General features: G+C 47.0%; 1 pseudogene across 1 annotated transcript; it reads right to left on the bottom strand.

Moving 5' to 3' along the window:
* Positions 1 to 21879: 21879 nt before the first annotated feature.
* Positions 21880 to 58303, bottom strand: LOC309361238 (inositol polyphosphate 5-phosphatase OCRL-like; annotated as a pseudogene). The gene is made up of 13 exons: positions 58280 to 58303; positions 52797 to 52900; positions 51252 to 51386; positions 50474 to 50584; positions 41227 to 41359; positions 40352 to 40560; positions 39949 to 39972; positions 26246 to 26352; positions 25643 to 25727; positions 24040 to 24167; positions 23132 to 23243; positions 22946 to 23048; positions 21880 to 21934 (listed from the first exon to the last, which is right to left on the bottom strand). The product of its transcript is annotated as an inositol polyphosphate 5-phosphatase OCRL-like (transcript).
* Positions 58304 to 72089: the final 13786 nt, after the last annotated feature.

The raw sequence follows: 72089 nt of genomic DNA, 5'->3' as shown, positions 1-72089 counted from the left end.
TCTCCTAGCACATCGTCTTCATTCAACTCTGGCTGTTGAATGAATGCTTTCTTATAATCATTCTGATGTTTAAGTGGGCTTTGGCCTCCTTCCAGACAGCAGCTTGAAAGGGAAGCAGAGGAAAGCTCAAATGATGACAGAAGGCAGGGACATCCCACAACCAAGAGTTTTGGTTTGGATGTGACACTTTTAGACTTCCCCAAGCCATCCCGAAGCCCCCATTTCACTCTGGTCCATCTGAGTATCTCCTTTCCACCCATGCCTCCCCTCCCCCCCAAATATTCACAATTAAGAAATCAGAAAACTACCCCCACCTCTCTTTCGACAGAACTAGATGGAATGATCAGGCATAGCAACTCCTGCAGAGAGAATAAAACCAAAATGTTTCCAAGGGACACATTTATCAAACAAGATATCTGCCCATAGCTCAGTCAGTAGAGTGTGAGACTCTGCATCTCAGGGTCGTGGGTTTGAGCCCCACGTTGGGCAAAATATTCCTGCATTGCAGAGGGTGGACTAGATGACTCTTGTGGTCCCTTCCAACTCTACAATTCCATGATATCCTGTGAGGAGTAGTCAACTGAGTTTTACTCAGAAGAGATGCGTCAAAAACAACACAGCCACGTAATTTGTGCCCATCAATTTAAATAGGTCTGCTGTGGAAAGGACTGATGTTGACTACAACCCTGATGTTTTCTGATTATTTTATAGAGCGTTTCCCTCAATACCAAAAAATGGAGGCAGAGACAATTTACTGAATTTCAAAACCACCGAAGCTTTATTGAATGAATGAACGAATCAGTTTATTACAGCCACAAACCAGAATATGGACTTCTACAGAGATAGAGAACATGTTGTAGAAGAAGAAGAAGAAGAGTTTGGATTTGATATCCCGCTTTATCACTACCCTAAGGAGTCTCAAAGCGGCTAACATTCTCCTTTCCCTTCCTCCCCCACAACAAACACTCTGTGAGGTGAGTGGGGCTGAGAGACTTCAGAGAAGTGTGACTGGCCCAAGGTCACCCAGCAGCTGCATGTGGAGGAGCGGAGACGCGAAGCCGGTTCACCAGATTAGGAGATTACCGCTCTTAACCACTACACCACACTGGCTCTCATATATATGTAGGTTAAAATCAAAATCTATAAGCTAGAACACAGTAAAGAATACAGATGTGAAACTATTAAAATGTGTAGTTTAAGACCTTAACCGCTAATTTAAAATATGCATGTCAATGCTTTATTATAATTAAGGCAGGTAAAATAATTATTACTCTTAATATTATTCATTGCTATGAGGCTTCTTGAAGCAATTCAGAATACAATCAACATTAGCAGAACACTTTCCTTTACAAGGACAACTTAAAAAGCAACAATTTAAAAGCAATAAAAAAGTAATATTGCATAGGAAAGAATTCTAAAACAACAGCAATGATCACAATTAGCAACAAGACGCAATGAAACAGCAAGCAACAATTGCCACTCCATCATCGCTGAGCCTTGAAACTTGTGTCTTCTCCCCATAATCGAAACTGACATCAAGTCTTATGTCATCTGGAAGAGAATGAAGGAGAAGAGAGATGAATTTCTGCCACATTTACTGATTCACCAAATTGACCTGGCCCCCATTTACAAGGAGGCTTCCAGGGCTGGGGTTCTATTTATGGATCCTGTCTTTGGTGGCAACGACTCCTTCCAAGCCTGCAGTTTGGCCATCTTTGTGCTGTGGCAGGATTGCACAGCCACATGACCCAGGAGGTCTGCATCAAGCAAGGATGCTGCAGCTCTCCTTAGTCTGGTGTTACCGGAAAATCCGAGGGCTCCCTTGGACAAAATAAGGACACCAACCAGAGCAATTCAGAGCAAAACAGCAGCCAGTAGGCTCGGTCTTTATTTAAGGAAAGACTGTCGCGACAGGACTCCCACAGCCCACGAGGTGAAGCAAGATGGAAGCCTTGAACAAAAGAAGAGCCCAACTTTTATTAGCTCCTAATCCTCTAAGCTACACCCCTAGAAATACGTCATATTTACATCATGACTATATTAAAAATAGGAGGAGTCGAGGAGGGGCTGCGCAGGTAATCCGAGTATCCTGACACCTGGCCGGAGCCTCCTCTCCCCTCCCCACATGAGTCACTTTTAGGAACAAAGGAAAAGGGCGAAGTTTCCTGCCCCCTGAGGGGAATCCGGCCACGGTCCTTTGTCAGAGTCCGAGTGGAATACACTAGTGTATGCAGTTTATTGTGTTCCTGATAGCCTTCTGTCTGAGCTCATCAAGATGGCTATCAAGGTTGTCACGCCAACTGGGAGAGGCCGCAGAGTACGTGACTGCTCGGTCAAGGGATTATGGCTGTTCAGCATCAGGCCACCCCCCTTTGATAGTCCTTGTAATATGCAATAAAATAAAAGTGGTCCGGTGACAATCCGAGGTACGGCTGATTTATGGTGAATTTATAAAGAATACTGTTCTTGAAGTTCAAAGTACTTTCGCCTTCCGGAAGCAGCTTGCAACATTTTGATTAAATCAGTCACGGTCAATTGAACTCGGAAACTTTGTATTGAGGGCTGTCAAAGGTAAGGGAAAAGAGCGCCTGTAGCCTGCAGTACCTGCGTGGCCGCCGCAAGGGACGCTGTTCGACAATGCTGATTGGTTGAGGTGGCCGGTCTATTCGTAATAAAGATAGGGCGATGCGGAGCGTTGCAGGGAAATATACGAGGAATTACGGGGCTTTTTGAGGAGCTGTCAAGCTAGAGCCTCCTTATTTATGGAAGGCTTTTAGGGGATGTCCCTCTAAAGGGGCATCTCCAGGGTCGGGATGGTGGGAGGTGTGTGTGTGTGGTGCTTGTGCATTACAATGTAATGAAGGGGGGTGTCTCCTGCTACAGTTCCCCCCTTCGGAGATAAGATTGCAAAGGTGGATACCGCACAATCCTTTTATTCTGCACAAGCTAGTAAAAGTCTGAAGTGCCGTACCTAGAGTCCGGATTGTGCGAGGCTCCTAAGGGTCCCATCTCTATGAAGGCGGCGGGAACTCCTGGCGGAAACGTCTAGTGTGAGGTGGACGTGCGGGAGCGGAGGGACGGAGTGCAAGCGCTGCAAGTTTGACAGCAGAGTGGGAAGCAATGGATCGCGCAGCAGAGAAAAGCGATGCAAAGGGCGACGGTGATCAGTATTAAGAGGCCGTTTCCTAAGAGTTGTTTTATCCATGCAGATCCGGGTAGCCAGCTCCAGAATTGATTATCTGACAGGCCTTCATGCTGGATATCCCTAAGTTCATCTGTCAGTTTATGGATATTATTGAGATGACCCGTGATGTTCAAGGTCTGGTCAGAGACGTACGTGCAGCACTCAGTTCCCACGAGGGCACGTACTCCTCCGGTCGACGCCAGGATGTAATCTAAAGAAAGGCGGTTCTGTATCGCCGTCTGTCTGACCTCTGTCAACTCTGTTAGGATGGACTGGGTTGCCGCGTTAGACTCTTCCATAAAAGTTAGTAGAATGTCAGTCAATTTAAGAATATCAACATGGTTGGAGCCCGCACCGTAGGCGGGGAAACGGGCTCGGCCGTAAGTTTCCCCATTGGCGGACACATCCGAAAGCTCTGACAAATCTTTCGCCCTCTTATTGCGTCTCCTTCCAGGGGGAAGGTGTGGGGTGACTCTGATCCCCGGTAGGATAAGTCCGAGGTAGCAGGTGCCTCGGGAGTGGGGGGCTGGCCCATACATATCCGCGATGGCCACACACCCAAAACAGTCCTTGTAGGCAGGAGTCTATGTGGCCGGTGAGAAAGGCTCGGAAAAAACACTGGGCAATGGGGGAGGGGTCCCAGGAATCAGGCAAATCCATCACTTGTTTCCAGGCAGACTACAGATCTGGATGGGGAGAGGGGGTGTCTTGCTGCCACACAGTGATTCTACCCGTGAGGGTGATGTCAATAACATACTTACAAGTACTTTCTCCGATCATCCTATCGTTGCCGCTGAACTTCCGACAGAGGTCACCTTTCGTAGGTCCGGTTAGGTGGATGTATTGGTGAGTTAGGTTTACAGCTGTCAGGTTCCAGGATCGTACGTCAGCAGAGAGGTGTTGCTGTAGAGTAAGGGGTATTCCAAGAAAGGGGATGCCGCTGTGGAGATGAGCTGGGGCATTAGCGCAGATCCAGCAGTCATCGGTGGTCGTTTGTTTTGCAATTTTGGAGATAAGTTTAACGTAGTTGTTGGAGTGCCAAGTTGATAGTAGGTCATCGTTGAAAGGGGTTTGAGATATCAACAGTTCCCCCCTTTGTCGAGGTGCCGTGCCTGTGGGGTGGAGGGGGTCTTGTCGGTGTAGGTAGGTGAGGTTTGTGGTCACACCTCCACATCGTTGGGGTCCGGAGGTATCCCACTGGGTGGGTGGGGTGGCGGGTTGATACCAGCCTTCAAGGTACACTTTGCCATCCCAGGTGGAGGCATAGCCGATGTCCCAGACGCAGCAGTACCTTCGGAGGCAAACACCCTGGAGGTTGGTGGGGCGAGGTACAGTATCTACTCTCTGGCAATAGAATCCATGGATGAGGCGGTCGGTTGCGTGATTTTGGTCAGTGTAAACTGATTCCCTTCCGCCGCTGTCCAAAGTTGTCCAGTTCAGTGATTGTTGTGGCACACCGTCAGAAAATAGCGTATAGGAACCATTTATACAGCGGGCACGGTTCCAAGGGCCATCTCTGCTGAGTATTAGTTTGGATGTAGTTTGGAGAACGGACAAAAAGTTCCCAAGTCTGGTGTGTGTTTAGGGTAGGCAGTATAGAATGGCGTAGGAGGACACGGGTCTCAGGTACACAAAGGTCGAAATCTCCAAGGCGGTCCAAAGTTCCTGGTTTTACCATGTCTACAATCCCGAAATCAAGGTATTGGTGCTCAATTTGTAATCCTGGGCATGAAACATGCGTTGTCATGGAAGTGAGAGTTGCGGTGAGAATGGGAAGCATGAGTAGAGCGGAGGTAGGAGGCATGATGTACGTGTTGGGGAGCATGGCAATCAGGAACAGGGCAGCGGTAGGTTGCAAAGGGAAAGTATCGGAAGGACGAGCTGTCAAAGCGGAGTTGTCAAAGGAGAGTTGTCAAAGCTGAGCTGTCAAAGCTGAGCTGTCAAAGCTGAGCTGTCAAAGGCGAGCTGTCAAAGCTGAGCTGTCAAAGGCGAGCTGTCAAAGCTGAGCTGTCAAAGGCGAGCTGTCAAAACTGAGCTGTCAAACGGTGAGCTGTCAAACTGCAGAGCTGCCAGACGTGTGCGGGGGTGTTTTACGGAATCTGAGGCGGATTGGGGGTCGGTCCTTTTCGTCGGTTGTTGTGATGAGTTCGGAAGACCAATGTGCTGATGTGTGCGGTGTGTCAGGTCTGGTCTGTAGGGCCCGATTCGTGCCCCGGTCAGGTCCGGTCTGTTGGGCCCGATTCGTGCCCCGATCTGGTCCGGTCTGTTGTTCCTTCTCTATGTCGGTGTCGTCGTCTGCTGGTCGGGCTGGGATACAGTAGGGTGTGTTGTCTGAGGCGGGTTCGGGTGGCGAAGTGGGTTTACAGCGGGTGTGATGTATCCAGGCTGTTTTCTCTGCTACCTTAACAGAAGTTGGAGTGGTTAAAAGTACTTGGTAGGGGCCCTCCCAAGTGGGCTGCAAGGGTACCTTATGGTAAGTTTTCGCCAGTATCCAATCCCCTGGTTGGTACGGGTGGATGTTCTCGTCTAGGGGAATGTTTTGGCTCGCGGCAGCGTATCTATGGAGAAGAATGAGTTGCTTCTGGAGCTGTGTTATATATTTGGATAATTCTGACTCACCCACCTCTAATTCCGAAGTAGGAAATTGAGTATTATACACCGGGGAGGGTCTTCCAAATAGTAGTTCATAGGGAGACAGTTTGAGGTTTCCGCGGGGGCATGCCCTTAGATTATGCAGAACTAATGGAAGGGCATTGACCCATTTGATGCCAGGGTCTTTACAGAGTTTTCCCAGCTGAGACTTAAGCTGTTGGTTCATCCTTTCGACCTGCCCGGAGGAAGGAGGATGATATGGGGTATGCAATTTCCATTTAACCCCTAGGGCGCTGGCCACTTGTTGGATTATATGTGAGGTGAAATGTGAACCCCTGTCGCTGTCTATGTGTCTGGGAACTCCGAACCGTGGTATGATCTCTTGTAATAGAATCTTTGCGACAATGTGCGCAGTTGCCCTGCGAGTAGGGAAACATTCCACCCACCCTGTCAACTGTTCAATGATGACCAAAGCATGCTTGTAGCCTTGGCAAGGGGGTAGATCTATAAAATCCACCTGAAGACTTTCGAATGGGACAACAGTCCATGGTCTGGCCCCTGGTGGACATCTGGCGGTATGTTTTGGATTAAAGGTCTGGCAAGTATGACAGTTCTTTACAGCAGCCTTAGCGGCGAGAGCGAGACCTGGGGCATACCAGCAGCGTTGCATTGTAGCGATAAGCTTGTCTCTTCCCCAGTGAGTACGTTGATGGAGAACCCTCAAATGTTTGGGTACCCATAGTCTGGGCATTATGAGCCTTTTGTCTGGAAAGTACCAAACACTGTTGTCTAAGTGGGCTCCTTGTTCTTCCCATCCCTTAATCTCCTCTGGGGTCGCAGTCTTGTACATCTCAGCAAAGTCCACATCTGATAAAACCTGGGGTCCCTGGAACTCATTGTCTGCAGAGAGGGGCTGAAGGGCTGCTTCCTGCGCTGCGCGGTCAGCACATCAGTTCCCTGTTGAGACTGGGTCCCGCCCTTTGGTATGTGCTTTACAATGGACTACTGCAATAGCTTCAGGAAGGTGTATAGAGTCCATGAGGCGCTGCACTAGGGAAGCGTGTGCAATTTGGGTGCCTGCTGTAGTCAATAAACCCCTCTGTAACCAGATCTGTCCGGTGGCATGCACCAACCCGAAGCAATACTTGGAGTCTGTGTAAATAGTGATTCTTTGTCCTGCCACTAATTCGCAGGCTCTGATCAGGGCGATAAGTTTGGCGGCCTGAGCACTGTATTTTGCGTGGACCGGTCGTGCCTCTAGGGTCCCACTATCGGTGACTGTGGCATATCCACTTTTCCGTTCCCCTCCTACAATCTTGGAGCTCCCATCAGTGTACAAGATGAGGTCAGGGTCCGTTAAAGGGAGGTAATCGAGATCTTCCCGTGGTTTTTCTACATGGCGGACTATTTGAGAACAGTCATGATGTGGGGTGCCGTCGTCAGGGAGGGGCAGAAGGGTTGCAGGATTGAGAGAGTTCACTCTTTTTATGGTGACATTTGATGGACTGAGGAGGATGGCCTCGTATCTGTTCAAGCGTTTTATTGTGAAACGTTGGCATCCTTGTAAGCTGAGGAGGGTAGCGACAGCATGGGGGACGTTCACAATTATGCCGTGCCCCAGGACAGTCTCTTGCGCTTTCTCTAGGAGCAGAGCTGCGGCTGCTACAGCTCTAAGGCACCCCACATTCCCCAGTACTGTAGTGTCTAGTTGAAGGCTGTAATAAGCGACAGGCCTATTCCTCCCTTGGAAAGGTTGTGTAAGGACACCAGAGGCTACCCCCTTATTTTCATGCACGTATAAGGAAAAGGGTAGTCTATAGTCCGGGAGTCCAAGGGCAGGTGAGGTCCTCAGTTCCCTCTTAATAGATTCGAAGGCTTCAAGTGCCTCTGCAGACCATTGTAGTTGGTCTGGGGCATTGTCGTGTGTCATTGCTGTAAGAGGGCGGGTGAATTCTCCGTAGCGGGGAATCCATGCTCGGCAGAATCCACTCATTCCGATGAAGCCCCGGAGCTGCCTTTTAGTTTTTGGTAGGGGTAATTTGGTTATTGCCTCAATTCTATCTGTAGTTAGTGCGCGGCTGCCCTCTCCCAGGATGTGACCAAGATATTTGACTTCCTTTCTGCAATACTGTATCTTTTTCGGGGATACCTTATGTCCCTTATGTGCTAGTATATTTAGGAGAGCTATAGTGTCACTTTTGCAGGATTCTAAATCCCGCCCACAGAGTAAGATGTCGTCAACGTAGAGCCTCAGGGCAGAGCCTCCTGGTAGGGTCACATCTGATAAGTCTTGATGTAGTATAGATGAGAAAATTGCTGGGGATTCTACATATCCTTGGGGCAATCGGGTCCACGTTAGTTGCCCTGTCTGCCATGTGAAAGCAAAGAGGAATTGGCTCTCTGGGTCTACGGGGATGCTGAAGAAGGCAGAACATAGATCTATGACAGAGTAGACCACAGTTCCCTCCGGAATGGTGCTTAAGAGGTGGTGTGAGTTAGCGACTACAGCGTGTCTGGGGATGACGAAGGAATTCATGAGCCTGAGATCTTGCACCAAGCGCCATTTGACGGGATTTGTATTGGGCTTTTTGACGGGAAGAAGAGGGGTGTTGCAAGGGGAGGCGCATGGGACTAAAACTCCCATCTTCAGGAATTCGTCAATCATCGGGGCCAGTCCGTCTATTGCTTCTGGGGGAAGGGGGTATTGCTTAGTGCAAGGGAAGGGTAAATCTTTCCTATAGTTTACTTTCACCGGGGTTGCCGACTTTAAGAGTCCCACGGAGGTTGACTCGGTTCCCCATAAGGAAGGGGAAACACTATTTAAAAGTTCGGGCGGAAGATCGATGGTGGTATTGTGGGCTTCTTGTAGGACTCCTTGGAAATTGAAGATGGACTCATTTGGCATGTGCAAATAAATCCCTTCTTGGCCGCATTGTATAGTGGCGTTTAATTTGCAGAGCAGATCCCTCCCCAAGAGGTTGACGGGGCTAGACGTTAATAAGAAAGTATGTTTAACAGATAGAGGTCCAACGGAAACCTTTGCAGGTTTGGAAAGAGGACAGTTCCGAGGAATTCCATCCAGTCCCATTACGGTTCTGGTTTCTTCCCCAGGGGTTAAATGGCTATTTGTGAGAGTGGAATAGGTGGCTCCAGTATCCAAGAGGCAATTGTAGGATTGCCCATCGATTTGCATAGTGCAGATTGGATCGGAAGATGATAGTTGCAAGACAGGACAAAGAAAAGGGAAGGAGGCGGGATCTGCTTCTAGTTGTCAATGAGCTTGGTATTCTTCCATCGCCATTTCATGAGCTGGGTTGATGGTGCGGGTGGTTTAAAGGGGTTAAGAGGATCCTGAGTGGGATTTCTGGGTCTTGGTTGTGGAGGAGGAGGGCCCACACGATATTGTGTTTGGGCTGTAGATTGAATAGGTCCATATGAGGGGTTTGATTCCCTAGGCTTGGAGTGGGCAGGTTCCCGGTAATCTGGTCTGTATGTCTTTGGATCTCTGTACTCGGGTCTTGTAATTTCTGTTAGGAGGGGACAGAATCTCCTTATGTGCCCTACTTCTTCGCAGTTGTAACAAATACACTGGTCTCGGTAGTCGGGTCCCCTTGGTTTGATTTTATCCTTGTAGGGGGGAACCCCTCCTGCATAGGCTAATACCCACGGAGAGTCGGGCTTTTGATCTTTTCTCTGTTGGAATTCTGCCTGGGTCAGAGGAATGTGCCACAGCGTAGGCACCGGCAGATATTCCTTGGCGACCTCCCCGCTGCTCCACTCTGCTGATAAGCAGCCGAGGTCTCGGCGATTCTTCTCAGATGTGTGAGAGGAACACACCGTTCTTCCTCTCTCCCCTTTGGTGTCCCCCAGGGAGGGGAAAGAAGCAGACAGAAATCTATTTACATCTTTTATTCCTGTCTCTTATATCAGTACAGAGAAACATGTCTGCACTCCACAGCAGTAAGAATAAACTCCACCCATGTACTTCCAGTACGGGTCATATGACACACACACTGAGCTAACATCCGGTGCTCAATACAGAATGGACTGCCCCTTTGTTCCCATGGCAACAGTCACAAACATCCTGTCTGGCTTTCCAGCCACAAGCAGCTGCCTTAGCTGACTGAGCTGCTAGAGCCTTTGCTTGCAGCAGCTTTGGTGCTTTATGGTAACATGCTCCCCCTAAAGTATCAATGCGTGCTGCGAGCAAAGCATCATCCAGAGAAGAAAACAAACAGTTGTTATACTTATAACACTCCCCTGTTGTTTCAGTTCCACCCTTGGAACTACCCGCCACTGGTTTCACCAATGTACCTCTCTGGTTGTGTGACTTCCAAGGAATGAGTGCTTCTGCATTACCTTGGTTAGGAACTCTCTGTTGTGCCTTTGTCTCTGACTTAGACACAGCTTCAATTTCTCCTTGGTCGTTTACAACAGCAACACATGCAACAGCTAGGTTAGCAAACTCCTTTGAATACCTCTTGGGTGGTACACCCTTCGTTGCTCTCTCAGACCTACGTAAGAGTTGCTGCTCTTCTCTGCTTTCTGGTTCAGCCTCTGAACTCTCTGGAGAACCAGTACTAAGCTTAATCAGTGGTTCATCCTCCTCTTCTGAGGGTCTAGTCATTATGTGAGATTTCCTCTCAATGACTGTGACAACTGAGCTGTCTGAGCTATCGCTGTCATCATCAGTACTACTGAACTCAATAAGATCAAACTCATCATCATCATCATCAGAATCATCTCCAGTGGGAAATGTGTGAACAATCATTCTCTCCTGTTCAGGAGCACTCTCTAGAAATTTTGTGAGAATCACCTGACCAGATTCAGACAAAATTACTCTGTAGAGACCCTTTTCATAACCCACAAAGATGCCTCTGGCATTCTTTACCCCACTTGGAGTTTCTGTTCTCACATGAGACCCAAAAACCTTGAAATGGGCAACTGAAGGTTTTCTATGGAACAGTTTCTCAAAAGGAGAACATCCCAGCTCTTTTGAAACCTTTCTCAACCACGTATAACAAAATGACATTAGCGACTCCGCCCAGAATTCATTTGGCAGATGCGAACTAAGCAATTGCGCATGCATTCCCTTTTGCAATTCTTTGTTCACCCTAACACAAACACATCTTTTCCAAGCTTCTTCGGAGCTAGCAATTTTGTGTCTTATCCCTTTCTTCTTCAGGAACCTCTGGAAATCCTGTGAAAGAAATAGTGGCATCTCATCTGTACAAAGACAAGCAATATTAGCATCATGCATATTTTTAACCTTGTCACAAAACTCTTTAAACCTTTCCAAGGCGTCTTTTGGTTTCTGCAAAACATAAATCCAGACATAATTTGTGAAAGAATCCACACACACAAGGTAATATTTTGCATTGCCTCTAGATGGCGCTAGAGGACCAATCACATCAGCATACACCCGCTGAAATGCTCTGTCGACCCTCGAGGTCACCTGCTTGGTGTTCTCCTTGGTCAGACCTGCAAAAGAGATCACGTTAGAATCACAAGAATTACATTCCATGTAATCACTTTGATCAAAGGTCAACAAATACAGTCCATCTTTCTCTTTGGCAGATAGATACAACTCTCCATCTTTGTAGATCTTGCAGTTCTCATCATCATAGGACAGTTTTAGTCCCTTCTTGGCAATCTGTGAAACGCTGAGCAGATTGAACTTTAATTCTGGAACCAAATAAACATTGTTTATAGTCAAGTTCAGACTTTTAAGATACACAGTTCCAATGCCGCTCGCTTCCAACTGCTGACCATTGGCGTGTTGCACAGCGAAGCTTTGCTTCTTAAACGTCGAAAATAGTCCTCTGTGTCGACACATATGAACCGACGCTCCAGCATCGATGACGAAGAAGTTCCCCGCTTCTGGTGTGGCTTTTAGCGACATCAGAGCCTTTGCAGTCTTTGCCTTTGGGATGGTGTGACTTTTGTCTGACGCCTCAGACTTTGTGGAGCTCGCCTTGACTCCTTTGTGCTGACGTGGCTTCTTGCAGTACCACTGAAGATGCCCAGTCTGGCCACAATTGTTACATTGGACAACGTTCAAAGCTACAGCATTTTCTCCAGTAGCATCAGCAGTGGGGGTGTCAGAACTCTGTTCTTGTCTCCCCCTGTCCTTGACCTCCAGGGCAGCAAGTCTGTCCTGTTCATTCAGAACCACGGCAAAGACCCTCTCCGAGGTCAAATCCTGCGCTGGGAGGGACCCCAGCTGACTGGCAACGGTTTTGTAAGTCCAATTCAGGCTGTTTATCACCATGAAGCAAAACACTTCCTCCTGCAAACGGAAATTACGTTCCACCATCTGTTGCCGCAGATATTTCATTTCCGTCAGGTGCGCTTGAACATCTCCATCAGGCGCAAGCCTCAGATTGGTCCGCTTCTCAAAATACAGCAACGCTGAAGAACCTGCATCTCTCTGATGTGTCCTTCTCAGCGTGTCCCAGACCTCTTTCGCGTGCTGTAAATCCTGAATATGCACAAGCTGCGAGTCTGACACACACAGAATTATAGCCGTTCTGGCCTTCACATTCTGTGACTCCCAAGCACGCGTTGGTGCTGCAGGAATGGGGTTCTCAATCACTTCAAACAGTCTCTGATTCTGCAGCAGGGCCTTCATCTTAATAGACCAAGATGCATAAATGTCATTGGTTAGGAGGGGTGGAGAAGGCAAGCCTCCGCCCTTCTTAGCATCCATTTTGAGTCCTTGCATTAACTCTCAAACACAAGCCTCTAAAATCCAAAAGCTTGTTTGTTTACACTCTTGTGCACCTGGCAGCTCTGACACTGGCTGCGTTGGAAAGTCCCTTCCAACAGTTCATGAGATACTTAGTCAAAACATTCCATTGTGACTTTCACTTCTCTGACGGGCGTTGCTTAGCAACAGTGCATTCCTTTCCTTGTACAGGAAACCACACGAATGTCTGGAATGCAGGCCTCTTCCCAGTTGGAGCTGTTTTCCCAAACGTTGCTCCCCGTGAACCAGAGAATAACTCAATCTGCGTTCACTCTTTTAAGCCCGAAAATCTCATACCTTGGCTGTCAGCTTCTTCTGGTCAGCTTCTGGCTGCAGAGGATCAGCTTTTTCACCTCAGGCTTCCATGGAGCGATGAAAACAGCAGCTCTGCTACTCTGTTGTTGCAGACTCCCATGGATCGAAGAAACCAGCAACCATCCTCTGCTACCACTGTTGGAATTCTGCCTGGGTCAGAGGAATGTGCCACAGCTTAGGCACCGGCAGATATTCCTTGGCGACCTCCCCGCTGCTCCACTCTGCTGATAAGCAGCCGAGGTCTCGGCGATTCTTCTCAGATGTGTGAGAGGAACACACCGTTCTTCCTCTCTCCCCTTTGGTGTCCCCCAGGGAGGGGAAAGAAGCAGACAGAAATCTATTTACATCTTTTATTCCTGTCTCTTATATCAGTACAGAGAAACATGTCTGCACTCCACAGCAGTAAGAATAAACTCCACCCATGTACTTCCAGTACGGGTCATATGACACACACACTGAGCTAACATCCAGTGCTCAATACAGAATGGACTGCCCCTTTGTTCCCATGGCAACAGTCACAAACATCCTGTCTGGCTTTCCAGCCACAAGCAGCTGCCTTAGCTGACTGAGCTACTAGAGCCTTTGCTTGCAGCAGCTTTGGTGCTTTATGGTAACATTCTCCTCCACTCATCTCTCAAATTAAAGACCGACTTGGCGATGGAAAGGATTTCAGTTATGGTCTTCCCATCATACCCAAGGTGTGCATTTAGGGCTTTCCTTATGTCTGCCGCTGCTTGGTCCTTGAAGAAGCCTTTAACTATGACCTCATGTTGGGGGCTCTCTGGGTCTATCCTGCCCCAGGTTTTAATTGCAGAGACCAAGCGGGTGTAATAGTCGGACGGGTGTTCTTCTGGTCCTTGAAGGACGGCTTGGACTTTGGTCCAATTTACGGTTCGCTGACCAGCAGCCTTGATTCCATCTAAGATGGCTTTTTTGAAAATCTTTAAGCCCCATGTCCCGTCAGTGGTATTATAGTCCCAGTCCGGGTCGTTAAGTATCGTCTGGGCGGTCAGAGGGGCCATAGAGGCAGGTTGATTTGGTTGATAGCCCTCCCGAGTCAAGGCTTCTCCTGCCTTTGCTAATATCTCCCTTTTTCCGCCTCATTAAAGAGGGCCCCAAGTAGCATATGTACATCTGCCCACGTGGGGTTGTGGGTCGAGAAGATGGTGGCCACCTGGCGGTGACATTTATCGGGGTCATCTCGCAGGGAGGGCATCTTGTCGGACCAATTCATCAAATCCGACATAAGGAAGGGTTGATGCGTGAAGACCATGCGGGGTGGGTCCCCTGCCCTCACCGGTGGTATGGGCAGTGCCCTTAAAGGAAAAGCGCCCTCTATTTCCCCGTTTAGTAGGTTTTCCCTAGTCCGGGTCCTACTGGAAACTGGTCCATCTGGTCCCTCATTAGTATGTTGTCCATTCGGGAGGGTCGGTACATCTACATTGGGATGGCCCTCTCCTGTCCTGGATGTACTCGGGGAGGGGTCGGGCCGTGATACAGTCGCTTCTCCTCGGGAAGGGATAGTGGCTGGAGGACTGGTTACATCTTCCCCGGACCCGGTGCTCCCTCCACCAGTTCCCGCCCTGGCTCCCGGTAACTGGGGCTCTCTAGGTTCAGGGTAGTAAAAAGGAACAAGAGTTCTATCCATTTGTTCTTCTTGGGCCCTGATTTCATCATACGGGGGAGGTCTGGCTGTTTTTAAAGCAGCCATTTGGCGGACGATTTGAACTTGCTGACGTTGGAATAGCTTGCGGGCCTCAACAAAGAGGTTAAGGTAGTAAAGTTGACGAGGCTTCTCGTCGGCTAAATAGGACTTAAGTGCTTGCATCCTCACAAGGTTGAAGGAACCATGAGATGGCCATTGGGAGGGTGGTTCCAGATGGTGGGTAAAAGCGACCCACGAGATGTTGCAGAGATCCCTCAGCTTGGACTTTGAGAGTCCCTTTCTCCCTCTCAATTCTTTCCAGTTAATTGTAGAGGGGTATCGGAGTCCTCTCCAGAGCGGAAAGGCTTCATAGAGTGTTGAGAAGCGTGGGCTCCCATTACTCTATTATACAAAATGGGGTATTTCGCTAGCGATGTGTACTAAAAGACAAAAAGGATGGACAGACAAGGGAAAAACAAAGAGGGGAGAGAGGGTAGAGAAAAATAGTATTCTTTCAGTAATTAAGGTACCTCTGTTTATCTCTATTTAAACTTAATCCTGCCTACCATCGAACCTTAATTAACTTATCATCTATAAACCTCAAACATCAGCCTCAAAACCACGGGTCTCTCTCTCTACCCGATACACAACCACGGATCCTGGAATTCTACCTCAGTACTACTTGCACAACTGGTCCTAGTGTGGGGCCCCAATTCGTGAACCGCCCCTTCTACCCTCCACGACAGCCTCCTGCCTAGCCTTTGAGACTAAGTTCGGAATCCCCTACTGAACGCTTGCGCAATGCAATGCCAGATCAGGGTCCGAGAAAAGACCAAGGTTTGAAAGGAAACAAATGACCTTGCGTTCTCACGTACCCGGGTCATCCCCAACAAGGTTCGCCAGGCAGGAGGGGCAGCTTCGTTTGCATAATTAGGACAGAGAAAGTACTTTGAAGGATGCCTCCGGACGACTCCGAGGGAGGGACGTCAGAGAAACAGTAAAAAGAGCCACGCTTTCCCGGACCCAATTCCAAGACGGAAAACGGGGGAGAAAAGGAGAGAGGGAGATTTTGAAGGACGCCTCCGGACGCCTCCGAGGGAGGGACGTCAGAGAAGTAACAAAGGGCCACGCTTTCCCGGACCAAATTCCAAGACGGAAAATGGGGGAGAAAAGGAGAGAGAGAGATTAAGACGTTCCCGGACGACTCCGAGAGGTAACGTCGGAAAACAGTAAAGGTGCCACAATTTCCCCGGCCACGCTCCGTAAAAGAAATTGGGGAAGAGAAAGGGAAAGTTTTAGACGTTCCTAGACGACTCCGAGAGGTAACGTCAGACAGTAAAGTTCCGCGATCTCCCTGGCCACTGTCCGAGGGGGAAAATCGGGGAAGAAAAGGAGAGAGCTTAGGACGTTCCCGGCCGACTCCGAGGGGCAACGCCAGAAATGAAAGAAGGAAGATCTGGCTGTCGTGGGGATGTTACTTTTCCACCCCCCTCCCAATGTATTTACTTCAAACCATACTCACGTTTGAAGATGTCCCCCGCAGATCCCGGGATCCTTTTCTTTAGCCGGCTTTACCTCGCCTTTGCTCTCTCTGGTTGGGCTTCTGGTGACGGTTGATTACCGCCCACAAAGAGGAGGCAGGGAGAGGAAAAAAGGATCCCCGGGCTAAGATTGCTCAGTGGCGCCCGATCCCCTCTATCTCCCCTCTCACCTTTGCAGGAGAACCAAGTGTCCCTGAGCACGGTCGCCAAAACTGTTACCGGAAAATCCGAGGGCTCCCTTGGACAAAATAAAGACACCAACCAGAGCAATTCAGAGCAAAACAGCAGCCAGTAGGCTCGGTCTTTATTTAAGGAAAGACTGTCGCGACAGGACTCCCACCGCCCACGAGGTGAAGCAAGATGGAAGCCTTGAACAAAAGAAGACCCTAACTTTTATTAGCTCCTAATCCTCTAAGCTACACCCCTAGAAATACATCATATTTACATCATGACTATATTAAAAATAGGAGGAGTCGAGGAGGGGCTGCACAGGTAATCTGAGTATCCTGACACCTGGCCGGAGCCTCCTCTCCCCTCCCCACATGAGTCACTTTTAGGAACAAAGGAAAAGGGCGAGGTTTCCTGCCCCCTGAGGGGAATCCGGCCACGGTCCTTTGTCAGAGTCCGAGTGGAATACACTAGTGTATGCAGTTTATTGTGTTCCTGATAGCCTTCTGTCTGAGCCCATCAAGATGGCTATCAAGGTTGTCACGCCAACTGGGAGAGGCCGCAGAGTACGTGACTGCTCAGTCAAGGGATTATGGCTGTTCAGCATCAGGCCACCCCCCTTTGATAGTCCTTGTAATATGCAATAAAATAAAAGTGGTCCGGTGACAATCCGAGGTACGGCTGATTTATGGTGAATTTATAAAGAATACTGTTCTTGAAGTTCAAAGTACTTTCGCCTTCTGGAAGCAGCTTGCAACATTTTGATTAAATCAGTCACGGTCAATTGAACTTGGAAACTTTGTATTGAGGGCTGTCAAAGGTAAGGGAAAAGAGCGCCTGTAGCCTGCAGTACCTGCGTGGCCGCCGCAAGGGACGCTGTTCGACAACGCTGATTGGTTGAGACGGCCGCCGATTGACCCAGAGTTCAGGCGGCCAGTCTACTCGTAATAAAGATAGGGCGATGCGGAGCGTTGCAGGGAAATATATGAGGAATTACGGGGTTTTTTGAGGAGCTGTCAAGCTAGCGCTTCCTTATTGACGGAAGGCTTTTAGGGGATGTCCCTCTAAAGGGGCATCTCCAGGGATGGTGGGAGGTGTGTGTGTGTGGTGCTTGTGCATTACAATGTAATGAAGGGGGGGTCTCCTGCTACACTGGAAAGTGCGACTGAGGGAATCCGCTGGCTCAGGGGGTATGACCAGCCCTATTTATCGTTGGCGTGGCTGGGGATCTCCCTCTTTTGCCCGACTTGGTTTTTCGCCCGGGCGGGGGGGGGGGGTTGCCAGTTGATGTGCATCAGCAGGACTCCCCCTACTGGTGGTTAACCCTTCCCGGACCTCAAGCGGACGGGCTGAAGCCGGATAGTCGGTTAGGACCAATGCCTAAGCCAATGCCACTCATCACCTGTAACCAATAAAGTTGTGGCCATATTTAGCCCATTAACCTTAAATAATTGTGTCATGTGTCTTTATTTCCACTTGGGGGGGGGGCGGGAACTCACCACACAATAGGGCTCTTTTTGTTTTTTTATGCACCCACAGACCCCAAACGGCTCTCCACAGGAACACAGTGGTGCATCTCATGTATTGGGGGGGGGGGGATTCCAACACTCCCCCCACCCCCATCCCCAGCAAAGCAAAGATAAGGGAAGCATTTCCAGCATTTAAAAGAGCCCTCAGCACAATGCTGTTAGGACAGCAGCCCTGCCTGGAGAGCGAAGGGGGCTGCTAGGAAGTTAAGCTGTTCAGGAAGGGGTTGAATTCCATGGGGATGCTGGCCGTGTGGGGGACCCCAAGCCCTCGCCCCAGAAGATTAAAAAAAAGAAGCAGAAGAAATCCTACTTACAGATTCACGATGCTGGCCATCTCTTCAGCTGAAATCCCCTCCTGTTTAAACTCAACTGCTTTAAAATGCTCACACAACACTAACTCTGAACCTTGCCTCCAACCCTATTGCTACTCCTCTCTGTCTAAAATATAACATTCTTTTAGCAATGTGTCCTTGTGTATCTGCTACCTTTGCTTACAGAATTTCTCCTGAGGGGCGCTTTGAACATGTCCTGTAATACATGTGGATAAAAGGAATCGCCTTTGTTAATTTCAAAAGCCATTTTATTTCTTCCATGATTTTCCTCTCTTGTTAATTTATTTTGTAAAAGCAAGTGGGGTTTAGTCACCAGAGAGGTGGAGTCTGTGGTTTTGCTCAATAGGTCATGGTCATTTCAAGAGCCATAGGGCCTGAGATGGTTCCAGCTCTAATTTTCGTGTAAGATTAGGAGTCCAAGAATGTGGAATCAGTACTGCAGAAGGTCAGTTCTGACATACTTCCCCCCTAAATAGTGGGTGAAGTCCTTTTGGAAAGGTTTCAAAGTGTCAAGTTTTGCTGTACTGAAGGACTGTCCATATCTAATCTATTAGAACATTGAGCCATCCTCCCCACTCCAGGAATTTTGCTATCCAAAGTGGGTTTGAATTTGGATAATAAAAGTTTCCAGTCAAGTAGATTTATATATTTTAGTGAAGGTAAGCAACTTAAAATGACCCCAGACCCAGTAAAACTCATTACAAAGAGAAGAGAAACAACATTTAAAAGCAGATACAAATAATGAGGCATTATTCTTTTCTCAAGAAGCCAGCAAAATTTCATCTTTCCTGTTTTATTTTAAGCATGCTTTTTATTCAAGTTTTTGACAAACAACAAGGTGGTAAGCTGCTGACTATAGGCAGACCATCCTTTCTCAAGGGCCATTCCAAATGTGTACAATGGATGGCTCCAAAGTAAGCTGCACCCTGTGAGTCCAGAGGGCAACTGGTGCCATTTTCCCTGTTAGCATTTTGTAAGAAAGGGCACCAAGATTTCATCAAGCTGTCTGCCTTGATGAGACTTGCAGTGAGGATCCCTTTGATAAGCCATCGGCAATGCATAAAGGAGGGCAGGTGGCTTGGTGAGCAGGAAAGTCTTTCAAAGATTTGGACCAGCGATGTGCCTTTGCTTCGGGCAAAGGGTGATGGTGGATGGATCATAGCTACCTAACTCAGCACTGTCTGTACTGATTGGCAGTGGCTCTACAAGGTTCCAGGCAGGTGATGTTTTCAGTTTCACCTGGAGAGGCTGGAGACTGTTCTGGGACCTGCATCACCAGCGAGCTCTGGTCCTCCCTTAAGGAGTTAGGCGGCTCAATGGTCTGACTCTGTGGAAGGCACCATGCTATTCCCCTTTAAATTAGCCATGTATACAGAAAACATGAGAACTGGAATTTTGCTCTTGAATGGATTTTTGGATCGCCTGCATGCCAAGCACATACTTCTCCCACTGGGCCAGCACCCTTCCTCAGTGACTGAGCTCTCATTGCACACAGCCATCCAGCAAGCAAAAAAATGTTCTTGTTAGAAGGGCAGAGTGGGGAGCAAGAGATTCAGGGGCCGGTTTTAGACCCACAGTGCTCGGGTTTATTCTGCTGCCTGCTTGACATTGTGCCTCCTTTCCTCCTACCTTTTATTCCTATGAAAGTTTCACAGTGTCGCTGCTTGGGATTCTGGATAATCTATGGTGTTTTTTCTTTTCAGTTTTTTTAATTAATTTTCTAAAAAATATTTAAGACAAACAAACAAACATCCTAATTGTAATTAAACCAATCTTGATAACATTGTTAAGTGACTTCCTCAAATCCCCCTGGTTGAATTTCATTGTATTTCATTTTAACAGTTTCCTAAAATCAATCTTCTCAAAAAAAAAATTAAAAAAATTAACTTGATCACTTCACATCTTTCATTCTTTCTAATCTAGCTTGAAACATCTTAATTCCTATCCTTACATATTTAAATCCTAAGCCTATCTCGTATTTGCAAGCTTTTCCAATTAGGTTATCTTGACATATTTAGCTAAATAATCTTTGAATTTTGTCCATTCTTCCTGGTACTCCTCCTCCTTCTGGTCGCGGACTCTTCCCGTCAGGTTGGCTAGCCCCGGGATGTGACTAGATGCTTGTAATGTATGCCAGGCAATCGGGCACAAGTGGGTAGGGTTGCCATCCTCCCGGGATTTGGCCGTTGGAAACAAGTGTCCATGCGGGAAACGCTTGAATGTCCAGGAAAATCCAAAGGTATAGCAATTCTACACGTGGGGAGTAGGGACGCAAGCGCAAATCAGAATAAAGCAAAGGCTGGGAAGGTTCGAACAGAAACACACACACACTATTCCTCAAGATTTATGTTTAAGACACAGGATCATAGAATTGTGGAGTTGGAAGGGACACCGAGGACCATCTAGTTCCCTTATTCCCAATCAGGGGTCCATGGCCCCATCCCTTGCCTCCCTCCAACTAATTTTCTCTCATTTTGGCATGGCAATAGCATACATTTTATGGGCGGTCTTGTTGTTTTTAGTATACCTAAAATCCTTTGCTTATTACCCCACATTTTGTTCAAAAAATTGCTTTGCAGAGGTAACTACCATAGAGTTATCAAATTTTTCAAAAGTAGGGGGTCTGCGGATTGGCTTTTGCAAAATAAGGGGTCCTCAGTAATCAGCCAATTAGGAACCACTGATCTAGTTCCATCCCCTACAATGCAGGAATAATGCAGTTGGCCTATACAGGGATCAAACTTATGACCTTGGCATTATCAGCACCCCGCTCTGAACATCTGCGCCACCTTCAGAGTTGTTGTTGTGGGAGCTGTAGTTCACCAAAGTAAATATTGAAAGGACCCTCTTTTCACATCAAGGACAGACCATGCCAAACATCTACCTTATGCACAAAATTGACTCCCCAAGCTCTTCTTGTGTTTTAAGACGCTGGGATGTGGGGAGCCGGAAATTCCACTGGGCTGGCAGAAGCCCCTTTTGTGACTCAATCGAGCTCTGTCTTCAACCCCAATTTTAGTTTGGAAAACTCCTCCCTTTTCCTTTAACACACTCCCCTCCCCCCACTTTCCTGCACTCCACTCTTTTCCATATTGAAAGCAATTTCTAATGTCCACTGCCAGGACCAGCTGAGGATGTTTTTGCTTGAGGCAGAAGCACCCTGAGCCCTGCCTCTGCTTCTCCTTTAGGAAAGGAGGCTGGAGAGGAGCAGGTTGTTTTGGCAAAACCCTCACAAGGGCCTGACCGTGGTCACAACAGTGGCATGGCAGCAAGCATGGTGCTCTATGGACCTTGATCTGCCCCCCCTTGAGCCAATGGCCTCGCAACGCCTCATGCGCAGGTTGGCTCTGCCAATTCCTAGGGTGCCCAGTTGGATTATTTCAGTGGGGAAGGGGGAAGTTCCCAATCCCGTTCCACTGCTCTCCGCCTGCTTCCCCCGCCCAAAGTGATCCATCTAGCCTCCACTCCATCCCACTTCAAATGAAAATACTGTAAGTAATAAAAGAGCTCCCATCCAGACTCTGCAGTCTCCATAGCTGCTCTCAGAGCTCCAGTCTCCTTTGGTCATTTTGGGGACTCCCTTGAGAAGAACAAGTGGGCATCTAGGAGTTGCTGTTGGTGGTGGTGGCGGGAGCAGGGCTCACCTCCTCCTGCTCTTAAGTGTGCTCTGCTCAGTTCTGCAGCCTTATCCCTTGGCACCAGGTGCGCATATGCTCTCATAACCCCCTCAAGCCAAGCCCAGTTCTTTTTCTACCTCTGTTCTCCCTCCTACCACTGAGCTCTGGAGACAAAGCTTAATGGGGAGAGGGGAGGGCAGACCTCCCCTCAAGAGTCTATGCAATAATTCGCAGCCAGCTGCTGCTGGGCTGAAACTTGCAAGCTGCAAGCAGTATGAGGAAGGAGAGCAATTGAGAAACACCTTGGGGAAGCTTGCACCTGCAAGCCTTGTTGTGAAGAGCGAAGTCAGATTCCATGGTATCTGCACGACCTGATGCCCCACAGCCTCTCCCTCATGTGTGCTGCGAGGGCCCAAGGCGGCTGCATTTGGAAAGTCTGGCTGAGCTTCAGAGCAGTGGAGAAACCAGCAAAGGCAAGTGTAGCTCCCCTCCAAACACCAGAACAATCTCTGCACAACGGATCTTTCATTTTGAAACAACCGTTTCCCAATAAATTAAGAGTGTGTGTGCACCAAGTACAGGAACCCAGGACAGAAAAGCAGAAAGACAAAGTTGCAGAACTTGGGGTCGGGTGGGGAGCCCAACCCAACCCAGCTGTGCCCACTGCCTCAGCTCCCCTCCTGCTGCCCAGCCTGCACCCCCTCCTCCTCCCTGGTCCCTTTAGGCAGTGCTTAGTGTTTCATGAAGAATGAACACCCTAGAACTCTACTTGGCAGAATGGGGACAGATAGCTGAACTATGGAGAGCAGGCTAAGGGGTACGTGGGCCACAATGGCTGCCCTGCCCCTTCTTGATGAGCATCAAGGCTGGGGGGACAGAGAAAGAGGTCCTGCAATCCCAGGACAGGACAGGAATCCTTATGCCTGGTACCCACCAAGAGTAGCACATGCTCAGCTGCAGCAGAAGGGGAGAGCGTGGACTACTGCGCAGGGACTGAGAGCAGCAGTGGTGGTAGTAGGATGGGCAGGGGAATGACTGTCCTCCAACAGGGTCCCTCCCCAAGCACCCTGAACCTGCTGCCAATGCCCTGGAACCATGTGGAAAGCCAAGTGTGCAACCGTGTCAGGAGTCAAGAGGAAAAGGTGGAAAGGGCGAAGCACAGGGAAGGGAGCTGGCACATGGCAAGATGGCACAAGGGGAAGGGCAGGCAGCAGAGAACAGAGGCTGGGCCTTGCCTCTTCCCTCCCAACTTCGTCTCCAGTCATGCTTGGCACCTTTCATAGTCATCCGGCCCCAGCAGGAAGCCCAGGAGGAAGCCGGTGGCACTCGGCAGAACGTTGGGCAGAGGCCGTAGCAGGAGGCTGGCGAAGAGGGTGGCTGCAGGGAAGCGAAAACATTTGCATGAGAGGAGGCGGGAGCAGGAGGAAGGCCAGCTCCCAGCCAGGACAGGCAGGCCTTACCTAGCATGTTGCCACTGACGTTGTTGCTCTCAGAGTATTTCAGCAGCTCCCGCAGGAAAGCCACCAGGAAGCGGAACACGTTCTGGTGCGACCGCGGCAACTGGCAGATCACCTGCAAGACAGGGAGGGGCGGTTTGGAGTTTCAGTGCAGAGCTTTGCTAGAGGAGGGGCATGGATCACTAGCACGGTGTACTTGTTATGTTTGCAGGTTTAGACCTGGCATAAAAAAAAGAATGTTTAAAATGGTAACCGGACTAGAACTCTGCTGGGAACTTTGGGGAATAATACAACTGTAGAGTCGGAAGGGACCACGAGGGTTAACTAATCGAACCCCCTGCAATGCCTAAGGTGGGACTCGAACTCAGGACACTGAGATGAAGAGTCTTATGCTCTACCAACTGAGATATCTTGGGGGAAAGGCCATAGCTCTGCAGTAAACCACCTGCTTTTCATGCAGAAAGTCTCAGGCTCCACCCCCAGCATCTCCCAGGAGGGTAGGGAACATCCCTTGTCTGAAATCCTGGAGAGCCACTGCTTGTCAATTTCGACAATACTGAGCTAGATGGCCCAGTATATGGCCGCTTCGAGGTTCACTGAAACAGGTGGGCTATTGTTACAAGTCCTGGTCAGAAAGCAAAAAGGCAACATGTGCGCACCCCACCCCCCTCCACAACCGAGAGGGATGGTTATCAAAGGAGACATCAGCAACCTCTGCAGTTAACAAGGCTTCCCAGACCAGACTAGCCCTCCTGCCAGTGTGCCGGTTTACTGGCTTTCAGGGATGTTTTAGTGGATCTCCTGTTACTTGCGGCAACATTTGGACTAGATGATTTTGGAAATCCCTTCTGATTCTATGCTTCTGTACACACCACAGACCAGCCAGGAAGAGATGGGGCTCTGGGGCCGACCTGGCGACAGAGGTGGCTGTCATGTGAGCACTCAAGGCAGCGCTGATACAGTTCATAGCAAAGGACTGGTTCTGGCACTGCCTCCAGGAAGATGAGCAGAGCTTCGGCCACCGAGTGGTCACTGCCAGCTATTGACAGCCTGGCAAGGGAAGTGTTCTGTCCTGTTACCTGCAGCCTGCCTCCTTCCCAGGCTGGTCCAAAGCAAGAAGCTTGGTCCTTATACATCTGGGCCCACCTTGCAAGTTTCCCCTTTTGGCGCAAGGTGGACCTTGAACCCACAGCCCTGAGATTAAGAGTGTCACGCTCTACCAACTGAGCCACCCCACTGTAATTATCCCACACCTCCCCTCTTGACGAAGCTGCCTGCAAAGCTGATCTGCTGAGGAAATGTCCTTCTGCAGGCATGGTTTCAATCCAAACAACAAATACTAGTGGTCAACTCCAAAAGTGCGGTCAACAAACCCTGCTTGCCAAAGAACAATTGAACGCACCCTTGAAGCTCCTTTGCAGCCATGTCTCCACACCTGACACCACGTATGATGCTAGATGTGGGGCCTGTGGGCCTGTCAAGATTCCCCACCTCTGCTCTATCTAGCCAGGCTGATGTTTTTGTTACGATAATGAAGCAATGCAGCTGCAAAGTCCTAGCTTGAAGTGTAAACATGATGGGAATGTTGGGACTGCTGTGGGAACAGAGGGGCAGTCATTTCACAGTGCGCAGCACCGGAATTACCTCACAGTGTAATATGAGCTGTACAGGATGTACAGGAAGTTTTAGTCACAACACTGCTGGAGTTTGAAGATGTTAGGGTGTGAAACCTAAGACGCTGGCAAGTTAGCAATGTCATGTGACTTTAAGTAGTCAAGCTCGTTAAGTTGTTAAGTTGCTCAGTATATAAAGAGTGTTTGTTTTCTCTGCCTGTGGGGCGTGAAGCAAAAATGTCTGAAAGCTCCAGAGGTCTTTCTGTTATCTTTCTGCAATAAACCTGTCTTTGGAAAGACAGGCTTCCCTGTGTTGTTATTTCTTTGCTGCTGAGACTTTGAAGCTTGTATTGCAACAAGAATCTCTGCACTGGTCTTAATTAATGCTCTGCAAAGAGAACTGTTGCTGGTTGCGCAGTGGAAGCGTTTACTGGACCAGTACACAGACTCTCTTAGAAGAGAGCAGTCCTGTTTTTTGTAACGCTGCAAAGACAGAAATAAAAGCATGTAAATACGTTTCTGGGGGAGGCAGGAAAGAGGGGTGTGTTCTTCTCACGTTTGAGAAGAATCGCCGATCGAGACCTTGCCTGCGTCTGCTGGGGAATGCAGCCAGGGAGGTCAACAGGGAATCAAGCCGGGTGCCTGGACTGCTGCCAGCTTATCATGAGAAGGGCTTGAATTTCCAACAGTTTTCAAATGGGGGTTAAAGCTGTGGAGCTGTTTGGATGCATGACTGGACTTGACTGTGGGCATTTCATTGTGCTGTGTCCCAGAGCCTTAAGGATGGGCTGGCCTAGGAACCTAAGCCACCAGGCATATAAAAGTGAGGTCCACTCCAGCCTAGAGCGAAAGAAAACCACCAAGCAGCCCTGCTCCCCAACAATGCCCCCCAAGAGGATACGGATCGTCTCGGGAATGCTGGTGTCCAGGCACTCAATTCTCTCCTGCAGCTCGTCCTGCGTCCCCGGGGTCTGGAAGAGGTCCTCCTGAAGCAGAGTATCACCCATGCGTTCGGAAGGGATGAGGTACATCCTGGATAGCATGAAGAACAATCCAGCCCTGGGGTGCATAACGTGAGGTCGAGGAATGCCACAATGGAGAGAAGCCCCTCACCAAGAGAGCTGGCACAAGGGCTGAGAATTGTATCCCCCCTGCTTTCCACAGTAGCATTCCTACTACCCTTCTCCTGATTTGGGGCAATGGGAGAGTGAAATCATTCCCCGCGTCTTCTAGTGGCGAGTCTCAGAGAGCCGCTTTGCTAGGGATAGACAGACAATGGTTGGGAACACTCGGGTTCTTCTGAGCCGCTCTAAGGCCGTATGCTGGATGTCCCACCCGCTGCGCTCCACCAAGGTGCCACTATACTCACAGCAGGAGCTCGTAACAGCGAGTCGGTAGCTAAGATATAAATCAATTGGGACGTTTGGAACCTGCACACCCCAAAACTGGTACTGGATTCCAGCCCACACCCATCCTTTCAATGGTACCGTCCCCCTCAGCTCACCTGGTGGCAGGCATTCTTGAAGAGGTGGTCCACCAAAAGCCAGATCTCCTTGGCCACTCAGTGGAGTCATCACCATCCTGGGGTACGATATCCAGAAACTGCTTCTCCTGGAGGTCCAATGACAAGCGGGACTGGCATGAGAGCCTGACAGAATGTGTGCCTGTATGCATTCTTTCCTTGCTCCAGCTGGGTGGACAACTCTTGCCCTCTGAGGCCAGAACTAGGGCTGGGCGATAGCTGGCTTTCAACACGGTGATATATCACTAGCTAAACATTGCAATACACCAATATATCACGATGTCTGAAATAAGATGGAGCTATGTAGAGGCATTGGCTGGCTTCACGGTTTCCCCCGCATTGTGATTTCGGCTGCCCCCTGCAGGAGGGCAGGGGAAAGCTGAACCGGCAGAGTCCACAGGGGCTGCAGGAATCTAAAGAAGCATTGTCTGGCTTCACAGTTTCCCCCCACATGGTGTTTTTTGCATAGTACACACACACACATCATGATTCGCAATATATTGCCAGGTCAGAAATTATGAAACCAGTCTCACTATCTAGACTTCAAGCTGATTTGAAAATATATCGCCCGGCCCTAGCCACAGCAAGCATCTCAAGTGGGGAAACAAAAAACTAATTGCTCGCACCCCAAATCCAAGCTCCCCCTCCCCCTATTAATATGCAGCTAGTAATCCTGCCACTCCGGATGTGCAGTTCACCCAAAAGCTTACTGAATATGCAGCTGTGGACATGAGGTTTGGCTAACATTTTATTTAAATGGTTGGAACCTGCCCTGGGACCTTAGGGTGAAGGGCAGGAAATAAGTAACAAAAACAGCAACAGAACATGGATGGGCCTTCATAGGTTGATGGGCTGCAGCCCCAGCCAGCATGATGAGATGAGGGGGTCACATGTTCACCACCCCTTGTCTAGAGCACGTTGCAGAGGCAGGGGTAGAAACTGAGCAACAGCTGGAGCCCCAGCCCACGACTTTGTCTGGGCAATGCAGCACACAGCAGCTGGTGAACAATGCCTCCGGCCTCCTTCCCATCTTCCTCTCCAGGAATGTTCAGGGTGGTTATTTCTATCTCAAGCTACCACATTCAAGAGAAAGAGAAAGAGAGGAGGGGGAGCAAGAGAGCTTTAGGAGCACAGCAGTGGCAAGCAGCCCATCACTGAAAGGAGTTGGCAAGGATGGAGAATTTGATCCCCTCATCCCCAGGGCAGCTGTTGATTAGGACCCAGTTCATCCCCCCTCCCCCCCCGCCAATACTCCCCGCCCCTGGAGAGAGAGAGAGAGAGAGAGAGAGAGAGAGAGAGAGAGAGAGAGAGAGAGAGAGAGAGAGAGAGAGAGGAGAGAGAGTATTGGTGTGGGGAATGACACATGCTTAGTGCAAGAGTAGCTGGTGCATGCTAAAGAACACAGGAGCCTCGCTGGGTTAGATCAGCATTCTGTTCCCACAATGGCCAACCACATGCCCTTGGGAGTCCATAGGGACACGGGGACAAGAGCACTCTGTCCATCATGTTCCCCAGAAACTGGTAATCAAAAGCATGTGGTTTGTGATAATAGTGGCAAGAAATAGCCCTGACCGGAGCCACTGATCAACATATCCTCCATGATTCTAAATGTCTACAGCTGTCCAAATTGACAGTCACCACGGTCTCCTTGTGGCTAGGATAATACACCCAAGTCGATTTGATTTCGAGAGGAGTGACATTTCCCTGAGCCACCCCAAAGCAGCCACTACCGCTTCCCAAATGCCAGTGCTCAGGTGGTGAGAGTAAGCCAGAGTGACACAGCCTGTGCAGCAGTTGCTGAGCACAGAGACAAGGAGAAAACTGGCTCTTGGGGCCAGAGGGGGCTGGCGCCTGCATCATGAGACTGGGCTTTCTGCCTCCCGTGCTGCCAATCGCAAGCGGACCCAGAGTCAAGCAGCGATGGCAAATTCTGGTTTCGTCTCCGTTCTCCTCTGCCGAGTTCTACAAGGGCCACGTTGAGACTAGGGGAGAGACCAAAGCAGAGAGCTAGAGCCACCATCTGGACTGGATTTGAGTCAGAAGGCAGGCAGGTGCGGGTACCTGAGAGGAAAGTCCGGTTGGTGGGGTAGTGCCTGGTTTGCCCTAAGGGACCAGCTGCCACTGCATGGAGCAGCTGCTGATCGTTGAGAAGGGCAACTCCATTTACGTGCCTTCGAGGCACATGCACACTGCCGCAGAGCTGGATGTTGGAGATAAGCAGTGTCCAGTGCACAGCGGAATGATGAAAAGTATGAGCCAACATGCTCTATACTACTTTATTTACAGTTCAAAGCTGGTAAGTTACAGAAAAACATTTTCCCTCTGCCGGAGCAGAGAAAGCGTCATCTCTCCTCTAAAGCACGGAGAGAATCCCAAACCGAAACTGCAAAGAACAGTGAAAAACAGGAAACCAGTGTACGTCATATCCAGTCTCCTTTCCCGTGAGAAAACCTCCAACAGTACAGACTGTGGAATGTAAACAACCTGTCTCGTGACAAGCACTTCGCTGCACAGAGAAGAAAGCAGAAACCAACATCCTCCCCCTTTCTGTGAACATCTCTGGGCAGCGTGTTCGTACAATATCAGTACAAACCCAACTTCTGCACATAGGTACAGTGTTGATCCCTTGATACAATCTTGGACAATACATCAGCAGGAATTTCATTACCTGGCATATAGGACACCGTTACGAGTCCCTTCTGAATACGTTCCCTAGCATGTTGCACCTTCAATTGTAAGTGCTTCGTGCTTTGCTTACAACCTTCAGAATTCAGCAAAGCCAAACATGCTTTGTTGTCCTGGTAAACCTGGATTGGACATTTGACAGGAATTTTCATGTCTTTGCACAATTGTAACAACCATTCACAATCCTTAAGTGAATAAGACAGTGCATTCAGTTCAGCTTCACAAGTACTTAAGCTAACTGTTGTTTGCTTCTTGCATGACCAATCAAATAGACCCTGATTGTACTTATAGCAAACTCCAGACGTACTTTTCCTGTCTGTAGTGTCACTTCCAAAACTTGCATCTGCAAATATCTCAAGACCACCAGTCTTCTGATTGTTAAATCTCAGTCTGTAATGCATAGTGCCTTTCAAATACCGCGCTATGCGTTTCAGAGCTTTCCAATCCTTAACAGTAGGATTGTTGACTTGTCTGCTTAGCAAATTACAGCTAACAGCAATGTCTGGTCTTGAACATCTGGCAATGAAGTTTAGCTTGCCTAGCACACTTCTGTACAGTGTAGTGTCAGAAAATGCTTCTTCAGTGTCATCTAGCTGATAACCTGTTGTCATCGGTGTGTCTACAGGGTTAGCATCCATCAGGTTTAGTTTGCTTAACACATCAGCAATTTTCCGTGACTGGTGTACTAGAATGTTACCATCTTGATCTCTCTCTATTTCCAGAGATAGGTAGTTGTTTACCTCACCAAGATCTTTCCTGTCAAAGTGCTCTTTCAGTTGAGCTAGGGCGTTATTGTACATTGTGACATCTTTCCAAAAGAATAAAAGATCATCAACATAAAACAAACAATACAATTTCTTTTGCCCCTCCTCTTTGACAAATACACATGGATCAGCTTTCCCTTGCTGAAAACCTAGAGTAAACAATACTTCAGTGAGTTTTGTGTGCTGTCACGGCCACCCAGGACTGGTCCCAGCTCACAAGAGACCTCACTCCGTTGCAGCTTATTTACAGGAAAAGTTTATTGAACATTTCTGCTTCTCATACAGTTCAGCATTGTGGCCGTACGTCTGCCACGTTAGACCGCTGAAGTCCCCTCTGACTCCTCCCCTCTTCCGCACCAACTTAATAGCCTGGCTCTAGACCACCTCTTCCTCTCCTTTCTTTTCCGCAGGGTCTTCCTGCCCCCCTGGGTTCCCTCTCTCCGTGACTCGCCTGAGGCTGAATCCTCTGCCGCCTCTTCCCCCCTCTTTCTGGCTTTAGGGCCGGGCTCCTCCCCTGAGCTCTCTCCACTTCCGCGCGCCTCTACGTTTGAACTTGGCGCGCGTACGTTGCTGCTGACCTTTCTTTCGACCGCTACACCACCCCCTGCTCTGCTCTCCACCCTTTCCGGCTGAACACCCTGCTCCAACCCCCTCTCTCTGTTCTCTCCTAATCCTGCTCCCTCCGAGAGGCTGACGACTCCACCCCCTTTACTCCGTTCCGGCTGAGACGTCTCTTGCTTCCTCTGTCTTCCACTGGGCTCCTCTCCGCTTCTCCCTTCTCCTCCCCTTTGCTTGATTAAGGTAACCCCCTTTTGAGAATCCTCTGACTCGCTGCTCAGACTCGTGGATTCCCTCAGAATTCCGTCATCTTCTTCCTCATCCTTCTGCCCCTCCTCCCACTCGCTCTCCGTCTCCTCTGTCATCTCCTCCTCTCTCCCAGAAACCCTGACATCCATCCCCCCCTCGAAGCCCCCCCTTCCCCCCTCCCGCTCGCCGGGGACCGGTTGTGGAAACTGCGGCTCTTCGGGGGTAGGCTCAGGATACAGGTCGTCTACGTCAATGTTCTCCGCTGGCAGTTCTGTGTAAGTGTATTCGAAGTCGGGTTCTTCCCCCAAATGCTTCTCAGTCTCTGCTTCCATCGCTACTTCCTCCGGTGCTGCCCGCCAAGGACCTATCAGCCACCTCTTACGCCATTCCTCCTCTGGCTGCTCCTCCCACCAATAAGGGGTTTCCGTGTCCACCCCCGAGCACGATCCCCTGGGCGGGCTTGATTCTGGTGTTCTTTCCTCGGGGGAAGAGAAACCCCTGAACGTGCTATCAGACAATGTGGGTGTGAAAAGCCAGTCATCAAAGTACTCAGCTGGCATGGGTCTATGTGGGAAAAGTGCATGGAACTCTTCTTTCAAAAGGGGTTCGTCTAACTCGTAGCCTGGCACCCAACTATTAGCAGCGGCTGGTGTGCCTTCCCTGGCGAGAAAATATTCAACTCCCTCCTCCCCCCATCTCGAGTCCAGTATCTCTGTGACCTCGTTAAGAGGTTCTGGTCTTGGCGATTCCCCCCTCTCAGGCGCCCTCCTACGTGGCTCTGGGGGTGCTCCTGACTCTTGAAACCTGTGTGGGGTTTTGTAGGGAGTGAGCACCGACCTATGAAAGACCGGGTGCACCCTGGAACCTTCCGGAAGGGCTAGACGAAAAGCCACCGGATTGATCTTAGCCTCAACTTGATATGGCCCTAGCTGCCTGTGTCCTAACTTCTTCTTGGCCAATGACCTGGCCGGCATCGCGTGGGCTGCTAACCACACCCAGTCCCCAACCTGGATGTCCTCTCCCGCCCTCCTGTGCTTATCGGCCTGCACCTTATACGCCTGTTTTGCCAGCTCCAAATGTCTCCGCAGCTCCTCGTGCACCTCTTGCAACTCCGCTGCAAACTGGTCGGCATCTTGAGGCCCCCCCCCTCCTGGTGCCGCAAATCTCGGGAAGGTTCTGGGATGACGGCCATTGTTCGCGAAGAAAGGCGTCACCCCGGTGGAAGCGTGTTTCGTGTTGTTGTAGGCGAATTCAGCCATCGGCAGATAGTCCACCCACGCCGCAGGTCGCTGGTTGGCGTAGCACCGCAGGTACTGCTGCATGATCGCGTTGACCCTCTCCGCTTGACCGTTGGTTTGTGGATGCCTCGCCGATGTCAGGTTGATTTTGACGTGCAAGATGCCCAGAAGCTTTCGCCAGAAAGTGGAAACAAACTGGCGCCCCCTGTCGGACAAGACGGACTGCGGAAGTCCATGCACTCTGAAGACGTGATCGATGAAGAGCTTTGCGGTCTGTTCTGCCGTCGCCACCTTGGCACAAGGGATGAAGTGCGCCATCTTGGTGAACAAGTCCACCACCACTAACACCGCCGTCTTACCTCTGGAGCTGGGCAGGTCTGTAACAAAGTCCAACGCTACCCTCTCCCACGGTTGCTGCGGTGTCTCCAGCGGTTCTAGCAATCCCGCCTGCTTCTGGTGCACTGGTTTGGACCTCTGGCAGATATCACACCTGGCGACGTAGTCCGCCACCTCTCCTCTCATCTGGGGCCACCAAAAGTCTCTAGCCACCAACTCCATCGTCTTCTCTTTGCCGAAATGGCCTGCACTAGGGGCGTCATGCAACTGTTGCAAAACCTTGGCTCGAAGATCGTCGGTGGGCACGTAAAGGGCACCCTTACGAGTCAAAAGTCCATCTTGTAATTGAAACTCATCGTTGTGTCGCGACCCTCCGCGTAGCTCCTCCATCTTAGACTGTGCAAACTGATCCCTTTGCAACGCGCGTCGCACCGCGTCCAGGTCGACTGCGATGGTAGCGCACGTCCACGCCTGCGGTGCGAAAATGTGCTTTGCTGCGATTGGAGCTGCTTCCTCCAAGTATTGCGGCTTTCGGGACAGCGCGTCTGCAATAACATTGGAGTCTCCTGGGATGTATTCTATCTTGAAGTCGAAGTCCGCAAAGAACTCCGCCCAGCGCATGTGTCGCTGGGTCTGCAACTTAGCCGTCCGCCAATACTCTAAGTTCTTGTGATCCGTGCGGACCTGCACCGTGTGCTTGGCTCCTATTAAGAAGTGTCGCCACGCTTTGAAAGCTGCATGAATGGCCAACAACTCCCTGTCCCATATGGTATAATTGCGCTCCGTCTTGCTGAGCTTCCGGGAGTAGAACGCACCCGGTCGCCAGTTGCCTTGTGAATCCTCTTGCAAAAGAACGGCCCCAACCGCTCTATCTGACGCATCGGTCTCTACCCGCATGGGTCTGCCGGGATTCACGTGGAGCAGCTGCTCTTCGGAGGCGAAAAGACCTTTAAGCGTCCGGAAGGACCGCTCCGCTTGTTCGGTCCAGACGAACTTCTTCTTCTTGGAACTGAGGGTGTCAGTGATCGCCGCCGTCGCGTTCGCAAAACCTTTAATAAACTTGCGGTAAAAATTGGCAAAGCCGATGAACCTCTGGACCTCTTTCCGATTTCGAGGGCTTTTCCAGTCCAACAGCGCTTGAACCTTAGCCCTGTCCATGGCCAGTCCCTCGTCGGACAACTTGTAGCCAAGGAAATCAACCTCTCTGACATCAAACTGGCACTTTTCCAACTTGGCGTACAGCCTGTGTTCCTTCAGCCTCTGCAGGACCTCCCTCACGTCCTTATCGTGATCCTCCGGCGATTCCGAGAAAATCAGGATATCGTCGAGAAAGCAGACACACTTTTTGTAGAGGAGACCTGCTAGCACGTGGTGCATAAATGCTTGAAAAACGTGGCTGCCATTTTGGAGGCCGAAAGGCATGACTCTGTATTCGTATGTGCCCAGAGGGGTGAACATGGCGGTCTTCCACTCATCTCCTTTCCGGATGCGGATGAGATTGTAAGCTCCACGTAGGTCCAGCTTGGTGAAAATCTTGCCCCTCCTGACGGTCGCTAAAAGGTCGTCAATTTTGGGCATGGGGAAAGCTTTGGGCTTAGTCAAGCTGTTGATGAACCTGTAATCCACTATAAGCCTTTTTTGGGGCGTGTCCTTCTTCTTCACAAAGAAAACAGGGCTGCCTCCCGCTGCTTTAGATTCCTGGATGAAACCTCGCTTGAGGTTATGGTCTATGAACTCCCGAAGCTCTTGCATTTCGTCCTCCGACATGGAGTACAGCTTGGCAGCAGGCAATTGCGCCCCTGGCACTAAATCAATCGCGCAGTCGTAAGGTCTATGAGGCGGCAACTTGTCAGCTTCCTTCTCACAGAAAACCTCCAAGAATTCCTGGTACTTGTGAGGCACTGTTTGCACCATACCCAGATGCAATGGCTGCTCAGCTTCTCCTCCCTGATCGGTCTGAAAGCAATGCTGAGCACAATACGATGAACAAAAGTTGATCTGCCTCTGGTACCACGCAACCGCGGGACTGTGCCTCTCCAGCCAACTCATGCCTAACACGATGGGTGTGTCCGATAAGTGGGTGACATTGAAACTAATAAGTTCTCGATGGTTGCCAATCTGCATCATCATGGGAGGGGTTTGCTGCACCACTTGCCCCCCCAGCAACTTCCTGCCGTCCACCGTGACCACGTTCAGAGGCGTCGTTGCAGGCAGGAGCGCCATGTTGTGCTGCTTAACGAACTGCAGTCCCATGAAGTCGGCGTTGCTTCCCGAATCGATCGTTATTGGAACCTCGAGGAGTCTCCCATCAGGCAACTGGAGTGTTGCTGTGAGCAGAACTGCCGGTTTGGGAGGCAAAGGGTCCACGCTCTGCAGTGATGCTGGGGGCTTGTCTACAGATCCGCCTGGCTGAGCCCCAGTAGCTCTGCTTCCAGCCAGGCACTGTCGTTTCCCTGAAGCTGCTCCCCTGGTTGCACCTCTGCTGTTACAGTTGCCAGCGCTGCAGTGTGCTTCTGGAGCCTCTGGGGGCACTCTTTCGCCATATGGTGCGCACTGTCACAGATGTAACACTTCCTGGTTCCTCTAGGAGGCTTCGCTTTGGCTGCACCAGGGACAGGGCTCTGGGATGGCTTCTGAGCCCTAGCACCACCAATCTCCATTGGCTCCTCTCTGTCCTTCCCCATTGGCGAGGGGTGCGCACGGCTGAAGTCCCTGTGCACAAAAGGGAGAGTCCTTGCTTGCGCACGCGCTTGGGGCCCGTCCTCCTCGTGCCACGGACGCCCCTCATGTCGAATTCCAATAGCTAAAGCCCGGTGCACCACGTCTTCTAGGGTCTGGGGTCTGTCCCCCCTAGCGATCTCATCCTTGATGGGGGGGCTCAATCCCTCCCAAAAAAGATCTCTGACCGGCTTACTGTCCTTTGGCCAATCTAAGGCGGTGAGCAATGCAAAAAACTTAGAATGGTATTGGCGCACAGTCGCTTTCCCCTGCCTCAGCCCGTGCATTTGACGGCGCGCAATGTCCACATCCACAGAGGATTGAAAACAAGAATCCATCGCTTTGATGAACGCAGTTGAATCGCGACGGGCCGGTCCATCTTCGCGCCACAAATTGCGTAGCCCAGCCCTGGCCTCCCCATGCAGGTGCGAAACAATGAACCCCACTTTCTCCTCCTCATCTTTAAAATCGTGACGGAGTAAGTGCAGTGCATATACAACGTCCGCTCTGAAATTGGGATAGTCTTGCAAGTTGCCATTAAAATGCGGAACTAGGGCACCCCCCCTCCGTCCAAGCGCAATGCCCTCCGCTCTGGATCCTGGGGCCCCCGCCTTGTCCGCGCGCTCCCACCTTGCCTGCAAATCCTGGCACGTCTTCTCCAAGTCGTCATTCTTCTTCTGCGAAGCAATGACTGCCGATGTGAGAGCGGTAACCTGATTCCGCAATGCAACCAGCTGCTCCTCAGCGCTCATGGCTGCTCCCGTTCGTGAGCTTCGCAAAAAAAAATTTTTGCTTTCGGAGAGGGGACTTACTGTCACGGCCACCCAGGACTGGTCCCAGCTCACAAGAGACCTCACTCCGTTGCAGCTTATTTACAGGAAAAGTTTATTGAACATTTCTGCTTCTCATACAGTTCAGCATTGTGGCCGTACGTCTGCCACGTTAGACCGCTGAAGTCCCCTCTGACTCCTCCCCTCTTCCGCACCAACTTAATAGCCTGGCTCTAGACCACCTCTTCCTCTCCTTTCTTTTCCGCAGGGTCTTCCTGCCCCCCTGGGTTCCCTCTCTCCGTGACTCGCCTGAGGCTGAATCCTCTGCCGCCTCTTCCCCCCTCTTTCTGGCTTTAGGGCCGGGCTCCTCCCCTGAGCTCTCTCCACTTCCGCGCGCCTCTACGTTTGAACTTGGCGCGCGTACGTTGCTGCTGACCTTTCTTTCGACCGCTACACCACCCCCTGCTCTGCTCTCCACCCTTTCCGGCTGAACACCCTGCTCCAACCCCCTCTCTCTGTTCTCTCCTAATCCTGCTCCCTCCGAGAGGCTGACGACTCCACCCCCTTTACTCCGTTCCGGCTGAGACGTCTCTTGCTTCCTCTGTCTTCCACTGGGCTCCTCTCCGCTTCTCCCTTCTCCTCCCCTTTGCTTGATTAAGGTAACCCCCTTTTGAGAATCCTCTGACTCGCTGCTCAGACTCGTGGATTCCCTCAGAATTCCGTCATCTTCTTCCTCATCCTTCTGCCCCTCCTCCCACTCGCTCTCCGTCTCCTCTGTCATCTCCTCCTCTCTCCCAGAAACCCTGACATCCGCCAACACCGTGCACTTTGTTTGAGACCATAAAGGGACTTTTTCAGAGCACAAACAAATCCCTGTTTTACCTGTACGCCATCAGGTGGGAGCATATAAAGTGATTCATTTAGAGATCCGTACAGAAAAGCTGTATTCACATCATGGTGACTAATGTGTAGATTTTCTTCTGCAGCTAGCTTGAGCATAAGCCTAATGCTCTCATACCTCACTGTGGGTGAGTAGGTCTCGTGATAGTCTTCACCTGGTACCTGAGCAAATCCTCTGGCTACCAATCTGGCTTTGTGTCTGACTATCTTGCCATTTTGATCAGTCTTCGCTTTGAAGACCCATTTGCTTCCAAGCAATTTCATTCCTGGAACTACTGGAACAAGGTCCCATGTTTTGTTCCTTTCCAAGGAATCAAGCTCAGCCTTCATGGCATTTAACCATGGCTCAGCTTCCTTTGAATCCAAATCCTGGATTTCTTTGAAACTTGAAGGTTCAAAAACCTTCTTGGAGCTTTTAACAGCTGTTACTGCTATCTTAGCAAACTCATCAGCAAATCTCTTTGGAGGTCTGCCTTTTGTGGCTCTCTGTGACCTGCGAATTAGCCTTAAGTCTTCAACACTCTCCTCTTCCTTCTTAGGAGAAAAGTGACCTATTGTGAACAATGGTTCCTCCAATTCTTGATCAGAGCTTTCAGAGGGTCGCATAGAGGCTTTTGCACTCTTGAAATCCTCTGAATCATCTGATTCAGTTTCAGACTCAGAATCAGAACCTTCATCAGTGGGTGTGGGTTGTTGCGGTTGCTTTTGACTATCCTCAGTCTCATCACTGTCATCAGGATAACATTGGAAAATTCCCACATTCTCCCCCCACTTGGCATTGTACTCAACACTTCTTGTGAGCTTAATTTCCTTAGAGTCAGTCATCATTATTCTGTAAGACCCTTTCTGATAACCTAGAAAGATACCATGCAATCCACGCTTGTCTAACTTGGAGTTTTGTGGTGAGTGAACCCACATGTCCGAACCAAAAATTTTCATGTGTTTGATGTATGGCTTCTTGCCAAACATCTTCTCATAGGGGGTACAACCAATCGCTGAAGATAACCTGCGATTATAACTGTAAGTGAAACATGAGAGAGCTTCGGCCCAATAACTCTCTGGAAGATTTGCATCATGCAGCAAGGTTTTTAACCCTTGAAGCAAAGTCTGATTTGCCCGTTCTGCAAGTCCATTCTGCCATGGCGAGCGAGGACTAGACAAATCGTGTTGAATTCCTTTCTCAGCCAGAAAAGCTTCAAACTGCTGAGAAGTGAATTCCCCCCCCCCGGTCAGTGAAAAGAATTTTCATCTTCTTACCATGCACATTTCCCAACCAAGCACAGAATTCCTTGAACCTAGGAAAAGCCTCTGATTTCTGCTTGAGATTGTACACATAAATATACCTGGAAAATGCATCAATAAGAACCATGAAGTACCTATTCCCACCCAAAGAGGGCGCTAGTGGTCCAACCAAATCAGCATGAATAATTTGGTATGGTTCTGTAGCTTGCCTACTAGACACCTTACCTTTCGCAGCCATTTTCACCTTGTTTGCTGCGCATGCCTTGCACTTCATGTGGTACCTGCAGGGTTTAATAGCCATACCTTCAACCAAGGCAGGCATTTTAAATACTGCCTCAAAATGCAAATGTCCAAATTTTTGATGAAAATCGTGAATACATTCTGCATGCAAACTTTTGTTAGAACCTGCAATGCAACAAGTGTCATCCTGCACAACATCATCATAATATAAAAGAAACAAACGATCAACAAATTCAGCATACAATTGATAATCATTTTTCTTGGTGATGATGCATCTATTGTTCTTAAAGGAAACGTCAATTTTCTTCTCAATCAGCTGTCCAACGCTGAGCAGATTATGTTTCGCGTCCGGCACATAAAGAACATCCTGTATCGATAAGTCCAAACTGTGAAGAACAACAGTTCCGTAGCCTTTACTGGGGATAGTGTGGTCATCCGCCTGGTGAATCGCACCTTCCTGCGGTGTAAAAGACACGAACAGTCGCTTATCGTTGCACATGTGATGCGTTGCAGCTGAATCAACAACGAAGAAAGATCTAGACGTCTTCTGGACCTCTGCAACCTCTGCAACCTCTGTAACCTTTGGAGCGTAGCGTGAGACCATTGCCTTGTGCTGCGTTGTCCTGGACACCGGACCTTTGCCTTTGCTCTGGCCTTTTCCACGCGATGAGCTTTCGCTGCGCTGCTCTGTCTTGGCCCTGGGATATTTGCATTCCCTCTTCATATGGCCTAGACGTCCACACGAGTAGCATTTCACTGCCTTCAAAGCTTTGGCGCCATCTGGTGGTTCCACTGCACTATGGGATGACGTCTGTGAAGACTCCCCATTTCCCATGCAGCCAGCACCCCGCCGATCTGCTTCATTCTGAATCATGGCAGTATCACAGGCTACTGTGAGTTGAGCATTTGGCTGATCAGTGGTATCAAATTCCCCACTTGCTTCATCCAGCCTTCTGCAGCTAGCCATCATGACTTCTTTAAATCAAGCTGCTTTAAATCAGACTGCTTTATACATGCTGCGTCTGTGTACAGCTGCTTCAATCCAAAGGCAAATCAAAACAGCCTCTGCTTGTGAGCCTGAGCCTCTTTGCTTATCTGCAGCTGCTTCAAACTGCATTCCCAAAGGCAAGTTCAATAGCGAAAGTGCCCAAGTGCTTTCTCTATGTTGCCCTTTAATTCTTGCTGCGTCATGTCTGCAGCTGCTTTGAAACAACAGCATTTGTAAAAGTTACTTTCACTTTCCCAGCCATCCAAGCCACTACGCTTGTGCCGTGGAAAACGGCTTTAAAAGTTCAAAGTCCAGCCTTAAAGCCATTAATTAGAAGCTGGCAGGCTGCCCGGAGCAGTAGCACATACCTTCATCAATCATCTTGACGCGCAGAGCAGATACCTTGCGATCCGTGCCTCTGCCGCTGTTCCGATGCTTTGCCGGCACTTCGTTTCTTGCTCCTTTGTTCCTTTGCCAGGAGCCCGACTTGTGAAGTCCATTCTCAAAACACTGCGTTTTCTGGGCCCGGAACCAAATGTTGGAGATAAGCAGTGTCCAGTGCACAGCGGAATGATGAAAAGTATGAGCCAACATGCTCTATACTACTTTATTTACAGTTCAAAGCTGGTAAGTTACAGAAAAACATTTTCCCTCTGCCGGAGCAGAGAAAGCGTCATCTCTCCTCTAAAGCACGGAGAGAATCCCAAACCGAAACTGCAAAGAACAGTGAAAAACAGGAAACCAGTGTACGTCATATCCAGTCTCCTTTCCCGTGAGAAAACCTCCAACAGTACAGACTGTGGAATGTAAACAACCTGTCTCGTGACAAGCACTTCGCTGCACAGAGAAGAAAGCAGAAACCAACACTGGAAGGGGCACTGGAAGGGGCAAAAATGTCCCCCCCAAGAGCACAAGAGTACCTCGGAACGCAACCCCCGTGTAAACCTGCTTTGAGCCCGCTACAAGAACATCTAGAGGATAGCAAACCAACTGTTACCTTTTCTAGGAAGCCGTCTTCTCCCTGAGATCAGAGGAGGAAGGCAAGAGCAACAGACAACCAAGGGTGTTAATGGCACAGGCCCTGAGAAGAGAAAGAAACAGCCCGTTGGCTGAACAGAATCTGGGCAGATGGCAGGGAAATGCACACGGTTCAGTGGCCCTGCGAAAGGGCAGGTGGGAGGACCAGAACCTGGGATGACTCAGTCAAGGCAAACAAAGGGCATGAACAGCACACAGGAAGCGGATGCAGAGCTACAGAAGCTGAAGCTGAATGCAGCGGAGGACCCCCAGCCCCCACATTGCTGAGTGGAAGAGCAGCTGTTTTCCAAGCAGGCAAGCAGAGTGGGAAGGGTAGACATCCAGCACATGAACCTGCCAGGTAAATCAACCCCTTTCCCTACCAGGTCAATAAGTCTGGTGACGGGAACTCCGCCAAGCGGCTGCCTCATCCAGCACAAGGCTTCCAAGGAGGTCCCGAAGCAGCTTGGTAGGTAGCTCCCACCGATGGTGAGGAAATAGTCCTTGCCAGGGTCAAGGTGAAGGACAAAGATAGCCTCAATCTTCTCTTCCTTGCTGACGTACACATCCAGGGAAATGTCCACCGTCTCACCTAAAACGGGAGGAGGTCAGGTAGATACACTCTTGGGCACAGCCAAGTTGGCTTGTCTGTAAATTAAAAGTGAAGACGGTGAAGAATTGAACAGAAGGACACAATAGGAGGCTGCTGGATCAGGCCAACGGCCCATCTAGTACAGCATCCTGTTCTCACAGGTGTATGGGGCAAACCTTAACTTCAAGAATTAGGAGAAGAAGCGACTCAGTTCCCACCCCCACCCCACTTTCCTCTCTAGTCTTCCAAAGCAGCAGCTGCACAGAAGATGGTGACAGGATACTGGGGGGTGAGAGAAAGTGATCCTAACAAAAGAATATCAAAAGGGAAAGGATTTTTGCGCCCCCAATGTAACTTTCTTTTTTAGTTTACATTTCATTGAGTTTTTAAAAGTTTGGCTAGTTCTATATGTTCCCCATGATATTTTTGTGCCTCCACAACATAAAAATACGATTATTATTTTTTTAAAGTAATTTTTGGATGGACTGCTCTCACTGGTTCCCTGCGATGCCAAAAGGTGTTTGGGGACCCTCCAGCATTGCTTGGCTTCAATTCATTTGTGTGTGTGTGTTTGTTTAAAGCTGGTCACACACACTTTTACATTTTGGGCTCAGCTGCTTTGACGTGTGGCCCTTGGAGGCTTGAGCATGGGGCAATGCAGCCCACAAATGTTAAGCCTCCAATACTGGCTGTCACTGAGCTTGGGGATAAAGGAGAAGTGGAGGGTGACCTGCCCGTTGTTTGTGATCTGGAACCTCTCCTTCTGCAGCTGCCGGAACTTCACATTCTCAAACGGAAACTGCAGAGCAAAACGGGGGGGGGGGGGGAGGAAAGAGAGTGTTTGCCTTCAGCAGAGGCAAGGAAACGTGCTCCAGGGGGAAGTTTGTCCTTGGCCCCGGCCTCTCATTTAGGGGACTGCACATGCAACAGGTCCACGTGGGGCTCTCCAGATATTGCTGCACTTGCCACTGGCCATGTTGGCTGGGGATGATGGGAGTTGTAGTCCAGCATCTGGAGGGCACCACGCTGGCGACCCCTGGAGTCTTTGCCTGCGAGGAAGAGGAAGAGGCTGCCGCTCAGTGGAAGGGCATCTGCCTTGCATGCAAAGGTCCCAGGTTCTATCCCCAGCATCTTCAGGTAGGGCTGGGAGAGATCCCCCGGAAATCCTGGGGAACCGCTCAAGACTAAGCTAGATGGGCCAAGGGCCTCTTCCCCCCCTGGTCTTTTTGCAGCAAACCCTCTTTAAGGGGTTGGAGAGGATCCTTTTTTTTAAAAAATAATTTTATTCAATTTTTTTCCAATATAAAATTTATACAGTTCATACATCTTTTTTATATCCCTTCTCTTTTTTGACTTCCCTCAACCTGGCTGATACTCCTTCCCTTCTTGATTTCTTACACATTTCTAAAACCTTACTTCTATTATTTTTATAAATTAAATCTTATTTTACTCATATTCTAACATTTCTTTTTACAGAGCTTCATTGAAACTTACAAGCGTTATTTGATTATCACTTAATTTATGCATATATTCTGTAAATTTTTCCCAGTCTTCTATAAATCTCTGATCTCGTCGATTTCGGATCCTTCCCGCCAGTCTATCAAGTTCTGCAAAGTCCGTCATCTTCACTCTCCATTCTTCTAATGTAGGTAGCTCCTCTTGCTTCCATTTCTGAGTCATCAGTATTCTTGCTGCAGTCACCAGGGTTCGCTCTGATTGTTTAGAAATACACAATCGCTTTGAGGTCCTCTCCCCTAGCATGGAAGACAAAGAGCAGACTCCATTTGAGGATCTCTCCCTCATTACAGTCGATCAGGTATATGAAGACGAGCAGCAAAGTCAGTCCTCAGGGAATGTGCAGGTGACCTTGGAACAGACAGCTCATGGAAGAACCCCAACCAGACCTAAGAGGAGGCGTGTAGTGGTGATAGGGGATTCCCTACTGAGGGGAACAGAAGCAGTGATCTGTGGGCCTGACAAGATGTCTCGGGAAGTGTGCTGTCTCCCCGGGGCTAAGATCCAAGATGTAACTGAACGACTGCAAGGAATCATAAAACCCACTGACAAATACCCCTTCCTCTTGGTTCATGTGGCAACCAATGACACTGCAAGCAATAGCCTCCAGAAGATCAAAAGAGATTATGAGGATCTGGGCAGGAAATTGAAGCAATTAAATGCACAAATTGTCATCTCATCTGTCCTCCCAGTTGAACGACGTGGCCCAGGGAGAAAGGGGAAAATAGTGGAAGTGAACAACTGGCTTCGCAAATGGTGTAAACAGGAACGGTTTGGATTCTTAGATCACGGACTGCAGTTTCTTGAAGATGGACTTCTGGCAAGCGAAGGGCTGCACCTCACAACGGTTGGGAGGAATGTTTTTGCAAAAAAACTCAGAAACCTCATCAGGAGGGCTTTAAACTGACTAATGTGGGGGAGGGAGACAGTGCTCCTGAAGGTAGGAGTCTATCAATTGATGAAGATGATCATCTAAATGTCATAGACCAAATGGAGCAAATAGCACGCAGACCTAGTGGTGGGAGGAAAAAATCCTTAAATAAGAGACACAGGGGAATGATTAATGGACTTCAATGTCTGTACATTAATGCGCAAAGCATGGGAAATAAACAAGATGAGCTTGAGCTCTTGGTACAGCAAACTAAATATGACATAATAGGCATCACTGAAACCTGGTGGGATAAGTCCCACGATTGGAATGTAATAATGGAGGGATACAATCTATTTCAGAGAAACAGACCAGACAAGAAAGGAGGAGGAGTGGCGTTATATGTCAGGGATGTGTATACCTGTGAAGAGATCCAAGATTTAGAACCTCAAAGCCAAAGTGAGAGCATGTGGGTCAAAATTAAGGGAGAGAAGAATAACAGGGACCTCATTGTGGGAGTTTACTATAGATCCCCAAGCCAAACGGAGGACATAGATGATGTCTTCCTGGAACAGATGGCCAAGCATGCAAAAGGAAGGGAGATAGTAGCAATGGGGGACTTCAATTACCCGGATATTTGTTGGATGTCAAACTCAGCCAAGAGCATAAGGTCAAACAGATTCCTCACTGGCCTTGCAGACAACTTCATTGTCCAGAAAGGGAGAAGCAACAAGAGGAACAGCCATTTTAGATCTGGTCCTAACCAATGTTGATGACCTGGTTAGTGGGGTAGAAGTGGAAGGATCATTAGGCGCGCGTGATCATGCTCTTCTGAAGTTTATTATACAGCGGAAAGGAGCAGCCAAACATACTAGGACTCAATTTCTTGACTTTAAGAAAGCCGACTTCATAAAACTTAGGGAAGTGCTAGGTGAGATCCCATGGACAGTAATACTAAAAGGAAAGGGAGTTCATGATGGCTGGGAGTTTGTTAAGAGGGAGATAATAAAAGCACAACTTCAGGCAATACCAATGAGACGGAAACATGGAAGGTGCCTAAAGAAGCCAGGGTGGCTATCTAAAGAACTTTTAACTGAGTTAAGATTAAAAAAGGATGTGTACAAAAAATGGAAAAGGGGGGAAACCACCAAAGAGGAATTCAAACAAATAGCCAGCACGTGTAGACACAAAGTCAGAAAAGCTAAAGCACAGAATGAACTCAGGCTTGCTAGAGAGGTTAAAAGCAACAAAAAAGGCTTTTATGGGTATGTTCGTAGCAAAAGGAAGAACAAAGAAACAGTGGGGTCACTCAGAGGAGAAGATGGTGAAATGCAAACAGGGGACACAGAAATGGCTGAACTCCTCAATGCCTTCTTTGCCTCAGTCTTCTCCGATAAAGAAAACAATGCCCGACCTGAAGAATTTGGAGCAAATGATTCAGCAGAGGAAACACAGCCCAGAATAACTAAGGAGATAGTACAAGAATACTTGGCTAGTCTAGATGTATTCAAGTCTCCAGGGCCAGATGAACTGCATCCAAGAGTATTAAAAGAACTGGCAGATGTGATCTCAGAACCACTGGCAGTCATCTTTGAGAATTCCTGGAGAACAGGCGATGTCCCGTCAGACTGGAGGAGGGCAAATGTTGTCCCTATTTTCAAAAAGGGGAAAAGAGAGGACCCAAATAATTACCGCCCAGTCAGTCTGACTTCAATACCAGGGAAGATTCTGGAGCAGATCATTAAGCAAACAGTCTGCGAGCACCTAGAAAGGAATGCTGTGATCACCAATAGTCAGCATGGATTTCTGAAAAATAAGTCATGTCAGACTAACCTGATCTCGTTTTTTGACAGAATTACAACCCTGGTAGATGAAGGGAACACAGTGGATGTAGCCTACCTTGATTTCAGCAAGGCATTTGACAAGGTGCCCCATGATATTATTGTAAAGAAGATGGTAAAATGCGGTCTTGACTATGCTACCACTCAGTGGATTTGTAACTGGCTGACTAACCGAACCCAAAGGGTGCTCATCAATGGTTCCTCTTCATCCTGGAGAAGAGTGACTAGTGGGGTGCCACAGGGTTCTGTCTTGGGCCCAGTCTTATTCAACATCTTTATCAACGACTTGGATGATGGACTCAAGGGCATCCTGATCAAATTTGCAGATGACACCAAACTGGGAGGGGTGGCTAACACCCCAGAGGACAGGATCACACTTCAAAACGACCTTGACAGATTAGAGAACTGTGCCAAAACAAACAAGATGAATTTTAACAGGGAGAAATGTAAAGTATTGCACTTGGGCAAAAAAAAACGAGAGGCACAAATACAAGATGGGTGACACCTGGCTTGAGAGCAGTACATGTGAGAAGGATCTAGGAGTCTTGGTTGACCACAAACTTGACATGAGCCAACAGTGTGACGCGGCAGCTAAAAAAGCCAATGCAATTCTGGGCTGCATCAATAGGAGTATAGCATCTAGATCAAGGGAAGTAATAGCGCCACTGTATTCTGCTCTGGTCAGACCTCACCTGGAGTACTGTGTCCAGTTCTGGGCACCACAGTTCAAGAAGGACACTGACAAACTGGAACGTGTCCAGAGGAGGGCAACCAAAATGGTCAAAGGCCTGGAAATGATGCCTTATGAGGAACGGCTAAGGGAGCTGGGCATGTTTTCAGCCTGGAGAAGAGGAGGTTAAGGGGTGATATGATAGCCATGTTCAAATATATAAAAGGATGTCACATAGAGGAGGGAGAAAGGTTGTTTTCTGCTGCTCCAGAGAAGCGGACACGGAGCAATGGATCCAAACTACAAGAAAGAAGATTCCACCTAAACATTAGGAAGAACTTCCTGACAGTAAGAGCTGTTCGACAGTGGAATTTGCTGCCAAGGAGTGTGGTGGAGTCTCCTTCTTTGGAGGTCTTTAAGCAGAGGCTTGACAACCATAGGTCAGGAGTGCTCTGATGGTGTTTCCTGCTTGGCAGGGGGTTGGATTCGATGGCCCTTGTGGTCTCTTCCAACTCTATGATTCTATGATTCTATGAAAAATAGCTTCCTTTCTTTCCTATTTATCTCATTCCCTGTAATACCAAGTAAAAACGCTTCTGGTTTCTTAACAAAAGTGTACTTAAACATTTTCTTCAATTCGTTATATATCATTTCCCAAAAGCTTTTTACTTTCTTACACTCCCACCACATATGATAGAATGTACCCCCTTTTTCTTTACATTTCCAACATTTGTTACATCCTTTATACATCCTTGCTAACTTCACTGGTTGCCATCGATACATCATTTTCATCACATTTTCTTTTATTGTTGTACATGCAGTGAATCTTAAACCTTCTTTCCATAATTTCTCCCAATCCTCCATTTGTATATTATATCCAAAATCTTTGGCCCAGTCAATCATAACCAATTTTACCTCTTCATCCTTTGTATACCATTCTAATAATATCTTATACATTTTAGCCAAAACTTTAATATCACTGTTTATTATTTCTTTCTGAAATTTCGACTCTTTATCCTCAAAACCTCTTAGTTTTAGATCTTTTTTAAACATTTCATTGATTTGAAAATAATGCAGCCAATCATTAACATGTTCCTTAACTACCTCAAACGACTTCAGCCTCCATTTACCTTCTGTTTTTGTTATTAGGTTCTGATATGTTGCCCATCCCCCTTTCATATTGATTTTTTTCACACTCAGTGCCTCTAGTTGTGACAACCAATACAGAGTTTTTACTTCCAACAAGTTTTTATACTTTTCCCAAACCTCTATCAAAGACCTTCTTATGGTGTGGTTTTCGAAACTTTTATGTACTCGCTTTTTGTCATACCATAAATAAGCATGCCACCCAAATCTATTATCAAAACCTTCTAGATCTAGCAAATCAGTGTTTTCTAATTTCATCCATTCCTTCAACCAGCAGAGGCAAGATGCTTCATAATATAATTTCAGGTCCGGCAGGGCGAAGCCTCCTCTTTCTTTTATATCAGTCAGTAGCTTAAACTTTATTCTCGGCTTCTTACCCTGCCATATAAACCTTGAAATTTCTCTTTGCCAATTTTTAAAGATAGCTGCCCCCCTGATTACTGGAACGGTTTGAAATAAAAATAACATCTTTGGTAGCACGTTCATTTTTATTATTGCAATTCTTCCCCAAAATGAGAATTTCATTCTTTCCCACACCTCTAAGTCTTTTTTAATCTTACTCCAGGTTGGTATGTAGTTATTCTGATACAAATCAATACTTCTGGGTGTTAACCAAACTCCTAAATATTTAACTTTCTTTACCACTTCTATTTCTAATTGTTGCTGCACTTTATCGATAGTTTCTCGATCCATATTTTTACTAAACATTTTTGTCTTTTTCTTATTCAAAATAAATCCCGCCAATTGGCCAAACTGTTCTATTTCATTCAAAACTTCTGTTACAGTATTTGTCGAATTTTCCAAAGTTAGTACCAAGTCATCGGCAAAGGCCTTAACCTTATATTGTTTACTTCCTACCATTATCCCTTTTATCTGTTCATTGCCTCTTATTGCTCTTAAAAGGACTTCCAGTACCGTGATAAATAACAGTGGTGAAAGTGGACATCCTTGCCTAGTACCTTTGGTTATTTTTATGTTTTCTATTACCACATTGTTAACTATTAATTTTGCTCTTTGGTCTCTATATATTGCCCCAATACCATTCATAATTCCTTGTCCAATATCCATCATTTCAAAGTTTTTTAACATAAATTCCCAAGAAATATTATCAAAGGCCTTTTCCGCATCCACAAATATCAACATAGCTTGCTTATCATTCCTGGCATTCAAATATTCCAAAACGTTAATTACATTCCTAATATTGTCTTTCATTTGTCTGCCAGGAAGAAAGCCTGCTTGATCTTCATGTATCAAGCCCTTCAACACTTTTTTCATCCTATTTGCTAATATATTGGCAAACAGTTTATAATCATTATTTAGAAGCGAAATCGGCCTATAATTCTTAACTTGAGATAAATCTGAGTCTTGCTTGGGTATTAAGGTAATATATGCTTCTTTCCAAGTTTCTGGTATCTCTCTTTTTATTAATATATCATTCATTACTTCTCTCAGTGGTACAACTAGGATGTCCTTCATTTCTTTGTAAAATCTTGCACTGAATCTATCCGGCCCTGGGGTCTTTCCACTTTTTAATTCTTTAATTGCATTTCTTATTTCTTCTATTTCTATTCTCTCATTTAATTTACTTCTCTCTTTCGTCGGAATTTTCTGCACCCCTATCTCTTTCAAGTATTTTTCTATTTTCTTTAGATTATCTTTCTCCTTCTTCTTGTATAGTTGTCTATAAAAGTGCACAAATCCTTTCCTTATTCCTTTCGGGTCATCAATCTCTTTATCTTCAACCACAATCTTATGTACCATACTTTGTTCTTTCCTTTTTTTAATCTGCCACGCTAGTAGTTTCCCAGATTTATTTGCATTTTCAAAATACTTTTGTCTCATCCTTTTGATGTTCCATTCCACTTCCTTGTTTATTATCATAGAGAATTGCGCTTGTAATGTTCTTATGTTAAGTTTCAATTTTTTATCATTAGGTTTCTTCTCATTTTCCATAATTTGTTTTAAAATTTCTTTTTTCCCTTTCTCTCTATATTTGTTTTTAATTGCATTCTGTTGTATAAAAAAACCTCTCATGACTGCTTTGCCAGCGTCCCAAACTATACTTGTTTTTGTTCCTTGATTCATCTTAGGTTGTATTTCGATCTTTAAGATTCTTGTTGTAAGGTCATTTGTTATCCATATTTGATCGATTCTTGACATTGATTGATTTGCTTCTGATTGATAGGTAAACTGTTTTTCCAATGGGTGTTTCAATCTCCAGATATCAACTAAATTGCAATTCTCTACCATCGAAAAAAAAAGTCTTTGGTAACTTCCCTTCTTTTGATTTTCCTGATGCTCTTAATCTATCCATCTCCATTGAGACCAGTGCGTTCATATCACCCATTATTATAATTTTTTGATCAATATATTCAAATAATTTCTCTTCTAAGTCTCTGAAAAAATCCATTTTATTTTCATTAGGTGCATACACTCCGACGATTATTATTTTTTCACCTTGCCATTTGACTTGTACTGCCACAATTCTACCTTGTTCATCTTTAAAAATCTGGTGGGCTTCTATTTTATTGTTAATATATAGAACCACTCCTCTTTTTAAAATTTTGTCCGATGAAATAAATTCATTCCCTAATTTTTTATTCACCAAAATTTTTCTATGTCTCCTCATCACATGAGTCTCTTGCAAACAGATAATGTCCAAATTTTGTTTTTTCAAATGTTGAATTTTGTTCCGGTTTTTTCCCCTCATTTATCCCATTAACATTCCAGGTCCATAATTTCAACGCCATAATATCTTCTGTTTAGTTTTTAATTTATTTTCCCCTCTTCTTCCTCTTCCTCTACCTTCTCCTCATCCGAATCTTGCGAGTCTTCTCCTTCAGCTCCTGCCCCCATTGGTGCAGTTTCTTCACTTCCCAATTCTTTGTACCTTCTCAAAAATTTGTCCAGTTCATCCAGTCTTGTTATTCTGTGTCTTTTCCCTTTGTAAGCAAATGAAAGTCCTTCTGGGAACTCCCATCTAAATTCAATATTGTTTTTCCTGAGAGCTTGCACTAACTGTTGGTATTGATTGCGTTTTTTCAACAAGCAAAGTGGGACATCTTTAAAAATGATTATGTTATTCCCCCCAATATTCAATCTTCTCTCCCTGTTTTTTTGCAAAAATTAAATTTCTCATTTCTCTATCTTTAAATATTACCAAACAATCTCCTGGGAATTTCTTCACTTTATTTGTCCTTACTTTGATTCTAAAGGCATTATGTACCATCTTTGCCACATCTTCTTCTTGCATCTCCATCCAAATAGCAATTTCTTTAATCAATTTCTCCTTTATTTCTTCTTCTTGTGCTTCTGGGACCAATCTGAATCTGAGATTAGTCTCCCTTTGTCTCAGTTCATTCATTGCAATGTTGTTGTTGTTGTTGTTTAGTTGTTTAGTCGTGTCCAACTCTTCGTGACCCCATGGACCAGAGAACGCCAGGCACCTCTGTCCTCCACTGCCTCCCGCAGTTTGGTCAAACACATGCTGGTAACCTCGAAAACACTATCCAACCATCTTCATTGCAATAGCATCCCACAATTCCTCTTGAGTTTTGTTAACTTCTAACACCTCTGCTTTAATTTGTTTTCTCCCCCTTCTTCAGTTCTTTAATCTGTTTTATTCTTTTTAGCCCCCTCTTCTAAATTTTGTGTCCTTTTTACCATATCTTTCATCTGACCCTTAATTTCATTAATAGTTTCATCTATTTTTTCCACCGTCACATCTATTTTTTTATCCACTTGTTCCAATTTTGTCTCAATATTTTTCTCACTTTTGTGTATTTCTGATTTAAGCTCAGATTTAAGTTCAGTAAACATCTTTATTAATTCTCCTTTAAGATCAGATTCTTGTCTAGAACTTTTCCTTTCCTATTCGTCTTTACCTCCCTCCAGGGAGGGAAGGAATTCGTTCTCCATCCTGTCCATCAACTGAACAATATCCTCAAACACTTTCTGGTACCGTCGGTCATCCACAACCTTCACCTATTGGGGGGGGGCAGAGCACATTTGTTGGAGCTATGGACTAAAGGGGGGGGTATGAGTTAAGAGCAGAAAGGCCTGATGCACCCCCCTGTTCCCAACCGTGAAAGAGGCAGGGTGGTGTAGTGGTTAAAAGCGGTAGTCTCGTAATCTGGGGAACCAGGTTCGCGTTTCTGCTCCTCCACATGCAGCTGCTGGGTGACCTTGGGCCAGTCACACTTCTCTGAAGTCTCTCAGCCCCACTCACCTCACAGAGTGTTTGTTGGGGGGGGGGGGAGGAAGGGAAAGGATGTTAGCCACTTTGAGACTCCTTAAAGGGAATGAAAGGCGGGATATCAAATCCAAACTCTTCTCTTCTTCTTCTTCAAGCCAAGTACCACAAAGCTCCATTGCATGAATGGAGCCAACGGTTAAGGTATACAGTTCAGCCCATGTGGTCTGCCATGCCTGCAGGAGCAGCGTGTACTCAGAACAGTGGAGAATGGAAGCCTAGGGATTTAACAGAGCCAAAACCTGCCCACTCCTTGCACCGGAAGTCATTGGCCAAGGAGGAGCTCTGTGGAAAGGGGCCTGGTTGTTGGTCAGGGCCTGCCCAGATTCGAGGAGGTGCCACGTAGCAGGCAACTAAAAAGCCTGAATAGACGATAGCCCTGGCCAGGGCAGGTGTTACCCTGTGAGGAAGAGGGAGCTGGCGGGCTTGTGGTCGCTCCTTTTCAATTCCATGTGGCTTCGGTAGCTGAGCTGATTCACGCTGCCTCCTCGCCAGAGGATTGGCTCACACCATGCTGGCACACGGCACTTCCCACTGCAAGGAGACAGTTGGACTGGCTGAGGCAACACACAAGGCTCACACAGTCAAACTTTGGCTCCACACACGGCCTGTGATCTTGACCACGGTCAAGAGCTGGAGATGATGGGGCTTGGGAGTCCAACTTCTGAAGGGGCGGACCTTGCAGGTGTGCAGGCATTTTGCCTCATGGGGAGAGTTGTCAGGAAATCAAAAGCTGCCTTCTACCAGGTCAGAATGATTTTCTGACCTCCCCCAGTTTGGATTCCTACATTGCAGGGGGTTGGACGAGATGACCCTCGTGATCCCTTCCAACCCCACAATTCATTAATTAAGTCTCCTCTGGCTGGCAGCAGCTCTCTGTGGCCCAATCCTTTTTCAGGTGGAGGTGCCTTTCAACTTGAGACTCTGCATACAAAGCATATGGCACACCACCAAATGATGATCCTTCCCCAAAGCAAGGGGCCCCGTTATTCTTGTTCAGACACTATTTTTTCAGTGATCCAAAAGACCCTTTCTGGCACCTGAAATGCTGCCCAAAGGAGCCTGCCGTTTTCCGGCTTCGTCACTACATGTTCCGCCTGTCCTTTTGATTTCCCCATTACCACAGCAAGAGCAATGAAACTAGCAGGCCTAGGTGGCTTCTGACAGTTGTCAAGAACCACAAGAATATGCCACATCCTGGATGGTGAGGCTCAATGGCTACTAGCCATAATGGCCAGAGAACATACTCCACCAAGAGAAGCAGTATGGCTTGGAGGAGGGGAGCGTGCTGTTGCACCCAGGTCCTGTTTGTGGGCTCCCCGAGAGGCATCTCATTGGCCAATGTGAGAACAGGATGCTGGGCCAGATGGACCAATGGCCTGATCCAGCAGGGCTGCTCTCATGCTCTTATGCCCTGGCAGACTCATCTTGAGAGAGCACCAAGTCTCATTCCCAGACTTCCTTGACACAAACAGGATTCTCTGCTTAAACACGCCATGAAACAGGATGCTGATTATCAGGACAAATGTGGGGGAAAGGCTGCTTGTGGAAAAGGAGCCAAAACATTTCCAGAGACTTTGAGCAGGGATGGCTTGAGGAAGACAACATATCACAGCCTTGCATTTCACAACTCGCCTAGCAGCCTTTGGCAACCGGGAATTCCATGCAAGCAAAGTGAGCAGGTGAAGGAGAGCTGGATCTCTCTCTTCCTCCGTGGCTTGGTGTCCATTCTGGCTGCAGAGGAAAGGAAGTCCGTCCAGCCCTCAACTCTAGCCCTCCTCCAACAGCTTGCTTAGCAGAAAGCCATGTTTAAAATATATGTTTTACTAGCCTGCTCAGGAGGATGGAAAGGCAGGACACTACTAGCATCTCAGCAGACTAGGAAAAACAAACAAGCCTTGCAGAAGAATGATTGAGAGGACTTACTTACAAAGGCTCAACTATCAAGCAGGATCTGTTTTAGAGTCGAATTTGTACGTCGGGATGAACTTGATCTCTCCCTCTGTGAAATCAGCAAAAGCTGTCTTTTGGGTACGCTGAATGTTTAGCTAAAGCCAAAAAGAAATCGCTTATCGGCAGAGAAGCAGAAGACCCCCTGTTGCCTGACAATGGAGTCTATTAACAGCCACTGTTGTGCTGGAAGACCAAGGTGAAGTACTAGTAGGTTAAAGGTAAAGGTAAAGGGACCCCTGACCATTAAGTCCAGTCGTGACCGACTCTGGGGTTGCGGCGCTCATCTCGCGTTATTGGCCGAGGGAGCCGGCGTACAGCTTCCAGGTCATGTGGCCAGCATGACTAAGCCGGTTCTGGTGAACCAGAACAGCACACAGAAACAGCGTTTACCTTCCCGCCAGAGCAGTACCTATTGATCTACTTGCACTTGGACGTGCTTTTGAACTGCTAGGTTGGCAGGAGCAGGGACAGAGCAAGGGGAGCTCACCCCATCACGGGGATTCGAACCGCCGACCTTCTGATCGGCGAGTCCTAGGCTCTGTGGTTTAACCCACAGCGCCACTCGCGTCCCTACTAGTAGGTTAGCCAAGTGCAAAAAAGGGGTATGCCTGCTGAAATCCTATCTTATACCCAATTCTTAAAGGTACAGGATGCTTGTGCATTTTTGCCCCGTGTCATCTTAAATTACTTTGCTGCATCACACGACAGGAAAATCCTCTAACTCAGGAGTAGCAGACACGTGGCCCTCACAATGCTGCAGAACTACAATTCCCATCATCCCTGATTACTGGCCATGATGGCTGGAGCCAACAGGAACTGCAGCTCAGTAACATCCGGCAGACCACAGGTTAGCCATACCTCCAATAGACAATGTTATATGTACCAATAATCCATACAAACTGTTAACAACCACCAGAATATACCCCCGACACTATGAGCAACTGCAAAACCACCCTTTTGCATCCTACGTTGGCTCCCAGGACGTTTCTGAGCACAATTCTCAGTGTTGGCGCCAACCTTTAAAGCCCTAAATGGCCTCAGCCCTGAAAGAGTGTCTCCATCCCCATTGTTCAGCCCAGGCATCAGGGTCCAGCACCGAGGCCCTTCTGGCCCTTTCCTCACTGTGAGAAGCGAAGTTACAGGGAACCAGGCAGAGGGCCTTCTGAGTAGTGGCACCTGCCCTGTGGGACACCCACCCCGATCACTGGAGAAGTTGCCCACATTTGCTATAATCTCATCTAATACGTCTCTGCCACTCGGTTTATGTTGCTCTCTTTAGATCCGCTGCTATTAAGGTACTGTTTAAATGCTTTAAATTATCTTGAGGTGCATTTCTGATTATTATTTTAAATTAGCCACTCTGGGGAAGAAATCCCCACAATAAACAGAAATTAATGAATGAAGCCCAGCACTCGCTTCCACAGATGTTTAGTATCTGCCTGCTCTGAATGAAGCAGGAGCCTACAGTGCTGGGCACTTCTGGCTGCTCTAGTAGAAACCTTAGTGGTGCAGCTGCAGCAGCAGGGATCGCCGACACTGCACCCTCCTGGTGTTGCTGAAGTGGAACTCTCATGAGCCCGTCAGCAAGGCCAATTCTTAGCAATTATGGGAATTTTGGTCAATCAACATTTGGAGAGCACAATGCTGCCTGCCATAAAGAAGGCTGATCACCGAAGAATTGATGCTTTTGAATTCTGGTGCCGGAGGAGACTCTTGAGAGTCCCAAGGACTGCAAGAAGATCAAACCTCTCCATTCTGAAGGAAATCAGCCCTGAGTGCTCACTGGAAGGACAGATCCTGAAGCTGAGGCTCCAAGACTTTGGCCACCTCATGAGAAGAGAAGACTCCCTGGAAAAGACTCTGATGTTGGGAAAGATGGAGGGCACAAGGAGAAGGGGACGACAGAGGACGAGATGGTGGGACAGTGTTCTCGAAGCTACCAGCATGAGTTTGACCAAACTGCGGGAGGCAGTGGAAGACAGGAGGGCCTGGCGTGCTCTGGTCCACGGGGTCACGAAGAGGCGGACACGACTAAACAACTAAACAACAACAAATGCTGCCTACCCTGAGCTACACACAGGCAGGAAAGTTACAGAAACATGACTCAATTTGCTTCTCCAGATAGCGGAGACCAGCAAGTTACATCAGCCAAGGCTCTCTCCCTCCAAGCCCTCGAAACGCACTCGTGTTTCATGATTGTCAGCTGCGGCAGACCCTGGTCAGGGGGCAGGAAGATCATCTGGGCACCGATATCCTTGTAATCCTGGTTTCGGCGCCCGAAGTCTTCCACGTGGGCAGCAAGGTGGGAATTGACCATGCAGAAGCTGGTATTGTTGCAGACAAGCCTCACGGCCACACACCCCTTGTTACCCTGCAGGGGCGGAGCAAAGATGGCTGTTAGTGAGCAAGCAGGAAAGAGGGGGAACTGGTTGGCAGAGATTAGAAAAACAGATAGACAGACAGACAGACAGAAAGATCGACGTAGGGAATTCTGCTGTCAGGGTCTACTCCCCATCTTCCCCATGATGCCTGTGGCCACTGTCTCCCTCATCACTTCCTTGATGCGGCTGAGCTGGTCCTTCCTGACAAAGATGAGCACCAGCTGCACCTAGAAGATGCAAGGTACTGGGATGTCTACCAGCTCTGTTCATTGCTTGCTGTCCTGGGCCGGCTGGATGCAGATAGGAGTGGCAGGTGGCACCAACTGGGGATCCCCCAAGGGAAGAAGGCTCAGAGCCAGGGAACTGGTGGGGGGACTGTGGGATGTAAACACAGGAGCAGTCAATGACAACAACAACAACAACAACAACAACAACAACAACAACAATATTTATTACGGCCATAGGCCCATACAAGTAAAAACAACACATAAATAACAGCTTGTGTACGTGGGAAGAAAAAAAAAAAAACAGCCGCTAAAACACCACAATAACACTAAAATACTATAAAATAGAATGGCATACTACGCCTTAGTTAGCTTGTAGTGCTCCTTGGCGTCGCTTTTGGGTAAGGACAGCGACCAGGAACCTTGCCACTTTCAGGGTCGTATGAGTATCCTTATCCTGCAAGATTTGGGCAAGGTGGAATTTTGGTGGGGTACCCTCTAGTTTCTGTATGATTGATCCCAACAAATTTGCCCGTGGCACATTGAACAGGGGGCAAGTGAACATGATGTGCTGGAGCGACTCCGGCGTCTCCTTATCACATTCGCACGTGGCGGGGGCTTGGCCCTTTGAGAATCTATGTCTCAGGACGTTGGAGGGAAAAACGTTGAACCTCGCTTTGGTGAAGGCCAGTCTATGGGCAACAGTCGAAAGGGAGGAGAGGTATGATGGAACGCAGTAAGTTAAAGTGATACCAATGTTCTGGGGCGAACAAACACCTCCCCCCAGCATATAGTTTCGCTGTAGATCGATGTCATCCAGTCTTTGGCGGATCAGTCTTTGAGCAGTAATTTGGTCTAGTTTTAGGGAATCTGAAGGAGAGATTCCGTAACTCAGGAGTTTGGCATGAATTCTACTAGTCCAAAGGCTAGAGAATTCATCTCGCCATAAGCATTGGACAAGGTAGTGGTTTGGTAATCTATGCCACAATGATAACCAATAATTGAAGACTTGCTTCCACAGGCAAGTTTCTAAGGATGCGATCTTCAGTTCTAGTCGCATGGCTGCATTGCTTACGCACAGGGGGAGCATTAGGAGCCGACGCAGGAATTGATTTTGCAGTGTCTCAAGAGGAGCAAGGTCTGTCATCACAGCCCAAAGCGGGGCAGCATAGGCAAGCACGACAACCACTTTTGCCTTGAACACCTTTAGGGCCGAGGGAACATGCAAAGCTCCATCCGAAAAAAAGAATCGGAGGAGCGCATATGACAGAGTTTTGGCCTTGTTAAGTAGGTGTTGAATTTGAGCTTTCCACCCCAAATTGTGTTGAAAAATAACTCCTAGGTATTGAAATTTTAGGACTTGCTCAATTTTTGCTCCGCCAAGCTTCCATTCGTATAATCTCCGGCTTCTGGAGAAAATCAGAATCTTGGATTTAGCATGGTTGATGGTTAATTGGTTGAGTTGAGAATACGTGGCAAAGATCTTCAAAGCTCTGGTTAGTCCAAGATAGAATTACCGCGTCGTCCGCATATAAAAGGAGAGGGCAGCGGTAGTCCGCAAGTCTAGGCGCGTGTGTACTTGGAGATGAGTTAACTAGGGATGCTCGCATGTCGCTGATGAATAGGTTGAATAGACAGGGAGCCAATATACATCCTTGGCGCACTCCCTTGTTTATTGGTATCGAATTAGTGAGGTCGCCCGCAGGAGTAAGTCTCACTCTAGCAAGGTTACCTTCGTGGAGCTGACTTATAAGCCATAGGAGTCTTCTATCAATGCCCTGTTTCGCAAGTTTCTCCCATAGAATATTTCTAGGAACGCTGTCAAAGGCTGCCTTTAGGTCTAAGAAGGCAGCACAGAGGTAGCCCGGGGGGGGGGGGGGGGAGAGGAGTACTTTCGTGCCAGATGGTAAAGAACTATCGCATGATCGGTTGTAGAGTGTTTAATTCTGAACCCTGCTTGTTCGTGGCCAATCTGATTAGTCTCATCTACCCATCGCTGTAGTTTAGTCAGCAAAAAGCTGGCATAAATTTTCCCTATGATCGAAAGGAGGCTGATGTTACGGTAGTTTTCTGGCTCCATTGGAGAACCTTTTTTATGAATTGGTACTATAATGGCCTCCTTCCATATTTTGGGGATGAGGCCAGAAGCGTTGATTGCATCGAAGGTTTTGGCCAAGATGCCAGCCCACCATTTTGGGTGTAGTTTAATGGCTTCAGCAGGGATCAGATCGGGCCCTGGGGCTTTACCCGGTTTCAGCTGAGCTATTAGCTTGGCTATTTCGTCAGGATCAGTGGAAGGCCAAATAGGTAGGTGGGTAAACAGATGCGTCAGGTGGTCGGAGGGAGCATCTGCCTGTGAGAAGCATTTCTTCAGGAACAGTTCCCATGTCGGTGCAGGGATGACTGCCCTTGGGTATTTCCTCACCCTTCTGTTGATCAAAGACCAGAATTCCCTGGATCTGTGTGATTTTGCAGCAGTAATCAAAGCCTGCCATCGATTGTGTTGCCACTCACGTTTGGCAATTTTCTGCGTGCGTTTGTAAACTGGCTTGGCTTGTGCATAACTAGCTGGCAGAGTAGCTGCATCGGAGGTCTTATATACATTATATATAGCACGGAGGCGCTGTCTTGCTTGTTTACACTGAGAATTATACCAGGGGGCACCGTAAGTATATTCATTTCGATTTAATATCTTGGGTGGTAGCCTGAAGAAGGACGTAAGGTCAGTCGTATGATGGTGGAAGTATTTCAGCACTATGCTATGCTCGTCTGAGGCAGAGCCTATGTTGGGATGGGGCCCGAGGATTACTTTTTGAAAGAATTCCTGGTACCTTTGAGCCTGGGTCTCCGACCATTTGATTCCTCTTACTTGGAGAGATTCGTTGGTTACCATCTGGGTCGCATGTCTATGAGCCTCTGACTGCCAGTTCAGGGAGAGCTTGGCTACAAGGGGAAGATGATCACTAGATTGTATATTCTCGATCTTAAAGGTGGAAATGCACTTAAGTAGATCCCTGGAGACCAACAGGTAATCGAGGACGCTGTTTGATTTAACGCTCAGGTGGGTAAAATCCCCAGGAATGTCAGGGAGACATGTGCCATTTAAAGGGACCAGATTTAAACGGATGGCCATTTGATAGAGGAGTACTCCAGCCTCATTTGCTCTGTGGTCTTTAGAAGTTCTCCTCATGATATGTTCCAGATCATAATTATCAAGGTTTGGAGTAACCCACCATTTGGCTTTGGTCAGCGAGTCCCAGTTTGCTGCTGTGCGGGCGTTGAAATCGCCACCTATTATGGCCGGGGTATTAGGAAACTTAACGTAGCATGAGAGCAGATGCTCTTCTAGCGAGCCCCATTTAGAGCCAAGTTCGGGGGAAGAACCCCCAGGTGGCAAGTAGACATTTGTAACTAGAAGTGAGATCTTTTCCCCCGCAATGAGCCCGGTAAGGGCGTAAGGAGGCAAGGCCTGCACTAGGGTAAGTTTAGAATGTAGGTTGAGGGAGATGCCTATTATTAGGCCCCCTTTAGGGTGGCCTCCTTTCAGGGAGGGGCAGGCAGGGAGTTCTAGAAGCTCAAAGCCATTTAGGACAATTTTCTCTACTTCCCACGATTCTTGGAACAAGATGATATGAAACAGGTTAATATACTCCAAGAATTCTGGATCAAGTTTTTTTCCCCTCCAGCCCGCAATGTTCCAGCTGAGGACTGATGGGGGGAGTTCCTGTTGTGTCCAATTCGCTGTCATTTCAGGGAGAGATGTGTGTCCATAGGGGGCAGGGCAGACCCCACAAAAAAGTCAGTTATTTTACTTTGCACGGCTGGCACCTGCTGAGGGTACCTAGTCTTGAAGTTGGTAGTGAGGTGTTCTGACTGGTGTAGCAGGACGGGTCTCCTGCTGGCTGACCCAAGGGCGGACACTTCAGTGGGAAACTCCACAGGATTTGCTGAGACTGCCCCACCGCGAGGTCTAAAGATCGCCGATGAAACCATTTGATTTATATGTCCGGCCGGGTCTTCAATCAAATCCGGGCCATTTTTTGATGTAGGTGGAACACTCCCCTGGCCTGATGCTAGCGAAGATACTGGGGATACTTGGGGTACTGGTACCGTTTGTATGTCGGGTCTATGCCGCTCAGGGGAATATGAGGACTCCAGTTCCGGCATTGATGGATTAGTTGGTAAGGAATTGTTTTGGTGGAAGGAACTCTGGGCTACACTCTTCAGCGGGGAACTCTTGGAGGGCGAGTCAAAGTTCATCAAGAGTAGAGATGAGGGGCCTAATTGTGAGACAAAACCTGGGTCTGCCAAGCATCGGTGGGCTTTGCCCTCAAGTGGGGGAGGCATGGGTTTAGGAACTGGACTAAGGTAAGGAAGACTTCCTGCTTCCTTAAAACACGGCTCCGAAGAGCTGGCAGGATTATCCAGAGAAGTGAGCAGGACTTTTCCGTTCTTCTGGACATGTATGAGCTGATGATTAAGTACTTCTAGTCTATCAATTATTTCTTGTTGTTCCCTCGGTGGGAGGTCGCCAAAGGTGGCTAAAAGCTCTCTTTCCTCCGGCGGGGTCAGAAGATTACTTGCACCAGTGGGTTTCTTTAGAGCTCGTGGGGGCGTAGAGTAAGTCCGGTTTCGGTGCGGATGGATGTCCTCCGGGAGAGGAGGCTCGATGTCCCGAGGTACTCCCGACCTCTCCGACAGAGTCCGCTCCTTGCCGTGACCGGCGAGTAGAAGGGGGTGGATCTTACTATCCATAAAAACTCTTGTTGGGGTGATATCGTACCTAGCCAAGAGTGATTTCTGCCTGATGATAGCTGAAGGGATCCTTGGAGAGTAAAACGCAAGCATCACTTTCTGTGGCCTGAAGTGCTGGTTCAAAGGTAATACTGCAATGAGATCACATTGTGTGGTTTCTATGTTTAGGAGATTGCTTAGATGCTTTTTGACCCCATCCAGAGTGAGCCACCTTGCTGACCCTGCCCCAATGTTTAGGCAGATTTTCTTAGGTTGCAGGGACAATGCTTGATGTTTCAGTGCAGGATTTGGTCTATATTTAGGAATCACACTTCCTTTTTGGGTTGAGGGTAAGGCTCTCCGGAACTTCAATTCCCCCGTATCTACAGATGGCTTAGGCTTTAACCAGAGGTTATCAATTTTCTGTTCGAGGTTACATAGCTGGGAGGATAGCACATCAATCTTCTTGAATATGCAATTTAGGGTTCTGACCACAAGATGGAGATGTTCATGTTGTTCTTGTCTTGCGCAGTCCTCAGTTCCGGTGACCTGTACCACCTTCAGTGGGACACTCCTTCCTCCTCCGTTTGTAGTTTTAATCTGAGGTGAAAATAATTCCTCCGGTGTTGACGTTGTTTCTGGGGACATTAGAGGGTAGAAACGGTTCTGGGTTTTCACCCTATAGCAGTGTTCTGTGGGGTCACTCCATTTGCCAGACACGGGGGGGTCGGTTTTTGATTGTTTGGCTCTTGGGGAGGGCAAAGCCTCGTCACAGTCTCTTAGGCGTTTGCCTTGACCCATCGTTATGAGTCGTTTAAAATGAGTCGTTTAAAATGAATCGTTAAAAATAGCAGTGGTTAAAAGGTGATAAAAAGTAATAGAAATAGCAATACAGCTGAATGTGAGCTGGCGGGAGACCAGTGAGTCGAAGGCTGCTTCCGAGGCTGCCGGAGAATACAATTATCTGCTCATTAAAGCTGATTTACGATGCAGGCTTCACAGTTATCGGCAATGTGAACTCCTAGCATGGACTCCAACACCCTGGTACAATCTTCAGCAAGAACTTGAAAGGCTGGGAGCCACAACACAAATTTAAGGAGGATTCAAGATGAGCTCCGGCAAATGCGTCTTACCTCATCGCCATCTTGGAGCCAACCCCCCAGTCAATGACAACATTCCTAGAGTGTACATGTTAGAACATGGGGAGGGATGTCAGTCCAGCAAGCAGGTAAACGTCCTGGGACGGACTTCCTCCGCATGTGACCAGAGGTGGGTGTGGCCTCACCTGTGCAGGTAAATGATAAAAGCACAGGGCAGGCAGCCATCTCTCTTTCTTGCCTCTTGCCTCTCTCATCTTCATCTTTCGAAGAAGCAGGATGCCCTCTTGGCTCTCAGCCAAGAGAGGAGGAAAGGACTATCTTCCTATAGATAGATTCTAAATGTATTTTACCTTTTTAAGCCTGTCTGCCTTCTAGGATCATATTGTGAACAGAATGTGAGTAAACTCTTTTATACTTTTATAAAGACTGTGTTGTGTCTTGAATTTTAAGAGGGATCAAAAGGGGGAAATTACCAGAGTAATTATTATAGAGGTTCTAGCGAACCTGTGCACACGTTACCGTTGCGAACTTAAAGGGGAATTTTATAAACTCTGCTGATATTTTGGGAACTTGTTAGCACAAGTTGGATAAGGATATAATTAGTCAATATATCCTCTCCTGTACCCTGAACATTCCCACAAAGGGTTATGGGCCCAGTATTGCATATTTCTGCGTATTTCTGAAGGATTGCATTGGATTGTGATTTTGAGTTGAGTAGTATTTTTCTGAGTTAACTTCCTGGTAAGCACATGGTCCTTTGTTCCATTGTGCAGTGGGGATTAAGCAACCCCCCCCCCCTTCCCTCAGAGTTCACAGTGACCCAAGGCAGTGAAGGACTGTTTTGTATTTTGAGATTTTTGAGATTTTGATTTTAAAATTTTGAGAAATTTTGAAATTTTGAAGAATTTTGAAGAATTTTCAAATTTTGGATTTTAAGATGGCTAGAGCAGCTTTTGATAGTGATGCAAAGCTAGGAATGCCTGTGCTGAATGAACACAATTTCATACACTGGAAGCAGCGCTTGATAGCATGTTTAGATTATAAGGACATTTTGGAAGCTTTAAAGCCTCAGCCTACAGGATCATCTGGGGAAGCTTTAGCCAAGATAAGTGGTTGGAAATGCATGAACAGCAAAGCTAGACACATAATTTTGAGTGGACGTCATGATGAGCAGCTATCATTAATAAATAGTACAGATGATGCATCTCAAATCTTAAGAGATATTGAGCGCGTGTATGGAGAATCTAGCATAAACTGCTTCAGAAACCATGTGTGTAAATTAACCAGATTGAGGATGAATTCAAAAGAGGAATTCACAGAGCACATCAACAAGTTTACTGAGATTATTCAAAGCATTGATCTGACTCCCAAAGCTTTGGATGAAGATACAAAGATAGCATTTTTGTTATCATCACTTGGACCACGCTTTAGCGCATTTGTAAGTTTGATGGACCATAGACAAGGTCTGACTTTTAAAGACTTGATTGGTTATTTAAAAGAATATATATATATATATATATATATATATATATATATATATATATATATATATGCTTTCGTAGATTTTCACGGGTACAGAAATGCAGGTTTTGGTGTCCTCGGGTGTCTTCCCGTGTAAAAGTTGGGGTGTCTAGGCGACGTTTCGACGAGGTCTCACTCGTCATCTTCAGGCTGGTGCTTTCGGCTTCTTGTTACTGGAACAGAGCAGGATCTCAGTGTTTGAGTTCCTATAAATACTGTTGAGGGGGTGTGGTGTATAGCCTCCAATGTTCTGGGCAGAGAGGAAGTTCCCAGGCTAGTGTGCCTTTTCTTCTTTTGTTCCTTAATTACTTGAGGGATATCTTGAGTGATTTCTTGAGTGATATCCTGAGTACCACTTAGGTGGGTCATTAGGTGTGGATTAGTTGCTAAATTAATTTCTTCACAAAGTTCAAGAGGTCAAGACACAAAGACTTTAGCAACTAATCCACACCTAATGACCCACCTAAGTGGTACTCAGGATATCACTCAAGAAATCACTCAAGATATCCCTCAAGTAATTAAGGAACAAAAGAAGAAAAGGCACACTAGCCTGGGAACTTCCTCTCTGCCCAGAACATTGGAGGCTATACACCACACCCCCTCAACAGTATTTATAGGAACTCAAACACTGAGATCCTGCTCTGTTCCAGTAACAAGAAGCCGAAAGCACCAGCCTGAAGATGACGAGTGAGACCTCGTCGAAACGTCGCCTAGACACCCCAACTTTTACACGGGAAGACACCCGAGGACACCAAAACCTGCATATATATATATATATATATATAGTAAAAAAAAATAATAAAAAAAAAATAAAAGAAGAATGCAGAGATAGAGCTGAATCTCCAGTGAGAAATACTAGAAGCAAGGACAGTAGTTATGCATCTAGGCAATTTACAAAGTCGAAAGAGATGCCTAAGAAGGTGATCTGTTTCAATTGTAACAAAGAAGGACACATTGCAAAGATTGCAAAGAATTGCAGGGCTCCTAAAGCAAAGAAACCCCACCCCTTTCAGCCAAAAGGGGAAAAGAAGGGGAAATGTGAATGCACATGGCTACTGCAAGAAAGGAATTTAGCTGTCCAGAATCGTGAAAATAAACGTAATAAATGGATTTTAGATTCAGGTGTCAGTTCACACTTTTCATATAAAAAGGACTATTTTAATGAGATAAATGAGATAAATGATGAAGAAGGATCTGAAATTGAGGTTGCAGATGGCAACATTGTTAAAGCAAAAGGTGCAGGTTCCATGAGTCTGAAATGCAATATAAACAATGAATGCATTGAGAACACAATCTCTAGAGTTTTGTATGTTCCAGAGCTGAGCTGCAATTTAATCAGCGTGTCCACTTTGGACAAGAAAGGTTTCCAGATCACATTTGGAAATGGAGAATGCAAGGTGACTAAAAATGGCAAAGTGGTTGCTCAAGCAAAGCTAATCAATGGTGTATATGAGCTTGATCTTTCAGAGAACCAGTCTGCAAAAGTGGCAAATTCCATCCAGAAGGATGAGGCAGATCTTGATCTATGGCACAGAAGGCTTGGACATAGAGACACCAACGTCATTCTGGATCTACAGAAAAGAGAACTTGTAAGAGGTTTGCAGGTAAAGCAGAGCAACAAAGCTCCAGCAAAGTGCGTAAGCTGTATTACTGAGAAGGCTGTAAAACCTTCATTTCCACGTTGTGCAGAACAAAGAAGCAACAAAGTGCTTGACATAGTGCACACTGACATATGTGGACCTATGAATGTTCCCTCACTGGGAAAGAATAGATATATTTTAATATTTCTGGATGACTTTTCAAGATTTTGTGTTGTATATTTCCTCAAAGAGAAGAGTGAGACAGTGGACAAGCTCCAGGAGTACATTGCCATGGTCAAGAACAAATTCCAGAGAGCTCCAGCTGTGCTAATGAGCGACAATGGAGGTGAGTTCTGCTCAAATGAAATGCAGGCTCTCCTGGCCAAGGAAGGAATTGCACATGTAACCACAATTCCTTACACACCACAGCAGAATGCCATAGCTGAGAGAAAGATTAGATCCATTATGGATATGACAAGGTGCATGCTAAAGGATGCATGTTTGCCACAGAAGCTGTGGGCCGAAGGAGTGTACACGTTGGTCTATTTGCAGAATAGACTGCCAACTAAAGGTGCAGAGCGCACACCATTTGAACTTTGGCATGGGAAAGCTCCCAGTCTGTCGCACATATGTGTGTTTGGAAGTCCGTGTTACTTCCACGTGCCCAAGGAACACAGACACAAGCTTGACTCCAGGGCAAAAGCAGGTATCCTTGTGGGATATGCCTCTGGAGGCAAAGGATACAGAATTATGGACTTACAAACTGGTAAGACAAATGCATACCATGCGGTTTATTTTGATGAATATGGAAAAGTAGACACTAAGAACACTGTTGTGATCACAAATTCATCAAGGACTGGGGAAAGTTCACGGATTATCTGAAAATTATATGTGATGAACAGACAACGCTAGTGGGTTTTAAGGAGGTTTTGTGATAGTACAAGGTATATTGTAAAAAAGAAACAGAGATGGAAGGATAATACTAAACTGGCAATATTATATATAGAAAATGTGTGAAGATAGGAAAAATGGATGATTGATGGAGGTGCTGGTGGAAGTTCAAAAATTGGAAATTTTTAAACATGGTGGTTTGGACTTATTTTGTAAAGGAAAAAATTAATATATATATATATTAAAAAATACACTGTTGTGGACTCTTCCGATGAGTCAGAAAGTACTCAAGAGTTTGTATATTTCCCTTTTGAGACCCCACAAAGTAATGATCTGCCTTCGAGTGTTACAGCGCCCCCTACAGGCGACGCACCAGAAGACGCAGAGGACCAGAACCCTGGCGGCACCAGAGACGAAGAGGAGGACTCAGATGGGGACATGCCTGCATTGGAGGAGGATGAGGAAGCTGATGCGGTCGCAGAACCAGAGGTCAGGCGCTCGTCCAGAACCAACAAAGGTGTCCCACCATTACGGTTGTCCTACTTTGCAGGGTCGGCGTTTCCACAGGAACCTTCCACTTGGGAAGAGATACAGGAGATGCCAGCTGCAGAAGCCAGTCTCTGGAGGAAGGCCGTGCAGGAGGAGATGGATGCACTGCATCAGAACAAGACCTGGACACTCACTGAGCTGCCTCCCGGTAAGAAGGCCATTGGCAGTAAATGGGTTTTCAAGGTTAAGAAGGGGTCAGAAGGAGAAGTGCAGCGCTACAAAGCTAGACTTGTAGCACAGGGATTTTCACAGTGTTTGGGTGAAGACTATGATGAAGTTTTTGCACCAACCGTGAGGTACAGCAGCATAAGAATGCTTTTAAGCATTGCAGCCTCCAAGAAAATGAGGGTGAAACACATAGACATTGCTACCGCTTTTCTACATGGGCAGATTTCTGAGGAAATTTATATGAAACAGCCCAAAGGTTTTGTGAAACCACATGAGGCACATTTAGTGTGCAAACTCCAGAAAGAACTTTATGGACTTAAACAGGCTGCTAGAGCCTGGAACCAGAAGTTGCATAAAATGCTGATGCAACTTGGGTACAAGCAAGGCGACGCTGGCAAGTGCTTGTACAGTAAGTCAAATAATGGACAATTCTCATATATTTTCGCTTTTGTCGATGACCTGATTATTGCCACAGCAAGTGAGAAAGACTATACACAGATAGTAAAACACCTTAGCAAAGAGGTGGAGGTCAAGGAGCTAGGAGATGCCCAGTACTACCTCGGAATCCAGGTGGAAAGAGAAGAGGACGGCTCATTTCTTCTCAGCCAAAGACAGAAGATCCACGAGCTAATTGAGCACATGCAGATGCAAGACGCACATCCAGTTGCTACACCGATGGCTACTGACTTCCTGAAGAATCAGCAGGATTCGAAGCAGTTGCCAGACAACAATGGCTACAGACGCAGAATACATTGCAGCAATAGAAGCCTGCAGAGAGATCGCCTGGCTTGGGAATTCCGGGTCGGCGCCATCAGCTAATGGCGGATTTCCTCTGATCTCGGAGGGGATCGGCTCCGTGGAAACCGGGTCTGCACCGCTACGGCGAAGCGGGGACCCTATAGGAATCACAGGCGTGTAAAGCCTGTGAACGTGGGACTCGGCGGGCACCTTTTGCGCCCCCCATTTACGGGCTTCGGAGCGGAGCGGGTGAGCGGCGTGGTGCTGTGAGTCAATTGCTTCTTTCACGGAGCGAAGCCGCGTAGCCGTTGCTGGAGAGCGCTGACTTTTTCCTGGGACAATTTGACCACAAAAGCAACTACCCGTGAGTAGGGGAAATTGGATTTAATTGAAAAAGAAGGGGGGGGGGAAGACTCAATTGGATGCCGAAGCGGGGAGGTCTAAACAGGAAGTCCGCCTTCCGCTTTGTAGATAGATCAAAGCAAAGAGACTTTTAAGCTAAAGCTTTGGAACTAAACTTGAAAAGGACTGTTTTCTAACTCGATAAACCTCTGAATCCCCTTCCCGGGAAGCAGGGAAGGAAGGGGGTTGTGGTTTTGGACTGTACAAACCTGCAAGAGAGAGGGAAAGAACTTAAAATCCACTGCTCAAACTTGGGAGCAGTCTGCCAGTGAAAAAAGACTGTTGCTTTTTAAACTGCGTGCTAGCTGTCAAGAGAAGGCTTTTTGACAGCAAGAGAGATACATTGTGACTAGTCTTTAGAGAAAGCAACTGGAAGGTAACAAAATTGGAACTGTTTATTTCTCCCGGGTGGAGTTTTAAGGAAAAAAAACAAAAATAAAGAAGAAAAGCTACTTTTTTCTGGACTATTGCAACTGTTTCCACCTAGAGGGACCTTTAGAAATTGCCACAAGGAGAATTTTCCACTGGTAAACAGGAACTGTGTATCTGAGACTGACCTTGGCTCTTCTATTGTTTAAGTGTTATGGCAAATGGTAAAGAGAAAGTAGACTTGTCATCCCTAGACAGAACAACGAGGTCTGGGAAGACCTTGGGGCAGCGAAGGCAATCAACAGCTGGCCTTACTACTTCATCTGTGACAGTACCAACACAACCTAAGTCTAGTGGAATGTCTTCAGAAGATGTTTTAGCGAATGCATTAACTAAGATTAATGAAACTTTGCAGCAACTCAGTACGAGGGTTGAAGAGACTAATAAGAGGGTTGAGGAGACAAATAAGAAGCTCGATACTGCAACTAAAAAAATTGATTTAAACACAGAAATGTTAAACAGTCTGGGGCAGAAGGTCAACTCTAATACAGAATCTATTCAGAAATTGTTGCAGGAATCCACCTTGACCCAGGAAAAAGCTGCCGCTGTGGAATTTAAGGTAACGCAATTGGAAACAGAGAAGGTTCCAGACCTACAGAAACAAATTGAAGACCATAAACTGACTTTGTCTATGATTGAATTGAAGGAAAAACAGACGAATCAGAGCTGTACCTGAATTGGAGAAGGGCACCCTGATAGATTTTTTGACACAAGAATTTGCAGAGTTTGGGAAGTCGGAATTGAAACAAGAAGAATTTAAAATCGCGAGGGCTTTCAGACTAGGAAAAGGAGGAAAGAAGATTAAAATAAGGGATTGTCTGATTACCCTCCAATCTAAAGAAGAAAGAGATAAAATTTTGGGTTTACATTTCCAGAATCCTTTGATAATTCTGCAATCAAGAGTGGAAATTTTTAAAGACATACCGAAACATCTTTTGGATCTTAGATCCAATTTTGGAGACCTGGTTGCCCTTCTGAGAAAGAACAAAATTATTTTCAGGTGGGAATTCCCCCAAGGCCTATCTTTTAGCTACAAAGGAAAAAAGATAAAAATAAGATCAGTGGAGGAAAAAGACAAATTTCTGGGAAAGCACGAAGAAGACCTGCAGAAAGGACTTGGAAAGGAGCCAGAAGCTCTGGACAAGAGTTCACCAAAAAAAGGGAAATCAACGCCACCGACTGATATAGACAAACTACTGGGTGTTGTTGGAGGAGAAGCAGAGTAATTACACCATGACACTACAAGCATTAAGCTGGAATGTAAATGGACTGAACTCCCCGGAAAGGAGACGGAGAGTTTTTCATATATTAAAAAAAAGAACAATTGGACTTGATTTGCCTACAAGAAACACATGTGACAAGGCTGCATGGGAAGATTTTGAGTAACAAAAGACTAGGACATGAATTTATTTCATCAGATAAAGTTAAGAAAAGAGGAGTAGTACTTTATGCAAAAAGGTACGCAGGTGGCGCTGTGGGTTAAAGCCTCAGTGCCTAGGACTTGCCGATCGAAAGGTCGGCGGTTCAAATCCCTGCGGCGGGGTGCGCTCCCGCTGCTCGGTCCCAGCGCCTGCCAACCTAGCAGTTCGAAAGCACCTCCGGGTGCAAGTAGATAAATAGGGACCGCTTACCAGCGGGAAGGTAAACGGCGTTTCCGTGTGCGGCTCTGGCTCGCCAGATGTAGCTTTGTCACGCTGGCCCCGTGACCCGGAAGTGTCTCCGGACAGCGCTGGCCCCTGGCCTCTTAAGTGAGATGGGCGCACAACCCCAGAGTCTGTCAAGACTGGCCCTTACGGGCAGGGGTACCTTTACCTTTACCTACTTTATGCAAAGGAGAGCCTGTCACCGAAATTGTTATTTGAAGATGATCAAGGAAGATTTGTTGCAATTGAAATTCAATCACAAGGAGAGAAGTTCTTGATAGTAGGTATTTATGCACCGAATGAAGGGAAATCGGAATTTTTTAAGAGGTTACATGAAACTTTGATGGATTACCTGGACTATAATATGATTTTGATGGGAGATATGAACGGACTGGTGTCTAAAAATATGGATAAAGCCCAGAGACAGGTGGTTACAAAAGACGGCAGATTACCAAAGACGTTCTTTGATATGGCTGACAATATGGACCTTGTTGATATTTGGAGAACTAAGAACCCCCTGGGAAGAGAAGGAACTTTCTTCTCTGAAGCCAAAATGACATGGACAAGAATTGACCAAATTTGGGTAACTAGGGGGTTGGCCCCGAAGATTAAAAAAGTTGAAATTTGCCCTAAAACTTGCTCCGACCATAATGCCATGAAAATGGAAATGATATTAACACCAGCTGGTTCCTTTAGATGGAGGATGAATGACTCTTTGTTTAAGAATGAGGAAGTGACTAAAAAGGCCCCAAAAAACTTGAGAGACTACTTTGAGATAAATATGAATACCACTACAGAAAAAAGAGTAATTTGGGACGCAAGCAAAGCAGTTATGAGGGGTTTTTTGATACAACAGAGTGCAATTAAGAAGAGAGCCCAAAATGAAAAAAAGGGGGGGGAATGGGAAAAATAAAGGAAGGAGAAAAGAGACTGAGAGCAAAACCAAAATCACAGGAGATCCTGAAAGAGATAAAGTTACATCAAGTACAATATATGAAATTGATGAATCAGGAAATAGAATGGAAGATTAAACAGATGAGACAAAAGACATTTGAATCGGCTAACAAATGTGGGAAACTGCTGGCTTGGCAAATGAAAAAAAGACAAAAACTTAATACCATTACAAATTTGGAAGTGGAGGGAAAGAATATACAGAATCCTGTGGAGATTAGGAAGTGCTTTCAGAAATATTTTAAACACTTATATACACAGGGAACCCAGAAAGAAATTGATATTGACCAATTTTTGAAAACAAATGGATTAAAAAAAATCTCTCAAGAGAACAAGTTAATGTTAAACTATAAAAAAACAGATCAAGAGGTGGAAGGAGCCATTCAGAATATGAAACTGGGCAAATCTCCAGGGCCGGATGGTTTGACTTCAAGATATTATAGATCCTTGAAAGATTGGCTAGTACAGCCTTTGAAGGAAGTCTGTAATGAAATACTGGAGGGGGAAAAGGCACCAGAGTCGTGGAAAGAAGCTTATATTACACTTATACCGAAAACAGAATCGGAGAAGATGCAGCTTAAGAACTACCGTCCCATATCTTTGCTCAATGTGGATTATAAAATTTTTGCTGAAATTATGGCTAAAAGATTGAAAAAGGTATTGGTAGAAGAAATCCACAAAGATCAAGCAGGCTTTCTCCCGGGGAGACATTTGTCAGATAATACAAGGAATATAATCAATATTTTAGAAAAATTACAAGTGAACATTAACACTAAAGCAGTTTTGATATTTGTGGACGTGGAGAAAGCCTTTGACAACATTTATTGGAGCTTCATGAAGAAAAACTTACAGGGAATGGGGGTAGGCCAAGGTTTTGAAAATGGTATAGGTGCAATTTACTCAGAACAAAAAGCTAAATTAATTGTGAATAATGTAATTACAGAAGAATTTAGGATTGAGAAAGGAACACGACAGGGCTGCCCAATTTCCCCATTGCTTTTTATATCGGTCCTGGAGGTTTTGCTAAATATGATTTTTTTTTAATGAATATTTATTAGCATTTTCAATAACAAACATAACAAAAATAAGATAAAAAAGTAACAAAAATACAAAAAAAGAAAAACTTAAAAAGAACAATTAAAAAACATATGAGATTTCAAATGCTTATTTTCATATAACTTCTTTCTCAGACCTCCTCACACCTCCCCCTTTTGTATTCCAATTCCATTGTTATTCCAGCAAATTCTTACACTTATTTCTCAATCTTCAATTAATAAATTTTTACATATTATAATATTACCTTTCCTCTTTCTTCCATTTCCTTAAATTATTTTTGCAATTCTTATTTTCATTTTAATTTAACCATTCTAAAGACCAATTTTCATTTATCTAAACTTAAAGATAAATACCTATACGTCATTTCTTATACTTAAGCATATTTCTTAAAGTTGGCCAATTTCCCATCCACGGCTTTCCCAGCTTCTATTCAAATCATCAACACATTTCAACAAAGTAAGTTATAATTATATACCCTTTGGATAACTAAACTCCACCCTCCCTTTCCCGGTTTTGGTCCCCAATAGTTCATCATTTACTGTTTAGCCTGGAGATCTCACGTCCGAGGCTCTCAAATCACTCTCAGTTCCTCTTTGCCAGCCTCTTTGACAGTCCTTGATGTTAAGCCCCAGGGCTCGGAAGGGCTCCAACCCCTCAGGGTCCATGTTTTTTCCAGCTAATCCTCCATATTTAAAATTGATGCTTGTGGGGTATTCCCAAGCTAATTTCATCTTCCTCTCAAGTCCAAAAGCTCCCCATGTTCCATCGTCCCCTTTGGTCAGATTTGTAATCCTTAGATCTTCATTTTCCATCTCAAGGCAGGTTTTCCATCTCAAATTTTTATTCTCCTTTGTTGTCTTCCTGTCTGGCCCCAAATTGTAGCTCTCCTTTGACATCTGCAAAGTTAGAACTCCTCC

Source organism: Podarcis melisellensis (genome assembly GCF_964234715.1).
Source record: "Podarcis melisellensis genome assembly, chromosome: W".
NCBI classification, from domain to species: Eukaryota; Metazoa; Chordata; class Lepidosauria; order Squamata; family Lacertidae; genus Podarcis; species Podarcis melisellensis.
This window is presented reverse-complemented; position numbering and strand designations above follow the sequence as displayed.